Source organism: Hevea brasiliensis, chromosome 10, assembly GCF_030052815.1.
Source record: "Hevea brasiliensis isolate MT/VB/25A 57/8 chromosome 10, ASM3005281v1, whole genome shotgun sequence".
Classification (NCBI taxonomy): domain Eukaryota; kingdom Viridiplantae; phylum Streptophyta; class Magnoliopsida; order Malpighiales; family Euphorbiaceae; genus Hevea; species Hevea brasiliensis.
The window spans coordinates 18,702,960-18,775,048 of record NC_079502.1 but is presented as its reverse complement, the minus strand read 5'-3'; the positions used below and the strand labels follow the sequence as shown (position 1 = coordinate 18,775,048).

The window sequence follows — 72,089 nt, the reverse complement described above, 5'->3', positions numbered from 1 at the left end:
TAATCTATCTGATTGGTTAAGAAATTTGAAACTTGTCCTAAATCTTGAACATATAGGATATGTTCTAGATTCAAATTTTCCTGGTCCCTTACCTCCAGAGGCCACTCCAGAGGAACATGAAACTTTGGACAAGTGGAAGGAGCATGATATGAGAGCTAAGTGTTACATGCTTGCTTCTATGAGTAATGAGTTACAGAAGCAGCATGAAAACATGCAGAGTACAAGTGAGATCCTCCTTCACCTATAAAAGTTATATGGTGAGCACAGCAGGAATGCTAGGTATGAGATATCTAGACAGCGATTCCGCATGAGGATGTCTGAGGGGCAGAATGTTGGGGATCATGTCCACAAGATGATTCGGCTGATTGAGCATCTAGAACACCTTGACTTTAACATGGATTTCCAACTGCAAACGAATTTGATCCTTCAGTCCTTTCCTGAGTCTTTTGAGAATTTTGTGACAAATTTCCATATGACTAAACAGGAATGCACCTTGGCTGGTTTACTCAACATGTTTGTTATTGCCTAAAAGAATATGACAAGCAATAAAGGAAAAGAGGTAGCTTTGATTGCATCTTCTTCTGCTAGAAAGTCCAACAAAAAGAAAGGCAATAAGAAAAAGAAACCTCAGATTTCTGGTCCTTCTAAGAAAATAGCTAAACAGAAAGGGAAGACTAAAGCTGATGGAGGCAAAGGAAAGTGTTTCCACTGCCAGAAGGATAGGCACTAGAAAAGGAACTGTCCAGAGTATCTTGCTTCTCTGAAGGACAAGAAGGATAGACCTTCAGAAGGTATGTCTATATCTTGTTATTTAGAATCTGAAGATACTCATAGTTCATCTACAACTTGGGTTTTAGATATTGGTACCAGTTCTCACATTTCTCATAATTTGCAGGAACTAGCAAATAGTAGCAGCTTACGTTCTCAAGATGTTAGAGTTCGAATTGGCAATGGCCCAACTGTTGAAGCCTTAGCCATAGGATCTAAATCTTTTTACATGTTTGGACATGTTTTGTGTTTGGATAATATTTTATATGTACCTGATGCTTTTAAGAACATCATTTCTATATCTAGTTTGACTAGAAATGGCTATGAATTTCAATTCACAGATGATGTTTGCAATATTTATTTTAGAAATAAATATGTTGGTTTGGGTTATATGAATGATGGTCTTTATTATTTAAATAATAATGACAAATGCAAAATGAATGCAAGTGATCTAAATGAATACAATGCCATGGTGAAAACCAACTCAAGTTCAAAATATATTTGGCACTTAAGGTTATGTCATGTTGCAGAAGATAGGATTGCAAAATTGGAGAAAATGGGGATTCTATCCTCATTGGGCTCTCAGCCTACTCCAACTTGTGAATCTTGCCTTCAAGGTAAAATGACTAAATCACCCTTTGTTGGACAAAGGCTAAGGGCTGAAAATATTTTGGAGCTAATAAATAGTGATGTATGTGGTCCACTTAAGGAAATGGCTAGAGGCGGTTTTCATTAGTTTATTACCTTTACTAATGATAAATCAAGGTTTGGGTATTTGTATTTGATGAAATACAAATATGAATCCTTTGAAAATTTTAAAGAATTTAAATCTGAAATACAAACAAGACAGAGTATTAAAGCTCTTCGATTAGATCGTGGAGGTGAATATTTGAGTACTGAATTTGATGAAAACTTCAGAGAGCATGGCATTGTTTCCCAACTGACTCCTCCAGGAACACCATAGTTGAATGGTGTATCTAAAAGGAGAAATCGTACCCTATTGGATATGGTACGTAGTATGATGAGCTATACTGATATGCCAATCTCCTTTTGGGGATTTGCATTAGAATCAGCTTTGTATATTCTAAATAGGATTCCATCAAAATCAGTTTCTTCCACACCCTATGAGATATGGCATGGAAGAAAACCAAGTCTTAAGCATGTTAAGATTTGAGGTTGTCCAACTTATATCAAAAAGTTAAACACTGATAAATTGGAAACCATATCAAAAAAGAGTCGATTTGTTGGATATCCAAAAGATAGTTTTGGATATTATTTTTATTTGCCTACTTCACAAAAGGTTATGGTAAGTAGAGATGCCACATTTCTTAAACAACAGTTTGTTTAAGAAGGAGGCAAAGGAAGGCAAATAGAGTTAGAATTAGAGAATTCTGACAACCAACAAATCAAATGGATATAGATCCATCAAGTCAACCTACACCCGTTGGTGAAACATCTACAGCTGTTCCTCGTAGAACAACCAGGATATCTCACCCACCAGTGAGATATGGTTTCCTTCACGAAGAAGAACAAGAGTTGTCTACTCATGAAGAAGTAGATCATGGAGGTGATCCACTTACCTATGAAGAAGCTATATCAGATATAGACTCTTCAAAATGGATTGATGCTATGAAATCCATGATTGATTCCATGTATAAGAATCAAGTTTGGGATCTTGTTGACCCACCTGAAGGTATTGTACCTATAGGGAACAAATGGGTTTTTAAGAAGAAAATTGGTTCTGATGGAAAGGTAGAGACCTATAAGGCAAGGCTAGTAGTGAAAGGGTTTCGCCAAAGGCAAAGAATCGACTATAAGGAGACTTTCTCGCTTGTTGCCATGCTTAAATCAATTAGGATTCTATTAGTAATAGCTGCATACTATGATTATGAGATTTGGCAGATGGATGTCAAAACTGCTTTTTTCAATGGATATATTGAAGAAAACATTTTCATGGAACAACCTAGGGGTTTTGAATCCCAAGATGGTTCCAAGGTATGCAAGCTAAAGCGATCCATTTATGGGTTGAAGCAAGCTTCGAGGAGTTGGAACATCCATTTTGATGAAGCCATTAAATCATTTGGTTTTATCAAAAATGAGGATGAGCCATGTGTACATAAGAAGGTTAGTGACAGAGCTATCACTTTCCTTGTCTTATATGTGGATGACATACTGTTGATGGGCAATGACACAAGTATGTTGACAACTGTAAAGGTATAGTTCTCAAATACATTCTCCATGAAAGACTTAGGGGCGGTAACCTATATTCTTGGGATTCACATTTATAGAGATAAAGCGAAAAGAATAATTGGTTTATCCTAAAGTCTATACTTGGAAAAGGTGTTAAAGAGGTTTAACATGCTTGATTCCAAGAGAGGATTGTTACCAGTGAGACATGGTATCCATCTTTCTAAATAGATGTCTCCAAAGACACCTGAAGAAAGAGATAAAATGGCCAGGATTCCATATGCTTTGGCTATTGGAAGTTTAATGTATGCAATGCTGTGTACTAGACCGGATATCGCATATACTGTTAGTTTGACTAGCAGGTATCAATCCAATCCAAGTTTGGAACACTGGATAACTGTCAAAAATATCCTTAAGTACTTGAGAAGAACTAAGGATTTATTCTTCATCTATGGAGGTGGAGACTTGCAATTAGATGGTTATACTGATTCTGATTTCCAATTAGATATCAATGATGAAAAGTCTACCTCAGGATATGTATTCATTTGTAATGGAGGTGCAGTCATTTGGAAGAGTTTCAAACAAAGCACGACTGCAGATTCCACTACCGAGGTTGAGTATATTGCTGTATCAGATGCTGCAAAGGAAGCTATTTGGATAAAGAAGTTCGTGACAGAATTTACAGTAATTCCTTCCATTGAGTCAGTAGTTCCACTACACTGTGACAACAATGGAGCAGTCATACAAGCTGAGGAACCCCGGTCTCACCAAAAATCCAAACACATAGAAAGGCGTTGCCACATTATCAGAGAAATAGTTGGATGAGGCGATGTAGCCATACAGAAAATAGCATAAGCTGAAAATCCAGCTAATCCATTCACTAAGCCTATGTCACAGACTCAGCTAGACCGACGTCTTGAGAAGATGGGTCTAAGATATTGTAATGAATGGCTCTAGTGCTAGTGTGAGATTGTTAGTAGTATTTCCTAGAGCATATCATTTAGTATGTATCTTGTACATGTTTTTATTAATAAAAGACATTTCCACTTTTTCATTTACATAATATATTTATGTGTAATAGAAAAGGTCCATTGATATTTTGCTAGAAATTCTATTCTTAAGTTGTTAAGAATATGAGTGATAGTATCTCTAGTACAAAGTATCATAAATAGGTTCACAATTGAGGATACTTCACAATAAGGACATGACTTATCCAGAAAGATTATGTTCATGTTTGTTCCCAAGTTATTTATATGAGATATAAATAAGATGGAATGGTGAGTCTCATGCCATATGACAAACGTGATAGGCACTTATACATGATAAGTAGGTCGAACCAGTGACACTTATGACAAGCACATGGAGTTTACTCTTGTCAATGTATTGTCATAAATCATATTAGTGCATATAATCTTTAGACTTGAGATAGCACTGTTATCTTGCATATAGGTGGTTTGAGTTTGATACTATTTTCATACTTGTATTGTGTATGGGTATAGGGGCATGTGTTAGCTCCTACTAGTTATATATGGAGGTAGGTGTTGATCAAGATGGAATCTGTTCCTCTAAGTAAACAGAGATAAAATCCTATGTTCATTTAATTGTTCTTGATGTTTCAAGTTCCTGGCCAGGACAGATAGATTTAATCAGAAAAGAGTTTCTGATGAGAAAATCTTTTTAATCAAGAACTGGAATTAAAAGAGAACATAATATTCATAGTAAATGGAGTTTGACATAAACCATGAGTCCAGCTTGAGTTGGAATTTTGTAACAGAGAGATTCTAGTGCTTGGTAACATATGATTATAGGTTCATTTAAGGTAAACCTTATTACTGATTGGGTGGCCATGAAATGCTATGCTAGGTGTTAACCATGGTCTAGAGATGCATAAAATGGTTTAGAGAAATCATTTATGGTATGAAAGAGTTCTGATGATATTAAGAGTTGATATCATATCTTATTGCCAATTAGTGATGAACCTAGTAAGTCACACACATACACAAGTAATCACCAAATTAAATATGATTTAATTAATTAATTAATTAAAGAGTTTAATTGATTAATTAAATAGGTTTGGTTTGCAATTAGATTGCAAAGTCCCTAGCATGACTTGAAAGCAAATCTAGATTATTGAATGTATAGTATAAGTTAAATTTATATTTAAAGTATCTAAATATGAATTTAATTAATGAGAAATTAATTAATAAAGATTAATTAATTTATTTATATTTAATATAAATTGATTAGAAGAACAGAAATAATTATTTTGGGTTAAGAACTCAAAATTAAGACACAGGGGCATTTTGGTCATTTCACAGGGTGATATGTGGCACCATGAGATGGTGATACATAGCACTACACATAAACTTGCCAAATATCTTTTAATCATATAAGATGATTAAAATTAAGATTAAATATAGGTTTGACACTTGGCACAATGTGGTTGGGTCAATTAAACCTAGAGCCAATCAGAAGGTGACATGTGGCAAGGGTTTAAAGTGGTGACCTAGCTATATAAGTGTTGTTATGAATAGAAAAATAACACAAGCTACTGCCTCCTCTTTGTGCCGCCACCCTTGAAGCTCCCATTCTCTTTTCTTCTTTATCTCTCATTAATTCCAAGAGATTAGCAGACAATATCTTGAATTAAAAATACTAGAAATTATTTCTAGTGTCCTGTTTACATCTTTAATCTCTTAAAAGGCAATACTTGATTTTCTAATTAATAGAAAAAGCTTTAGAAGCTGTTCAAGGCTGCCATAGGTGAACTTGGTGTGGAAAAGCTGGAGGGACAACATCTGGTGTCCTGAAGATGCATCCTAAAGGCACAAATACACTGCATTGCATCAAGAGGTTAGTATATTTGTTCTTGATTTAATCTAAGGTTCTAAAATTAATCTGATTAATTCTAAAATCTTAAATGGCAAACACAGATCCAAAAACATATTAAAAGAGTTTTAATATGTTGTTTATCATTGAAATCAAATAGATAAAAATAAATCTTGCATGATGCATGTAATCCTAGGTGAAAATTTCTGAATTCAATGGTATAAACTTGTGTTTTTCATGCTTATGCTCCTGCAAAAATATGAATTTAAGTAATGAAAAATTAATTAATAGAGATTAATTAATTAATTTATATTTGATATAAATTAATTAAAAGAAGAGAAATAATTATTTTGGGTTGAGAACTCAAAATTAAGACACAGGGATATTTTGGTCATTTCATAGGGTGACATGTGGCACCATGAGATAGTGACATATGGCACTACACATAAGCTTTCCATATGTCTTTTAATCATGTAAGATTATCAAAGTAAAGATTAAATAAAGGTTTGACACTTGGCACGATGTGATTGGGTCAATTAAACCTAGAGCTAATCAAAAAGTGACATGTGGCAAGGGTTTTAAGTGGTGACCTAGCTATATAATGTGTTGTTATGGAAAAAAAAAAAAAAAAAAAAACAAGCTGCTCATTCTCTTGGTGCCGCCACCCTTGGCTGCCTCTCTCTTCTCTTTTTCTTCATCTCTCATCAATTCAAAGAGATTAGCAAACAATCTCTTGAATTAAAAATACTAGAAATCGTTTCTAGTGTCCCGTTTAGATCTGTAATCTCTCAAAAGGCAAAACTTGATTTTCTAATTCATAGAAAAAGCTTTAGAAGCTGTTCAAGGGCTGCCATAAGTGATCTTGGTGTAAACAAGCTAGATGGACAACATCTGGTGTCCTAGACGCATCCCAAAGGTGCCAAACGCACTGCAGTGCATCAAAAGGTTAGTGCACTTGTTCTTTATCTAATCTAGGGTTTTAGTGAATTAATCATTTAATTCTAAGAACTTAAATGGCAAATGTAGATCCAAAAATATATTAGAAGAGTTTTAATATGCTGTTTATCATTGAAATCAAATAGATAAAAATAAATCTTGCATGATGCATGTGACCTTAGATGAAAAATTTTGAATTTCAATGATCTAAACTTATTTTTTTCATGCTTCCGCTCCTTCAAACATAACATAAAACATTTATATATCATGTAACATACAAGGACTCAATCCTATTGGACTTATATTTCCATAACTGGCTGGTTAACATACTTCCTTCTACTTTTATTCTAACATTTTACTAGCATCTAGGTCTACTCATCTAGCCTAGAGCTCTAATACCAACTTTATAATGACCCCAAATGAGGGTTATTACAGATGCTAAAGATCAAGTAAGCTTAAGGTTGTCAAAACTTGTAGTAAGCCTAAAACTTGTTAAACATAAAACATTTTCATAATAACCATAATTTAAGCAATTCCATGCCATTCACACTTTGCACCTTTACATTAAAACATGTTACATAAATTGTGAAAAATGGTTCTGAATTTGAACCTTCCATAAAGATCAAAAAGTGTGACTTTTACATTCATGCTTTAGACATCAAGAATATACTTAAAGATGTGGTAATATACATATACATTTGACTTAAACATCATTTAAAACAAGACTTTTACAACCAAGCATAGTATCTATCCATTAATGTTTACATGTTTAGACTAATGTCACCAAATCACATAACAAAACTAAGACTCCTTCCTAAGCATCTCTCTATTCCTGCAACCCTACACCTAGGGGTTAGGGGAAAGGGGTAATTTTTGAAAGCTAAGTGAGTAAATTAATCAATGTACATTTATATTGTTCATCTCATACATGTGCAATGCATCAAACATATGAATTTTTACATCATAGACATTTCATATAAGATGGTATTATCACCAGTGGTCTTCCAGATCCAATGTGCCTGGCTCATATAGAGGCTTTTTAGAACTTCCAGTTAAATAATAACATATCCAATGTGCCTGATTTATACATAAGCTCTTTAGGACTTTCGCTTAAAAGTAATGTGCCAGGGGCTTATTAGGCTTTACCTCTTCTTACCACCACAGATCATGCATGATCACATCATAAACATAACATATACATAACATTGGGGAGGCTAGTGGGTCATCCAAGGTCCATCGAGCATCAATAACAAATATGCAAAAATGCAATATATTTGTGTTCTAGATACATTCACCCTCATAAACAAGGAGATGATGCATATGGATGATCGTGAGTTTAATTTAAATAAATTACATTTATCAATGTTAATGTTCACTATAAGAAAATTGGTATTTAACGAGAGAAAAAATCTTTGTTAAAAGTTAAAAAGTGATTAGTAATAATAATTAATGATTGCAAAAGTTGATCGTTAAGTCGTCATTATAGGCTCCATCATTAAAAAGTTTAATGAGAACTTTCCATAACTTATCGTTAATAATAATAATAATGAGAACATAATAATCAGGCATTAAAATTTTAGTATTAATGACTATTTTAGCCGTCGTTAATGTTATTAACGAAAGAGAAAATGGTCATTAAATTTGAATTAATAGTTACAATGTAATGACCCATGATGTTGTTATCAAAAATTATTAATGAAGAAAAATTAATCATTGAAAAATAGTAACAATGGTAAATAATAGTCTTCAAAAGTTATTAATTAAAAAAAAGATCGTTAAAAAGTTTTAACAAGAAAAAAAAATGATCGTTAAAAACTATTAACAACAAAAAAAGTAATTGTAGAAAACAATTAAGGAAGTAGAGAAATGGACATTAAAATTGATAACAACAATGAAAAATGGTCGTTAAAAATTATTAACGACCATAAATATGGTTGTAAAAAAATATTAACGACAACCAAAAAAAGTGATTAATAACAAATATGAATACAAAATTTGTCATGATGATAACTCAATTGCTTTCACTTTTAAAATACCTAAAATTTTAATATGTAATTAATAATAAAATAATAAATAATATGCACTCATAAGTAAAATAATGTCATAACAAACTATCTCAAAACGTTAGTTTAATATTTAATTATTCACATTTAATTTGTGCATGTCAATAAGGTAAGTACAAATATGTGAAGGTTGAAACAAAATTTAACAATATCTTCCTAATTACTTTTAAACATCTTCACCCAGAAAAAGTTATTCCAATGCCTTCACCATTTGTAAAATCACATATACACCAAAATATAAAAATATAATTAGATTACAAGAATTTTAAAATGCAATAATAACTTGAAATAAGCTTCACATTTAATTTAAAATTTGTTAATATTTTATTTCTAAATAATTTTACTATAAATGTCAAATAAAAAATTTGGCAGAGTTCCGTTTGCATTTTGGATATTTTCAAAATTTTAAACAAACAATTTAAACTCATAAACTGCATAAAACATAACTTCAAAAATATTCATAAACTTCCAATCCAATTCCCATACTCCTCAATTTAATTATATTCATTTATCTTCAATAAATTTATAATAGAGAAATACATTTCCAATTATTTATGTACAACTTAAAATATGACCTATATTAAATACAACATAAAGAATATAGTAGATAAAAAATAAGATAATTTACCTTCTCACAATCATATAGGTTGATCTATAGATGGAGAAGTTCCAAATGGAGCATTAGAATGTTGGCTCAATAGTAAGTCCTCAAGGTATTTCATCCTAGCTTCTACTTCAGACAAATGATTCTTAAGTTCTCCTTTTGAAGGCTAACACTTCTAGAATGAGATTTCTTTACTTCTTTTGCCTTCATTTGGCCCCCATAACCAATCACATGATTGTGATGTTGTGTTTCAAAACATTGCTCCACTACCTCTATATGAGACGATGAAGGGTTGGATTGGATGACATTGATGTGGCCCAATCGCAGGTGCATGGGTCATACAAGTAGTACAGAAAAAATATTGTTCCCTCGAAGAGTTGTGTTAATGATTAAATTTTTGATATAAAAATTGACTAATTTAAGCTAATTTTGTAAATCAAGTGAATGATTGATAGAATTAAGGGTGTAAAATCTATTTATGCATAATCAACAATCTAATTATCAATATAAATGATTCAACTCAAGCAGCAACAAATAAAATGAGCAAATTGAAATATGGCAAGCAATTAAATTAACAATTAATAATATTAAAAAGGGTAATACCGGAGTTTGGGAATTCATATTCAAGCTAATTTGGGATTTTTAAATTGGTTATCTAATCTTATGAAAATTATGGTCTTTAAGGAGATTAATTCTTAAATCCTTTGAATACCCTTTTGAGTGAGACAAAGAGTGACTTAATTAACTTAATCCTACTTTTATAGAGTTAAAATTAATCAAGACTCATTAAGTTCCTTAATTAATCTATAAATCCTCTTAATCCTTAGTCTATTTCTAGATCTAAGTTAATTAAGTCAAATTTCTTAATTATCTATCACAGGGTTTTCTCCTTTCGGTCTTAAACCATGGATTAAGAATAATACTTAATAGGATCCTATACTAAGCATGTAATTAGGCACACAATAAAAAGATAAAACCTCATAAAAACCACAAAATATGGATTACCCAATCAAAATCCATAAAACATCTTAAATATTATATTCCAACTCCATAATCTATAAAAAACTACTCACTATCCATAATTATTACAAGAGATTCTGAATAAATATAGAAATGGAACATGAAAATATACTAAGAACTAAGAAACCCAATACAAAAAAGTTAGAAAATTGTGAAGAAAAGAAGAAGAATCCAAATCTGATCCAAAAATGGGAAGTGATGCCCCCCTTGTTCTGTTTTCTGACGTTTTCTCTTACTCTCTCCACCTTTCTTCCTCTTTCTCGCCAAAATGAGATAAGGACACTATTTATACTTTTCTGAAAACTAACCCCAAAATGGTGTGTTTAGGGAAGGGAGTCACATGTAAAAATTCTTCTGCCAGCTCATTATGAAGAATTGCACAAGTTGTGCAAGCTTTCTATGCATATTCTAAGCAAATTTGGTGGTTCTAAGTGCTTCCCGTGATTCTGCACAAGTTATACAGGCTGGTTATGTAGATTTTTCGTGCTTTGGAGTCCTCTGTGAAAGTGCATAAGCAGACTGCATAAGCTATGCAGCTGGTTATGCAAGTTTTGATAGGTTTGGGTGCTCCTTCCGTGATGCTACATAAGTGACGCATGAGTTATGCAGTAAGTTATGCAGGTTTTAGCCACTTTGACTGCTACCATCCGTGAAGTTGCATAAGCAAGGCATGAGACTACATAAGTTATGCAGCAAGTTATGCAGGTCTCCATGAAGCCGCATAAGCGAGGAGTAAATCTGCACAAGTTTTGTAGCAAGTCATGCAGGTTTGGGTAGGTTTAAAAATTGCTTCTTCTTCCTATGCAGAAACAGCACAACTGTGCAGTAAGTTATGCAGACTTCAACAATTTTGCATTTGTCAACCTTCAAGGTTTATTTTGACATTTTTGGCTATGGAAATCACTCCTCACTGACACAATTACTTTTTAGTCCCTCAAAAACATCAATTTACCTACAAAACAAAGCAAATTACAAATTAATCCAAAAATTGATAATTATGAAAAATTATCTATATAATTAATAAAATTAGCTAAAAGTGACTAACAAATAAATGAAATGGCCCTGAAATCTAACCTAAATGACTATACAAAATGCATGTATCAAATACCCCCAAACTCAAATCTTTGCTTATCCTTAAGCAAACTTTAAAATATAATGCAATTTTAGGGGTGCCTTTGAAGGAACGAAGCATGAAAATTATCAGATTAGAACATTGAATTCAAAAATTTTCTTCTAGGGTCTCATGCATCATGCAAGATTCATTATGTAACTAATTGATTTCAATGTTCAATTGCATATTAAAACACTTTTAATATGTATTAGGATCTACATTTTCCATTTAAGATTTTAGAATTAACAAATTAATTTATGAGAACCCTAGATTAATATAAGAATATGTGTTCTAACCTTTTGATGCACTGTAGATGTGATTGGTACCTTTATGAAGCACCTAGGATCCCAAATGTTGTCCCTCTAGCTTGTCCACATCAAGATCACTAATGGCAGCTCCTTAAACAGCTTCTCAAGCCTTGCCAACCAATTAGAAATTAGGGATTTGCCTTTAGAGAGGTTGTAGATGTATATAGGACACTATAAACAATTTCTAGCAATTTTAATTCAAGAGAATATGGACCATTCTCTTTGAATTGATGAGAGAAGAAGAAAAAGAGAGGAGGATAGCTTCATGGGTGGCGGCACCTCTTTAGAAAAAACAAAATGTATTTTTATTCTTTCATTCTTTCCCTTTTATAATTAGGTTATTACTTAAAACCCTTGCCACATGTCATCTTCTGATTGCATCTTAATTTTAATTAACCTAATCACATTAAGCCAAGTGTCAAAACTAGGTTTAATCTTGACTTTGATCATCATGCATGATAAGAAAACAAATGACAAACCATGAAGCCATGTGTCACCATCTCATGGTGCCACATGTCACCCTGTGAAATGACCAAATTACGCTTGTGTTGTAATTTTGAGTTCTCAACCCAAAATAATTATTTCTCCTCTTCTAATCAATTTATATAAAATATAAATTAATTAATTAATCTCTATTAATTAATTTCTCATAATTAAATTCATATTTAAACACTTTAAATATAAATTTAATTTATACTATACATCTAATAACCTAGATTTGGTTTCAAGCCATGCTAGGGACTTTGCAATCTAATTGCAAACCAAACCTATTTAATTAATCAATTAAACTCTTTAACTAATTAATTAAATCACATTTAACTTGGTGATTACTTGTGTATGTGTGTGACTCACTAGGCTTATCACTAATTGGCAATGAGATATGATATTAACTCTTAATATCATCAGAACTTTTTCTTACCATAAATGATTTCTCTAAATCATTTTAGGCACCTCATAGACCATGGTTAACACCTAGCATAGCATGCCATGGCCACCCAATCAGTAATAAAGAATACCTTAAATGAACCTATAATTATATGTTACCATGCACTAGAACCTCTCTGTTATAAAATCCCAATTGGAGCTAGAGTCATGGTTTATGTCAAACCCTATTTGCTATGAATATTATATTCTCTTTTAATTCCAATTCTTGATTAAAAAGATTTTCTCATCAGAAACTCTTTTCTGATTAAATCTGTTTGTCCTAGCCAGGAACTTGAAACATCAAGAACAATTAAATGAACATAGGATTTTACCCCTATTTACTTAGGGTAACAGATTCCATTTTGATCAACACCTATCTCCATGTATAACTAGTAGGAGCCAATACATGCCCATATACCTATACACAGTACAAGTATGAAAGCAGTATCAAACTCAAACTACTTATATAAAATAACTGTGTTATCTCAGGTCTAAAGATTATATGCACTGATATGATTTATGGCAATGCATTGAGAAGATTAAACTCCATGTGCTTGTCATAAGTGTCACTGGTTCGGCCTACTTATCATCCATAAGTGCCTATCATGTTTGTTATATGGCATGAGACTCACCATTCCATCTTATTTACATCTTTTATAAATAACTTGGGAACAAACATGATTACAATCTTTATGGATAAGTCATGTCCTTATTGTGAAGTATCCTTGATTGTGAACCAATTTATGATACTTTGTGCTAGAAATACTGTCACTCATATTATTAACAACTTAAGAATAGAATTTCTAACAAAATATCAATGGACCTTTTCTATTACACATAAATATATTATGTAAATAGAAAAGTGAAAATGCCTTTTTATTAATAAACATGTACAAGATACATACTGAATCATATGCTCTAGGGCATACTACTAACAACCTTGTTCAAGGAGCTATGAAAATCACCTATTAAAGTAACTTAATATACCTTAAGCCATACCAACAATCCATATACCCATCCTTCAAGATGCAAAGAATCTCTTCTCTTCCTTTTCTTTTCTTTTCTTACTTCTTGCTTGTTCTCTTCCTTTTTTTTTTTTTTTTCTTACTTCTTACTTCTTACTTCTTGCTTCTTCTCTTCCTTTTCTTCCTTTTTTTTTTTTTTTTGAATCAAAGCAAAAAGGAGAAAGAAATGCACACTAAAATTGACTAGGTGCTAACATATTTCACAAAACATAAAAGATAAGGGACTACTTTGACATTTAAAATTTATATCTTCTTTTGATGGTCATTGTCCTTGAAAATATTTCAACTTGAGTGATAGTAATAAAAGGCACATGTATACTAGCACTTTTGCATATGATAGGCATCTCTTTCCCCCTCCCTGCCCCCCTCCCTTATTTTTTTTTTAATAATGTACCAAATGTTATGCACAATTATTCTCATGAAAAGGGTGGTAGTGTTTGGTTCATTGGCTAGGTAACATCAAGGGTTTTTAAGAAGATTTAGGAATATAGGCTCAAAGGGGTTTACAAGGGTTAGTTGTAATAAAGGGAAGGTTAAAAGTTTAAAATAAGAGGGTTGCAATCAAAGAATGCCTAATCATCTCCTTGTTCAAGTACAAGCTGGTATTTCATCTAGAAAGGTTTAGAAAATTTGTTCTAGAATTGGTGAGACATCTTTGACTACCTTGTATCATATAGCTCCCTTTAAACACTCTACTCTCAAAATGACTAGTTGGGTGGTTTTTTGGCTAAAAAGATATGAGCAAGGATAAACAATTCAAAACTTCACACCTCTTAGGAAACTTTTAATCCACAAACCCAACTAAAGGTAAGTCAAATCACTCTCATAAGCAGCTACTCATTAATCAAGGGATTTGGAAAAAATTTTATTGCAGAAATGCATGGTTCCTAAAAGTGAAAAATGCATTAACTAAGTGGAAGAAATCTATTTTCATTGTAACACCCTCATGTTAAATAGTCCGTACATTCTACTGTTTCGGTGACTAGTATCTGTCTCGATAGTTAGGATATTTAGAACCATGCCTGAGCCATCTACAAAAGCCATAAATAAAAATTAATAGAGATCACATGAGGATAAATGAAAATAAGAGAAATAAAGCCTGCATCAGTTAAATGAACCGAGGTCCCGGTGATGGGTGACCAACCCGAAAAACGACTGCGAGCTCAGTTACAACCCTAAATTCGTATAGGACCCCATGACACCATAGGCCAAGGGATAATTGCAAAACTATTGGAAACTAGAAAACCATAGAAAAGAAAAGAGAGCAAGTTCAAATAAGTGAATCCAAATTTAAAGACTCATCGGACATTATTAAAAAAATGGATTATAACCGATGAGGGGCATTTTAGTAAATTCACTCCTAGAGATGACTTTTGACCTAAATGTCCATTAAAATATGTGAAATTAACATATTGAAAAAGATATAAAAATATAAAGAGGTGTGGGAAAGAAAAGAAAAAGAAAAGCAAATTTTTAAATTTTAAGTGAATTATGACCTAAGCATGATGCTAGGATGATATAACTAAAAACTTCAATTTTTAAATTATAATTATGGGGATAATTATCAAAATAAAAGACCAAAAATTTAAGTTAAATAACTTTTCTTCTTCCCTAAATGCAACCGGCTCACCTATCCTCTTCCTCTCTCTCTTTTTTTTTTTTTTTTTTTTCTTTTATTTCCTCAATTAATGATCACCTTAAGCTCCTTAAACCCTAATCTTTCTTCATAAATTTCTTACTCACCAAAGTAAAGTCTTGCTATTTGGCCTTAGTAGAAAGATTGAAAGTGAAAGAAAGGGAAAAAAAATTGAAAAGCTTTTAAAGATTGAAAAAACTCTAATTGAGGTAAGTCACCCTCCCCACTTACATAGATATCTGCTCATAGAATCAAGGTTGAATAAAAAGAATAGATTTAAGAAATTACAAAAATTATGCATGAAATCTAAGAGTGATTTTTAGCCAGCCATGATGGGTTAGGGTTTTGGTATGTTTTGAATGAATTGAACATGAGTCCTAGCTTAGAAGATGATGTATGTTTGATTAGTGTATTGAAAATGTCATGAGATTGCATAAATTGGGAAATTGGATAAATAGGGTTTATGGAGAATTGGGGTTTTGTGATATATTGTTCAATTGATATTGGTAATGGTAAATTAAGGGAATATGAGATGCAAATGATGTGATTTGGTAGAGAGTTGAGGTTGAATTGTTGAAATGGAATTATGGGTGAATTATTGAATTCTGGGCAGTTTGAGTCTAGTCCACTTAGATGGTTATAAGTTGAGTTATATAGCTCTAATTGGTGTGAAACCAATTGGAGATGAAACTTAAGACCTAAAGGCACAAATTTCATGAAGAAACCTTTCCCAAAAAACTGACTACAAGTTGGTCTAAAATTGGCTAGAATCCGGAATTTGTGTTCTGGACCTGACCAGAATTGACCAAATGAACAGTAAATATTCAAATGCGCATACCTTTCTGTAGAAAGCTCCAAATGACCTGATTCTTGAACCTGTGAAAAGCTTAGACATAGTAAAACATTTTTTATAAAGATTGGGAACCCTAATTTTAACCCTAACCCAATCAAATTGCTAAGCAAAGTTAGTCCAATAAATATGCCAGAACCAAACCTAACCTAGAAATCCTGGACAAATGGCCATTCGACTAGTTTTGGCAAAAATGTCATAATTTGGGCTACAAAACTGCAAATGTAGTGATTTAAAAGCCAAAATCTTCGTAAGACTAGAACTACAACTTTGATGTTTTGGCCAGCACCTAGATCCTAAATGAACTTAGGGAAATTGTTAGGAAAATTCAGAACTTCCCAATCTGGAATTCCTGCATTGGAACCAATTTAGCCATTTGAACCCAGAATAGTAATTAGACCATAACTTTCACTAGAAAATTTCAAATGAGATGAGACAAAATGATATGGAAGCCTAAGACTTAAGGCTACAACTTTGGTTTAGAAACCTTACTTAAATTCTAAAATTAAGGACCTCAAATGTGAATTGCAATACTTGATCTGGAACCTAGAATTATGTAGTTGTAGGGTTATGAGTCTAAGTTGATTAAATTACCATAACTCATCCTTTACAACCTCAAATTTAGAAATTATTAAACTTGTATAACCGCGAGACATAGGGGAACAACTCATATGAAGAACACTAAGCCAAATTATGACCATAACTAGTTTAATTAGCTTGACAAAGTTGAGTTCTAGAATCTGCCCTGTTGTGGAACAATATTGGTTAATGGACCAGCACTTGGCAAATTGACCATAACTAGAGGTACTCAACTCTAAATTAAGTGATTCAAATTGGAAACAAAACTTAACACATAAAGGAATAACTTTCATTAAAATCACATCACCAAATTTGGACAGGAACTAGGTTGAATTCAGATTCAAACCTTAGAGTCTAGTATTGTCCAGAACCAAAATTTCTTAAAATTGCTTAAGTAACTTAGCCATTCATTAGGCATTTAATTAATTAGCTATTAGTGGTAGTTGAATTAAGTATTAAGACATTTCCATTGTATATTTTCAGTGGAAAAAGGAGCCTCCTAAGGAGAGGACAAGGTGAACTAGAAAAAAGGAGCATAAAGAGGTTTGTTCACAACTAAACCTTTGCTTGGTTTTCAAATTTGAAATTTGCTTGCATTGAACTATTGTGAATAAATTTTGAACTTTTCTTTGTATATTGACAACTTTAAATGTGTAAATGAAATTATGTGTTACCAACCCTATAAGGGAAGTTTCATAAATGATATGTGCTATTGTAAATTGTAATACAATTCTTGGAAAAGAAGTTCATGAACTTGTTTTAAAACCAAAATTAGCATGGCAATTATAATTGTCACACCCTACTCCTCGTAAGATGTAACATGTTTCTACAGTACACCTAATGAATTACCGTACTTCACCTACCGGTAACCCATTAAATATACTACAAGGGATTTTAAAACAATTTTTTTCATTTTGGAATTGTTGGGTAAAATTTTTTTCAAATTTTAAAAACCTTTATTTAAAGTCCAAACATAAATTAAATTCTCAGATATTTAAAATCTCCGCAATTTTTACAAAAATTGCGGTAGAGTGCCGTTTATATTTTGAGAAAACAGTTCTTCAAAACCTAAAAATAGAAACACTCCCAATATATTTCTCAATCACAACTCCATTTGCAACCACCAAATTTCAAATCAAGAATTAATATCTAAAAACATTTCATAACTCATGCACATTGCATTTTAAATCATAAATTTACAATCATAAGTTAATTTACTATTGCAAAATCTCAAAAATAATATTATTACAATTTTATCTGTACAACTGCTCAAATTACAGAGATACATATGCATACTATCATATATATATCAAACTAAACTACTAGGGTATAGATAAGTACCCATACAAAAATTCTTCAATTATTCTCCTCTCTAACTGTAGCAGCTCGCTCTGCTGCTATGTCCTTTTCTCTATCTGTGACAGCAAGTTACAGCTATTGCTGAGTATATAAATACTCAGTAGTGCACAATAAAGCATACAATGCATAACATAAAACATTTATGAACAAATCATCATTCAAAAATCTCATAATCGCGTTTCACAAAGTTTTTTTTTCAAATCACATTTATAACAAATCATAATTTTCAAAGCTTATTACAGCACAACTTGATCAAACAATTTAATAAACATAGTGTTTCCAAACAATAACACAACTTAGGCCATGATACAAAATTTCCAAACATGTCGTGTGTACATCACGACAAGGCATACTCACCCCACTAATCGAAATCAATGAGGGAGATGGCTAGCTAGCTAATGAGTACTCATCCAAACTCGCCCCTCAGACTGGAAAGCTAGAAAGGGAGGAAAGTGATCAAATATCATACTTACCCCACAAGTGGAGGAGGAACATATTAGTATTGCCATGCCAAGTGTGAATTAAAAACAATCTAAATCAAGTTATTCAAATATTTTATACAATTCACAAATCATATTTCACTCTAAACTTTTTATTCACAAAGTAGGCAACACACTATTTTTCAAATAAGATTTTCAAAGCCATAACTAAATTCAAAACCATATTGTTCAAATATTTCATACAAATCAATAATTAATTTTCTTTCCAAATTTCCATTGTAGAATAGGCGACACAACATTCTCGAAATTCATAATAAACAAACACATTCACAATGTATAAAAAATCAATTTCCATTATGAAAACTATAATTTAAAATTTTTGTGCACAAACCTGACGTGAGTCGCCTCTAGGCCTTGACTCAGTTCCTTATACCTTCCAGGTCTTTTTCAGCTGAAACACAACATTTATAGTGTTTCAGTATCTTATTTCACAGTAAATCTAATAATTAATTCATAAATACTTAATTCTAGCCCAAATATGCTTAAACTAACATTCTTGGAAATTTTCATTTTAGAGTTATTATTCATGGTACTATTCAAGTCAATTTGTTGATTTTCTAAGGCTTAATAGGTATGGGAACTTCAACTTCACCCACATATCACATTTTGGTCACTAAATTTGTTATTTTTTGTTGTTTATTCAAATTCTAAGTCTTTTAGGAAAATTTGATAATTTTCAATTTTGGTGTCTAAGGTTGCATTGTTCCATTGATCATTTTACTGTTAGAATTTGGCAAAACTTTCTTCATAGAAAATGTTCCCTATTGTCTTAAGTTTATTCTCCTTTTTGAATCACTCTAATTGGAGTTTTGTAGCTGAAGTTATAGCCATTTGAACCATGGCTGCCGGATTAGACTTAACCCAATTTTCTGGGCAAATTTTGGTTCTGGCAGTTTTAGGTCACCAACTTTGGGTGGCCAAATGACCTGGTTAATGGCATAATTTGGGTTTATGTTCTTCATGAAAGTTTTATTTCTATATCTAAACTATCCACTGATAAAATTTCAGGTCATTTAAACCTTCCTAGCTCAAGTTATGGCCAAATGAACAAACACTGTTCATTTGGTCAGTTTGTACAAGGCAGACTGAGATTTTCCAAGTTTGGTCACTTTGTTCACTAGGTTTTGGTCACTTTTTGGGCATGCTTACTAAATGAAAATTGTGTCATTTAGTGTCTATTTTTATTCCCAATTATACCAATTGGACTTGTAAATTTTCAGTTTTGGTCTCTCAAATGGACCTTGGTCATGCTGCCAGCAGCATGACCACACTGAATCTGAATTTGGTTTCAACTCCAACAATTTCAACACACTTCATTTGGTCACAATTGACCATTTCTTACTTCAAATTAGGTCAAAGACAACATTTACCAATTTTTCATATTTTTGTCTCTAAACCCTATGGGTCCAAAACCCTAATTCACAAATTCTTGCATTTAACCAATTCAATGCATATCAATCTCATTACCACATCCATACAAGCTTGCTTAACATATTAAATTCAATCAAACCATGCAAATACACCTCCACAACATGCTGGCTGAAATTTACTCATGGTCCCTCAACAATTTATTTCATTTCATTTTAAGTTTATTTCTAAGTTAATCAAGCTATAAACACAACTAATAAACTAATTTTACAACTTAAATCACTAACCTCAATCTTTGATGTCCAATTCTTCAATTCTCTTCCTTTTTCTTTGTTCTTCAATCTCCTCTTCTAGTTGCTAAAACAAGCTTTAACCATGGTAAAATAATTTTCTGTGGATTGATTTTTGGTTTTTCTGCTCAAAGATGAGCTTCCATGGGGGATGAAGTGAGGGAGAGGGTGAGGCAGCAAAAATGGGAAGAAGAAGAAGACTTTTGCTATTTTTTTTTTCTTTTCTTTTATGATTTTTATCCTTATGGAAGACCCAAAAATCAATTTAATTAAATTTATTAATTATAATCTTTATGGCATTATGCATGATGTCATGCATGATGTCATCTCCCTACACCTTTTTCATTTTCTTTCTTTTTTTTATTTATTTTTCTATTAGTTCTTTAATTTAATTCCCAACTCCAAAATTTTCTTTTCTCCGATTTTATTTGACAGTTAGGTCAGGAGTCAGCTCTCGGGGTCAATTGACCAAATTGCCCTTCTCCAGTTCAACCCGGTTTGTAAATAATTCAATATTTCTTTCGGATCCCTGACCTAATTATTTGACTGGCTTAACAATTCTTTTTCATGATTTTCTCTTATCCACTGTGTTCGTAATAGTCCTAAGGACTGCAGCGTCACATTTTATGGTTAGAAATTCGAGTTTAAATTGACTTTGCAATCCTTCCCGAGAAGGTCACCCATCATTGTGACTTTCAGCTCATTTAACTTCTTATGTTATGTTTTTCTTATTTATACTTAACTGATTGGCAATTACTAATTATTTGTGTTTATGGATTATCTAGTTGTCTTAGATGTGGTTCTAATCTCCTTAATTGTCTGGACCGACTCCGATCACCAGAACAGTGAAATATACCAGGCTATACAAATAGGGGTGTTACAATAATTGTGTCCCTCATTTATAATGATCAATAGGGTGAGATTGATTATGTTGTCCCCCATTTATAATAAGTGGGGCGAGATACATTATGTCCCTCTCTGGCTTGCCAGCTGAGGTGAGATTGGATGAGTACTCATATAGCTAGCTAGCCTTTGTGTCCCCCTTTAACCTTGGTTGTCGGGGTGAGATTGCTTTGTCGTGGTGTACAACATGACATTGATCAAAAATTTTGTGTCATGTCACTAATTGTGTGAATTATTGGCAACATCTCTAAGTTGTGAATATTTTGAATAAATGTGATTGAAATAAATCATTTGCAAATATTAAAGTTGTGACTTTTGGTTTCATGGGATTGTGGTGAATTTACAATGATATCAAATTTATTGTTATATGTTTTATTTGAATTTTCTTCTTATGGTATTTTAAAAATTTTAGTTGTGCACTACTGAGTTTAATACTCAGCGATGGCTTATTTATGCTGTCACAGATAAGGAGAAGGACAAAGTAGCAGAGTGAGCTGCTAGTAGATGAGATTAAAGCTTATTTCGGGATCTTTTTTGGTTATATTATTTATACCCTTGTAAATTCCTTTTTGGATGTAATTTAATTCATATGTATCTAATAGATAAATGAGCAGCTGTAAAAATGGATTTTTAATAATATTTGTCTATTTTAAGTTTGTAAATTTGTAATTAAGTTTTTATTTTGATTTATATATATGATAATAACCATTGCTTGGTATGGTTGAATGAAATGAGTTTGATTGAGTTGATTTGTGGATGAAAAATTTTATAAATTATTTTTAACAGGTTTTGAAGAACTATTCATTCCATTTTTAGTAGTCACTCTACCGAAATTTTGTGAAAATTTTAAAACTACTAAATAAATTCTAAATGAATTATATGGTATGTACCTAATCTAAAGGCATTTTAATAACTCTTTCACCCTTATTTTCACTTAAATAAAAAATAAATTTGTTTAAAATCCCTTATAGTATATTTAATAATTATATGGAGACATAGTTTGGTAATTTATTAGATATGCTACAGGATCATGCCATGCCTTACAGAAGGGTAAGGTGTGACATGTTTTAGTGGTATCAGAGCTAGTTTTCCAAGCATGTTTTGAACTGTGATTTTAAAATATTTTTAATTAGTACAACTTCTCAATTGTTATTGGTTAATACATATGGTGTAATTACATCATGAATATGAACTAATGGGGATAATTCTCCTTGAGTTGGTTGTCAGGGAGTATAATTCCTGTGAATTCAAATGGAAGAAGGGGATCGTTCAATAGAACAGTTAGTGGTAGTTGAGCCACAGGGTGAGGCCCCAACTCCCCAAAATGCTGGAGGGTCAGCTGCACCTAATCCACCAATGCAGCAGTTTCCTATGCAATTCACCCAACAAATGGCTACTCTATTCCAACAAATGGCTAGGAATATGCAAGCCCAAGACCTAATACAAACACTAGTAGGGCAACCACCACCCCCAGCTTAGCAGTATGATAAATTAATAAAATATGGGGCGATAGAATTTAAAGGAACACTGGATCCACTAGAAGCTGAGTAGTGGTTGGAATGAATGGAGAGAGTTTTCAAGAAACTGCATTGCACGAACGAATTAAAGTTTGAGTATTCAGTTTCTCTGCTACAAGGGGATGTGTATGATTGGTGGAAGACCATTCCCCACAGCCTAGTAGAACCCCCAGTTCTGACATGGGACAATTTTCTCATTGAATTCAGATAAAAATATGTTCCTGATACTTATGTAGATATTAAGTTGCAAGAATTCTTAAGTTTAAAGCAAGGAAATAGAACCATAGCAGAATATGAAAGGGAATTTGAGTCTAGTTTGAAGCCTAGTTTGAGGTTACAAGTAGTGAGTTTCCAGCATGAGAACTTCTCTAAATTAATATCCCAAGCCTTGGAGCTAGAGAGGATAGAATTAGAAGGGGCAACTGAGAAGGAGAAGATAGAAAAAGAGAAAAGTGGAAACACCACTGGTCAGAGTTCAAGTGGTAATTCTGGTAAAAGGAAGAACTTTGGGGGACAGAGTAGCAGAAAATCTAGTAGGGGAAGGTTCTCAGGAGAAAGGCCACCTCGATTTGGTCAGCAGATGGTTAGGGGAACTTCAGTTCACACTTGTGAGATTTGCGGTAAGACCCATGGAGGAGTATGTTACAAAGCTACCAGAGCCAACTTTAATTATGGTGGAATGGGGCATTATGTGAAGGATTGCACCAGTGCTCGCAGATCTGGGCCACCTACGACCAGTGAAGGTTCAGTGCAAGGTTCCACTACCGGAGGGTCACAATCAGTTAGTAGAGGAAAAGGTAGTACCTGGGCAGCTAGGGCACAGTAAATCAGCCAGAGCCGAGTGGTGCACTGGCTAGGGTGTACATTATGTGTTAGAGAGAAAAGGCCGAGACTTTCAATATTGTAGCTGGTACATTCTCCATCTTTGAACAAGATGTTTATGTGTTATTTGATCCTAGTTCTACACACTTTTATTTTAGTGCTAGCATTGCTTGTTTTATTATTGTTCCTTATATGAAAATGGATTTTGAAGTGCTAGTAACTAGTCCATTAGGCTAAGAGGTTAGGGTGAACCGAATGTATAAGGATTGTCCTTTAGTGATCCAAGGACATACTTTCCTATCCGATTTGATTGAAATGCCCATCTGAAATTATGATATCATCTCGGTCATGGATTGGCTAGCCAGGCATCATGCTATGATTGATTATACACTAAAGACAATCATTTTTGGTCTTCCTGAGTATGCTGATGTGGTAATACACGGGGAGAGGCAGTTACTGCCATCAAACCTTATTTTAGCTGCACTTGCTAGAAAAAATAATTAGAAAGGGGTGTGAAGCTTACTTATCTCATGTGAGAGACACCCAAGTAAGGAGCCCAGAATTGAAGAATATCCCTACAGTATGTGACTTTTTGGATATTTTTTCCTGAAGAATTGCTAGGATTACCTTCGAAAAAAGAGGTGCAGCTCAAAATAGAGGTTATGCCTAGTGTGGAACCAATCTCTATCACTCCATATAGAAAGGCACTAGCTGAGTTAAAGGAGTTGAAGGTAAAATTGTGAGAATTATTTGATAAGGGTTTCATCCGCCCCAATGTGTCACCACGGGGAGCACTAGTTTTATTTGTCAAGAAGAAGAATGGTACTCTCCGTCTATGCATCCACTACAGACAGTTGAATAAGGTGACTATAAAGAATAGATATCCTCTGCCACGAATAGATGATTTGTTTGATTAGCTGAAAGATGCAGTTGTGTTCTTCAAAATTAACTTGAGATTGGGTTATTATCAGTTGAGGGTGCAAGAGCAAAGCATTCCAAAAACTGCCTTCAGGACTTGGTATAGCTAATATGAGTTCTTCGTGATGCCATTCGGGTTAACTAATCCTCCAGCTGCCTTTATGGACCTGATGAACACTATCTTCAGGCCATATTTAAATTAGTTTGTTATGGTATTCATTGATGACATTTTGGTGTATTCAAAGAATGCAGAGAAGCATGATAAGCACCTGAGGATTGTATTGCAAACTTTAAGGGAGAAACAGTTGTACGCCAAATTGTCAAAATGTGAATTTTGTTTGAAAAAAATTGCTTTCTTGGGACACATAGTATCAGCTGAGGGTATTAAGGTTGATCCTAGCAAAGTAGAAGATATCTTGAATTGGAAGCTGCCTAGAAATCTCACAAAAGTTCAAAGTTTCCTTGGTTTGATCTGTTATTACCGTCGTTTTATAAAGGGATTCTCCATGCTAGCATTTCCACTGACCAAGTTGCTTTAAAAAGATGTGAAATTTCAGTAGACTGATAAATGTCAATAGAGTTTTGATGAGTTGAAAAGGTGTTTGACAGAAGCTTCAGTCCTGACTCTACCTGCTCCGAGTAAAGAGTATACTGTATACTGTAATGCTTCTCACAATGGGTTAAATTGTGTGTTGATGTAAGATAGAAATGTTATTGCATATGCTTCACGCCAACTAAAACCTCATGAGAGGAATTATCCTACACATGACTTAGAGCTAGTTGCCATTGTATTTTTTCTGAAGATCTGGAGACATTACTTATATAGGGAGAAGTGTTACATCTATACAGATCACAAGAGTTTGAAGTATTTGGGTACACAGAAAGACTTGAATTTGAGACAGAGGAGATGGCTGGAGTTAATAAAAGACTATGACTACTTAATAGACTACCAGCTTAGGAAAGCAAATGTTGTTGTTGATGCTTTAAGTCGCAAGACCATGGCTAGTTTGAAAGTATCACCCTTATCCATGGTGTATGAGTTGAGGGCATGGCATGATAATTTGGATATTGATGATGAGAGGCAAAAAATAGCTACTTGGCAAGTAAAGCTAATGCTAATTTATCAAATTAAAATAGATGCTCAGAATGATGAAAAGCATTTAAAATTAATGTAAGAGGCTCGAAATGGAAAGAAACCTGGATTTTCAGTAAATAATAATGGTTTACTACTACACCAGGGCAGAGTGTGCATTCCAAATGATGTGGAATTGAGGCAAATCATCTTAAAGGAAGCACATGACTCACCTTTTGTAATGCACCCTGGTGGGACCAAAATGTACAGAATTGTTAAAGAGCATTATTGGTGGATAGGTATGAAGAAAGATATTGTAGAGTATGTAGCCAAATGCTTAACTTATCAACAAGTGAAGGCAGAACACCAAGTGCCAGTTGGGTTGCTACAGCCATTACCAATTCCCGAGTGAAAATGGGAACGGATCATGATGGATTTTGTGATGGGACTTCCTAGAACACAGAAGAATCATGATGCAGTATGGGTTGTTGTGGATAGATTGACCAAGTCTGCACACTTTCTGCCAGTGAGAATGGACTACAACTTGGAAAAAGTGGCTAAATTGTATATCAATGAGATAGTGAGACTACATGGAGTGCTAGTATCTATAGTATCTGACAGAGATCCGAGGTTTACTTCTAGATTTTGGGGTAGTCTTTAAAAAGCCCTAGGAACTAGATTGAGCTTTAGCACTACATTCCATCCACAGATAGATGGCCAGTCTGAGAGAGTACTCTAGATCTTGGAGGATATGCTTCGGGCTTATGTAATTGAGTTTGAAGGAAGTTGGGACACACACTTGCCTTTGATTGAATTTGCCTATAACAATAGTTATCAGTCAAGCATTAGGATGCCTCCATATGAAGCTTTGTATGGCAGGAAGAGTAAAACTCCTTTGTGTTGGGATGAAGTGGGTGAAAGGAAATTGATTGGCCCAGAATTGTACAACAAACAAAGGAAAAGATTAAGCTTATCAGAAACAGACTCAAGGCTGCATCAGACCATCAGAAGTCCTACATTGATTTGAAGAGAAGGGATATTGAGTACTTTGTGGGTGATAAAGTATTCCTAAAGATTTCCCCTTAGAAGAAAATTATGAGGTTTAGCAGAAAGGGGAAGCTGAGTCCTCACTTTATCTAGCCATATAAGGTTCTGGAAAGAGTGAGTCCATTGGCCTATAGACTTGCATTGCCTCCAGAGTTGGAGAAGATTCACAATGTTTTCCATGCATCTATGTTGAGGAGGTATAGATCAGACCCCTCCCACATTTTGCAAGTAGAGGAGATTGAGGTGAATCTAGACCTTACTTATAATGAAGAGCCCGTAGAGATCTTGGCACATGAGGTGAAGTAGCTGAGGAAGAAGTAGATACCACTGGTCAAGGTGTTGCGGAACCATCATTCAGGCTAGGAGGCTACATGGGAACATGAGGAGGATATGAGGAGACAACACCCACAGCTATTCAGAGACTAATACTAGGTAAATTTCGAGGACGAAATTTTATTTTAAGGAAGGGAGTCCGTACATTCTACTGTTCCGGTAATTAGCATCTGTTCGGACAGTTAGGATGTTTAGAACCATGCCTGAGCCATCTAGAAAAGCCCATAAATAAAAATTAATAGAGATCACATGAGGATGAAAGAAAATAAGAAAAATAAAGCCTAAATTAGTTAAATGAGCCGAGGTCTCGACGATGGGTGACCGACCCGGGAAGCGACTGCGAGATCAGTTACAACCCTAAATTCGTGTGGGACCCCATGACATCCTAGGCCAAGTGATAATTGCAAAACTATTGGAAACTAGAAAACCATAGAAAAGAAAAGAGAGCAAGTTCAAATAAGTGAATCTGAATTTAAAGACTCATTGAAAATTATTAAAAATATGGATTATAACCGATGAGGGGCATTTTGGTCAATTCACTCCTAGAAGTGACTTTTGACCTAAATTTCTATTAAATTATGTGAAATTAAAATATTGAAAAAGATATAAAAAAATAAAGAGGTGTAGGGAAAGAAAAGAAAAAGAAAAGAAAATTTTTAAATTTTAAGTGAATTATGACCTAAGCATGATGCTAGTAATGATATAATTAAAAACTTTAATTTTTAAATTATAATTACCAAAATAAAAGACCAAAAATTTAAGTCAAATAACTTGTCTTCTTCCCTAACGGCAGCCGGCTCACCTATCCTCTTCATCTCTCTTTTTTTTTTTTTCATTTCCTCCATTAATGATCACCTTGAGGTCCTTAAACCCTAATCTTTCTTCATAAATTTAATACCCACCAAAGTAAATTTTTGCTATTTGGGCTTGGTAGAAAGATTGAAAGTGAAAGAAAGGGAAAAAAATTTGAAAAGCTTTGGAAGATTGAAAAAGCTCTAATTGAGGTAAGTCTCCCTCCCCACTTACATAGATATCTACTCATAGAATCAAGGTTGAATAAGAAGAATAGAGTTAAGAAATTAAAGAAATTATGCATGAAACCTAAGAGTGATTTTTGGCCAGCCATGATGGGTTAGGGTTTTCGTATGTTTTGAATGAATTGAACATGATTCCTAGCTTAGAAGATGGTGTATGTTTGATTAGTGTATTGAAAATGTCATGAGACTGCATAAATTGGGAAGTTAGATAATTAGAGTTTGTGGAGAATTGGGGTTCTGTGATATATTGTTCAATTGATATTGGTAATGGTAAATTAAGGGCATATGAGATGCAAATGATGTGATTTGGTAGGGAGTTGAGAATTGATGAAATGGAATTATGGGTGAATTATTGAATTCTAGATAGTTTGAGTTCAGTCCACTTAGATAGTTATAAGTTTGAGTTATATAGCTCTAATTGGTGTAACGCCAATTGGAGATGAAACTTGAGACCTAAAGCCACAGATTTCATGAAGAAACCTTGCCCAAAAACTGACCATAAGTTGGTCTAAAATTGGCTTGAATCTGAAATTGGTGTTCTGGACTGACCAGAATTGACCAAATGAACAGTAAATATTCAAATAGGCATAACTCTCTGTAGAAAGCTCCAAATGACCAGATTCTTAAACCTATGAAAAGCTTAGACATAGTAGAACATTTTTCATACAGATCAGGAACCCTAATTTTGACCCTAACCCAATCAAATTGCTTAGGAAATCTAGTCTAATAAATCTACAAGAACCAAACCTAACCTAGAAATCCTGGATAAATGGCCATCCGACCAATTTTGGTAAAAATGCCATAATTTGGGCTACAACACTACAAATGTAGTGATTCAAAAGCTTAAAAACTTCATAAGACCTAGAACTACAACTTTGATGTTTTGGCCAGCACCCAGATCCTAAAGGAACTTAGGGAAATTGTTAGGACAATTTAGGACTTCCCAATCTAGAATTCCTACATTGGAACCAATTTAGCCATTTGACTCCAGAATAGTGATTGGACCATAACTTTCACTAGAAATTTTCATATAAAATGAGCCAAAATGATCTAAGAACCTAAGACTTAGGGCTACAACCTTGCTTTAGAAACCTTACTCAAATTCTGAGAGTAATGCCAGAAAAATTACTTGTGTAAGAGTGCATAAGTTATGCACTTGGTTATGCAGATTTTGGTAGAAATGAGAAACTAAGGAAATTTAGTTGTGTAGGAGTGCATAAGTTATGCAAGCTCTTATGTAGATTTTAACAGAAATAAAAATTTAAGGCAAAGTGAGACCCGAAAACTACACAAGTTATGCAGTTACTTATGTATAATTCAACAAGATTCAAATTACAATAAAAGTGCATTGTAAATTTGAAAAATGCATGGGAATGAAGAAATTCAACCCTATGAAGCATAGATCATGAAAAATTGTCATAAAAAACACATCAACATATGCAAAATTCATCTTAATTGCACCATACAAGTTTGTGATAGCAAGTTCTACATGAGAGATATTTGTGAACAGTGCCATTTCAACTCAAACTATGCAAATTAACTTTTTAGCACATTAAAGCTCAACAAGAATCTACACAAAGTTACACTTATTCACAAAAGAAAATAGGCACTCCAAATTATGCCAATTAAATGCAGCATGTCCAAATTGAATCACACAATCTTAGAAGAGTTAATATATAAAATATCAGATTAAGAGTAACTCCCCAGCAGTGCAACATCCTTCATCCCTTTGAAATACATCTACAAAAGACAAAATTCAATAATGTCAAAAATTGAATTTGGGGAGATTTAAGACAAAAACAGAAGTAATGCAAATAAAAGTAAATCAACAAAAGCTAAATAAAGGAACTTGGGGTGCCTTCCAAGAGCGCTAATTTATAGTCCTTAGATGGACTCTTGATGCATTTCACTAAAAAGAAGGTGTGGGATTAGAGAGCTTGTAACAGCTTGCTCCCGCTATTGGTTCTCCAGTGATGTAATGCTTCAATCTTTGCCCATTGACCTTAAAATTCCCAGATTTTTCACTCCAAATTCCCAGATTTTTCACTCCAAGCTGTGTATATAGAAACTCTATATGGGCTAGTCCATCTTGATTTAAGTTTCGAGGGAAACAATTTCAACCTTGAGTTAAACAACAAAACTAAATCACCTTCTTTAAATTCCTTTTTCTTGAGATGCTTATCATGCAAAGCTTTGGTTCTTTCTTTATAAATGCAGGGATTTTCATAGGCATCCGTCCTTAATTCTTCAAGCTAGTTAAGTTGCAATAGCCTCTTCTCACCACCTTGTTTGAGATCAAAATTCAAGGTCTGAATGGCCCAATATGCTCTATGCTCTAGTTCCACAAGTAAATGACAAGACTTACCATACACCATCCTAAAAGGAGTAGTTCCTATAGGGTTTTTGTAAGCAGTCCTATATACCCATAAAGCATTATCTATTTTGATAGACTAATTTTTCCTAAAATTGTTCTCTATTTTCTCTAAGATATGTTTGAGTTCCCTATTAGAAATTTCAACTTGCCGAGAAGTTTAAAGGTGGTATGGGGTAGCTATCTTGTGTACTACACCATACTTCCTCATTAAGCTCTCAAATTGCTTATTACAAAAATGTGAACCCCCATCACGAATTACAGCCCTTGGAGCTCCAAATCTACTCAAGACAAAATTTTTCAAGAATTGCACTACCACTTTAGCATCATTAGTTGGAGTTGCAACAGCTTCTACCCACCTTGACACATAGTCAACTCCAACTAGAATGTATTTATTGCCATATGAGGGAGGAAATGGGCCCATAAAATCTATTTCCCATACATCAAATAATTCCACCTCAAGAATAGCATTTTGGGGCATTTCATCTCTTTTTGACAAATTTCCAGTCTTTTGACATTTATCACATCCTAACACAAATTTCCTCACATTCTTGAAAAGGTTTGGCCAAAAGAAACCAGCTTATAGAATTTTGCTAGCTGTTTTAGAGATTCCAAAGTGTCCTCCATTATCGGAAGCATGACAATGATGCATAACACTCTCAATCTCATCACCAGGAACACATTTTCTTATCAAACCATCATAATATCTCCTAAAGAGCAAAGGATCATCCTGTGTATAAAATCTTGCCTCATGCAAAAACTTTTTCTTTTGTTGCCATGTCATTCCTAGAGGTAAAACTCCACAAAATAGATAATTCACTAAGCTTGCATACTAAGGCAATTTTGCAACAAGAGAGAAAAGTTGTTCATCCAAGAAGAATTAATCAATAGAGACTGCAACCATTTCTTCATCATCCAATTTCAACCTACTAAGATTATCTGCAACTACATTTTTAACTCCCTTCTTATCTGTAACACCCCTATTTGTATAGCCTGGTATATTTCACTGTTTCGGTGACCGTTGTTGGTCCAGATAATTAAGGGGATTAGAACCACATCTAAGACACCTAGAGAAGCCCTGAACACAAATAATTAGTAATTGTCAATTAGTTAAGCATAAATAAGAAAAATAGAACACAAGAAGTTAAATGAGCTGAGAGTCACAGCGATGGGTGACCTTCTCGGGAAGGACTGCGAGGTCGATTTAAACTCAAATTTTGAACTATAAAACATGACGCTACGGTCCTTAGGACTATTGCGAACACAGTGGAAAAGAGAAAATCATAAAAAAGAATTGTTAAGCCGGTCAAATAATTAGTTCAGAGATCCGGAAGAAATAATGAATTATTTGCAAACCAGATCGAACCGATGAGGGGCAAATTGGTCAATTCACCTCTAAAGGTGACTCATGATCTAACTGTCCAATAAAATCTGAGAAATGAAAATTTTGAAATATATAATTGAATTGAAGAAATTATGGAAAAACAAAAGGAAAAGAAAACAAATTTAATTAAGGATTATGACATCATCATGGTGACATCATACATGAGGTCATAAATAATTTTCATTTATTTGATAATTTGACTAAGTCAATTAGAAGATAAATATACAAAATTAAAAAGACAAAATTCATTTTCTTCCTCTCTCATCAAGCCAGCCGAACCTCCCTTCTCTCTAAACTCCATGATTTTCCACCATTGATGAGTTATTCAAGCTTGAATAACTTAAATTTCTCCCATAATTTCTAACCTTGAACCCTAGAAAACTTCTAAATTACCCTAGAAAGGAAGAATTGAGGAAAGAAAACGTGAAGAATTGGAGGAAAAAGTGAGGATCAAGGACTTCACCTAAGGTTAGTGTTTTAACTTTCAAATTTCTATTTAAATGCATGCTTAGCTACTTAAATTAACTTAGAAATTAAAGAAAAGAAACAAAAACAAAATGGTATGTTAAAGAACTACATGAATTTCTGCCTAGAGGTAGTGAACTAGGGTTGAGTGATTTTTGATGCAAATAAAGTTTTAGTTAAGTGCAATGGAGTGTGTAGGTATTAATTATGCATTTAGATTGTACCAATTGAGCTAAGCATGAAAATTAGGGTTTTAGCACCTAGGGTTTTGGAAAAATGTAAGAATTAGCCAAATGATGTGTTTGACCTTGCTGGAGTTGAGAAATGGTCATGTATGGCCATTTGTGATGTGTAGGAAGTGTTGGAATTAAGTTTGAATTCGGATTGGTTATGGCCATTCTGTAGGCAGCATGACCAAGGTCCCTTTTAGGGACCAAAACTGAAAATTTACTAATCCAATTGGTGTGAGACCAATTGGGAATGAAACTAGACACAAAATGGCACATTTTTCATTCAGGAATCATGCCCAAAAAGTGACCATAGCATAGTGAACAAATTAGCCAAATCTGGATTAGGCAAACTAACCTGTACAAAAATGACCAAATGAATAGTATTTGTTTATTTAGCCATAACTTGGGCTAGGCAAGTCCAAATGACCTGAAATTTTACCAGTAGGAAGCTGAGACATAGCCCTACAACATTCATGAAGAATACAAACCCAAATTATGCCCTTAACCAAGTCATTTAGCCATCCAAAATTAGTGACCTAAAACTACCAGAACCAAATTAGTTGCCTAGAAAATCTGGGTTAGACCAATTCGGCTAGCCATGTTCAAATGGCTATAACTTGAGCTACAAAACCCCAAATTGAGTGATTCAAAAAGGGAAATAAATTTAAGACAATAAGGAACAACTTCTATGAAGAAAATTTAGCCAAATTCTAACAGTAACATGACCAATGGAACAGTATAAAACAAGACACCAAAACTGAAAATTTGAAATTTGTGCCTTTTTTACTTAAGATTTGAGAAAACAACCAAAACTAACAAATTAGATAACCAAAATGTGGTATGTGGGTGAAATTAGAATTCCCATACCTATTAAGCATTAGAAAGTCAACAAATTGACTTGAATAGTGTCGTGAATAGTAACCCCAAAATATAAATTTTAAAGAACGTCAAGTTTAGCATATTAAAACTAGGTGTAAGTAGATTTGAATTTATTTTTGGACTTATGATAAATTATGATACTGAAACACTGTGAAATTTGTGTTTCAGTTGAAAAGAATACTGAGAAAGAACCCGAGGCATCGAGTCAAGGCCAAGAGGCAACTCGCTTAAGGTTTGTGCACAACATAGAATTTTCTGTAAATTTTCTTCTGCAAATTGTTTTGAATGAATTGTGACATTAAATTGTCACTTAATTGTATTGAAATGTTTATTATGCTTTTTACTTAAATTGTTGAAAGTTTACTTGTATGTATTTGAAATAGGAATAAATGTTTGTTAAATTGTTAAGATAATTTTGAAACCACAGTGTCATGATCATATATTTGAATGCCTCACTAGCATGACTAGTGGGGAAAATCAGTTTCAAATTTTGATTCCTTCTTTGGCTGAAATATTGAGGTGTGTACCAGTAAAAGAAGAAATTGAATGGATATCTATATATTTGAGTTAGCTAGCCTTGTGATGTGACTTCCCATAAGCCTCTGGCTATTGAGATGATTATTGTTTCGAATGGCATGATATAACTGTGTGTTTTTATGAAATTTGTTTGAGACTTTCGAAATGAAATTGTTTGGATTAAAAGCTTATAAATCATATTTTGTATTTATTGCTCATATTCAGTTCAGTTTTTGAATAAATATGATTTAAATTTTGCATAAATGTTATTTTAGTATGTTGTGCACCATTGAGTCATAGTACTCAGCGATGGCTGTTATTGCTGTCGCAGATATTGAGACTAGAGGAGCAGCAGAGTGAGCTGCTAAGGATTGTGGAGCCACCTTCCCTGAAGTTCTATCGGGCATATTTTATACCCTGATTATAATAATTATTTTGATGTATGTAAATGTATGTACATGTAAAACTGGTCATGTGCAGTTGTATAAAGTTTGTAATAATATTAGTTTAGATTTTGCTAATGTAAATTCTAGATTGCTGAATGTAAATTGTTTTAACTTTAATGAAATTGGGAATGAAATTATTTTGTTTTAATTTGAATGAAATTACTTGGTATTATTTTGGATGCTATTGAATTGGAAATTATTGATTTGAATTTTGGAATTTGAGAAATGATATTGAAATTTGTTGTGGTGGATGTTGAAGTTGTTGAGTTGATGAGATAAATCATTGGAAGTTTTTTTTTTAGGTATTTGAAGAATTGTTTTATCAAAATACAGACAGCACTCTGCCGATAGTTTTCTAAAATTTGCGAAAAAATAAAAAGGGACAAAATTTTTTGACTTGTGTCAGAGAAAATTTTTAAAGTATGTTTTAAGTTGTGAATTTGTGTCTTTTCTTGGCTAAGTACAACTGCTCAATGTCCTTATTCGTTACATACGTTGTATTAATCATGAATATGAACTAACGGAGGGAATCTCCTTGTGTTAATTGTTCAGGAGATATCCTACTCCAGATTGATATGAAAGAAAGGGATCGCTCAGTTGAGCAATCTGTTGAAGTTGAGGCACAAGGGGAAGCCCAAGCACTACAAAATGTCAGTGGGTCAGTGGCACCAGCCCCACAAATACTGCAGTTTCCTGCACGGTTCGCATAGCAAATGGCAGCAATGTTTCAACAGATGGTTGGGGGTATGCCTGCTCAAGCTCCACCCCAAACTGCTGTGGTGCAACCTCAAGCTCCAGTCAGACAATATGATAAGTTATTGAAGTATGGGGCCATAGAATTTAAGGGTACAGTAGACCCACTAGAGGCATAGCAATGGCTGGAAAGAATGGACAGAGTATTCAAGAAATTGCACTTCCAAGATGAACTAAAATTTGAATATTCGGTATCTTTGCTATGAAGGGATGCTTATGATTGGTGGAAGACCATCCTCCACAGCTTGGCTGAATCACCAGTACTGACCTGGGATGACTTCATTAGAGAGTTCAAACAGAAATACGTCCCAGATGCATATTTGGATCAGAAACTACAAGAATTTCTGAGTTTAAAGCAAGGTAACAGAACAGTGGCAGAATATGAGAGGGAGTTCTCCCACTTAAGCCACTATGCTGTGAGTCTCCTTTCTTCCAGCAAGGAAAGGTGCAAGAGATTTGAGACTGGTTTGAATGCCAGTTTGAGGATGCAAGTAGTGGGATTCAGACACAGTAACTTTTCTGAGCTCATCTCTTAAGCACTTGAGCTAAAAAGGATTGAATTAGAAGCGGCACCAGTAAAAGAGAAATTAGAGAAGAATGAGAAAATAGAGAAAGATAAAGGTGAAAAATCAATTGAACAAAGTCCCAGTGGTACATCTAGAAAAAAGAAGAAATTTGGGAGACCTAGCAGAGGTCGAGGTGGAAGGTTTGGAAGGGGTAGATTCTTTGGACAGAGACCCCCTAGATCTGGTCAGCAGTTGACCAGGGGTTCATATCCTGCCCGCCCTTGTGAGACTTATGGCAAGGTTTATGGGGGAGAATGCTATTGGGCAACGGGAGCTTGCTTTAACTGTAGAGGCAAGGGCCATCTTACTAAGGACTGCACCAGTGCCCCTAGATTTGGTCCAGCTCCTACTGCTGCAGAAGGATCTATTCAGAGTCCTGTTACCAGAAGTTCACAATCAATTGGCAGAGGAAGAGGCAGAGGTATAGGAAATGCTTCGAGAAGTCAGGGTACTGTTAGTCAGTCAGCACAAGGAAGTGCTTCGACCAGAGTTTACACGATGAGACAGTGGGAAGAGGCTGAGACTTCCAATGTGGTAGCAGGTACATTCTCTATCTCTGATCAAGAAGTATTTGTGTTGTTTGATCTGGGTTCAACCCACTCGTATGTTAGTGCTAGCATAGTCAGTTCACTTGCTGTTCCGTGTGTCAAAATGGGTTTTGAAGTGCTAGTAACTAGTCCATTAGAATAAGAGGTTCGGGTCAACAGAATCTATAGAGACTATCCTTTGGTGATCCAAGGACATGTTTTTCTGTCAGATTTGATTGAAATGTCCTTCAGAGATTATGATATCATCTTGGACATGAATTGGTTAGCCAAGCATCACACTATGATTGACTGTAGACTGAAGGCAGTCACTTTTGGTCTCCCTCTGTACGGAGATGTGGTAATACATGGGGAGAGGCAGTTACTGCCATCAAATATCATTTCGGCTAAACTAACCAGAAGAATGATCAGAAAGGGGTGTGAAGCATACTTGGCACATGTGATAGACACCCAAGTGGGGATTCCAACACTAAGGGACATTCCTACGGTATGTGACTTTCCAGATGTGTTTCCTGATGAATTGCCAGGATTACGTCCAGAAAGAGAAGTGCAGTTTGAGATTGATGTCATGCCTGGTGTGGATCCAATTTCCATAACACCATATAGAATGGCACCAGCAGAATTGAAAGAGTTGAAAGTGCAGTTATAAGAGCTGCTTGACAAGGGCTTTATCTGCCCTATTATGTCACCTTGGGGAGTGCCAGTGTTGTTTGTTAAGAAGAAAGATGGCACTCTCCACTTATGTATCGACTATCGGCAGTTGAATAAGGTGATAATAAAGAACAAATGCCCATTGCCCCGCATTGATGACTTGTTTGATCAGCTGAGGGGTGCAGTTGTGTTTTCCAAGATTAACCTGAGATCGGGTTATTATCAGTTGAAAGTACAAGAGAAGAATATTCCTAAAACTGCCTTTAGAACCCGCTATGGCCATTATGAGTTCTTGGTCATGCCATTCAGGTTAACTAATGCTCCGGCTGTTTTTATGGATCTGATGAACACTATCTTCAGACCATACCTTGACTAGTTTGTTGTGGTATTTATAGATGATATATTGGTCTATTCGAGGAGTGCAGAAGAGCATGATAGACATCTACGGATTGTACTGTAGACTTTAAGGGAGAAACAGCTATACGCCAAATTATCAAAGTGTGAGTTTTGGCTAAAAGAAATATTCTTCTTAGGGCACATAGTATCAGTAGAGGGCATCAAGGTAAATCCAAGTAAGATAGAAGCTATCCTTAATTGGAGGCCACCCAGAAATATCACGTAGATTCACAGTTTTTTGGGTTTAGCTGGATATTACTGTCGATTTGTGAAGGGATTCACCATGTTGGCATCTCCATTGACCATATTACTTCGAAAAGATATGAAATTTCAGTGGACGGACAAATGCCAGCAGAGTTTTGATGAATTGAAGAGGTGTTTGACTGAGGCTCTAGTCCTGACTTTACCTACTCTGGGTAAAGAATACACAGTTTATAGTGATGCTTCTCATGATGGGTTAAGCTGTGTATTGATGCAAGATCGAAATGTCATTGCCTATGCATCATGCTACCTGAAACCGCATGAGAGGAATTATCCAACACATGATTTGGAGCTTACAGCTATAGTGTTTGCTCTTAAGATCTGAAGACACTATTTATATGGGGAGAAGTGCTACATATATATAGATCATAAGAGTTTGAAATATCTGGGTACTCAGAAGGAGTTGAATTTGAGACAGAGGAGATGGTTAGAGTTGATAAAAGACTATGATTGTTTGATAGACTGTAACACCCTCCCGGTAACTACTCCGTACATCCTACTGTTCCGGTGACCGGTGTCGGTCCGGATAGCTAGAATGTCCGGAAAAATATTTAAATTAAAGTCAGGAACCATAATTAACTCAAATATTAATAAGAAAAATTTAGTAAAAATTTTAGGAATAAAATACAATCGAGTTAAACGAGCCGGTGCCCAAGCGATGGGTAACCAGAGGAAAGTTGCGGTTCTCGCAACGAGGAGCCCTAGACCCGAGAGAAAAATTATAAAATAATTTTTGGGACTCCAGAGAAGGGTTATTGAGGTTCCCATGGCATTAGAATGCCAAGAAAATACCTAGAAAAATTTTTCAATCGGTACAGACAATTTTGACCCGTTAAGCCAAACGGAGGGCATTTTGGTCATTTCGCTTTCCGAGGTGATTTTTGGCCGACTTGTCCAGTTGCGTAAATAATTAATATGACATAAAATATGAAGAAACATTACTAAAAATTTAAATTGAAATTGAGTAGTGAAGGAAGAAAAAGAAAATGAGAAAAATGCTTATTAATGACATCATGAAGATGTCATTTAAAAACTATAACCAATCCTATTTAAACAACTAACAACTAATTAACCAACAAATAAAAAGGACTAAATAAAGACCAAATTAAAAAAATTGCAGCAGCCATCTCCCTTTCAAGAAAACCAGTCGAAACATACCTAGAACCACCTCCATTGATTTTCAATCCAAACCTTAAATTCCCTCTTCATTTCACCCTAAAACCCTAGAGATCTTTCACTAAAATTTTCCCTAGCACCTTGCTAAACCTTTTGGCAGCCAAGAAGGAGAAAGAAAGTGAAGTTTAGGGGCTTGGGAAATTCTGCCACTCAAGGTTAGTGCTACACTTTCATTTTCACTCTTTTAATCTTAGTTGGAACATCATTTTGAGCTAAGAGATTTTAAGAAATTGAAGTAAATTATATGTGTTAAGGGTACCTTCAATTTTCGGCAGCCCTATGGAAGGATGATTTTGATTGTTTAATAAACTTAGAGTGGCTAGAAATGATGGTTAAGGTATTAATATGCATGGATATTGAACTAAGTATGTTAATTAAAGTTTATGAGCAAATTGATTTGGACATTAGGGTTTGGAAAGGTGAAAATGTGACTTGGCTTAGGAAATTGTTAGAGAACTTTTTAATGGTCAATTAGTGACTATTTTAGGTAAGTTGACCATAGAATGGACTGAAAAATAGGATTGCAAAGTGAAGTTGCAGGCTGCCCTAGGACAGCAGCAGAGGGACTAAAAATTCAGTCCACTTGCACTGCCATAACTTGGGCTGTGTTGGTCCAATTGGTGTTTGGCCAATTGGACATGAAACTAGGTTTATAATGGCACATTTTTTCTGAAGAAACCATGCCCAAAAGACCAAGTCAAGAGGACCAAAACTTGGCCCCAATCCGGATACCCTGCAACTGATTCTGCAGAATGACCAAATGAACAGTAACTGTTCATTTGGCCATAACTCACTGTAGATATGGTCAATTGACCTGAAATTGTTACAGCAACAAGTTAAGACATAGACAAACAACTTTCATGAAGGAACCTACCCCAAATTATGGCCAGAACCCATCCAACCAAGTGACTCTAGTTACTGTTCCTGTTACTGTAGATATGGTCAATTCTGCAGATTGGCAATCCGGCCAGCTGTGGTTTTTGGACCATATCTGGAGCTACAAAACTCCAAATGGAGTGATTCAAAAAAGGAAATTCAACTAGACAAAATAAGGAACAACTTTCATGTTTTACATTTCTTCAAATTCCCATAGAAACAGTGTCCAATGGAACAGTGAAGTTGACTCACCAAAACTGAAAATTCTGCTTGTGTTGGTTTAAACTTGAAATGGTATTAACACTTAATGCCAACAAGTTTTAAACACAAAATGTGGTATGTTGGGAGTGCCAAAGTCAATGTACATATTTTCTATCCAAAAGTCAATATTTTTATTGACCAATGAGGTGAATAGTAACACCAAAACATAAAATTCACAAATTGAAGTATTTAAAAGTTTCAAATGCCCTAGTATACCTAACAAGATTGGTTTGGATAGTTTGGCATGCCAATAGGGTTCAGTTAGCAGTATTGCACATGGCAATATGCCATTCCGTGATTTCATGGCTTTTAGCCATTCTGACTTTGTATTGAGACTTGGCCTTGTGCCTGATATTATTTACAGCTTGTTAGCTGTTCTGTTGCACACCGGGAGACGCATATGTGACCGATGGTGTGACGGCCCGAGGTGCTAGGTACCCAGTGCCAGTTTACCCGTTATCCAGTCCACTCGTCTAGTGTAGGTTACTTGGGGCAACCAAATGAATAAAAGTGAACAACGTTAACGAAATAATGGATATACCAATGCCAAACAAAGAAAGCATACACATTCTATTCACATTCATTTTCTTGCTATTTTCTTCTATTATATTATTGCACCACTAAGCATTATTGCTTAGCGCGTTGCTTTTGCCATGCGTAGGTACTGGAGACCCCGATCGTGAGCCCAGTAAACAACAGACTGGGTGAGTCCATCCGGCAGTTCTGCTCAGTGTCCGTGTCACCTCAACTTCTGCTGTGCATTGGTAGGACACTAGGTGTAATTTTGACATTTTGTAACTTAATTTTGATTTTTCTTCATATGTAATTAAACTTGTGTAATGTATATTGATGTATATGTAAATTATGAAAATTGTATTTGTTAATGGAAAAGTAAATGTTTACTTGTGATTTATATTTGAACATCACATGTGAATGATGAATGAGAATAGAAATTGAAATGTTGAAATCTTGATATTGAGTTTTGTGTTGATATTGGAGTTGAGAATGAATGAATTTGTTTATTGGAAGTGTTTTTAACAGGTTCCGAAGAACTGTTTTCTCCATTTTTAGCCAGATTCACGGATTTTCTATAAAATTTTCGGAACCTCAAATAAATTATGAATTCAATAAATGACTTAAATGAGTTATATTTTACAAGTTATATTCAAAATTATGATGAAAATTAATTAAGGTATATTAGAGTGTGCCGGTACACCGTGTGGCATTACTTACTCGGGTATACATTACACGGGTAAGGGGTGTCACATTTAGTGGTATCAGAGCATGGTTTAGGCGTTTCTGGTCTTAGATTGAGTCCATACCATGCATTGCATTTGTAAGAGTCGAGGTGACACTAATGCAGATCTGTTTGTTTTTCTTATTTTGAATAGGATATGGACCCTTCATCTCAGAGGGCAGTTGAGGAGGAAGTGGAGAGTCATGCTCCACCGGTAGCAGCTGAGACTGGGGGTAGGGGAGAACCTACTCCGCCAGCTCAGGTAGAATCTGCTCAGCCCCCACAGGCCATGTTCCAACAAATGGCCGACTTCTTTAGACAAATGGCCGGAGTAATGCCAGCACCACCACCACCACCACCAGCTCCACAGCAGAAATCACACCTGGGAAGGCAAATGTAGTTGCTGATGCTTTGAGCAGAAAATCCATGACAGCCTTGAGATCATTGAATGCCCGTCTATCTTTGATTCGAGATGGAGCTATTTTGGCTGAGTTGCAAGTGAGGCACCACAACAACGAGGAGGCAACTTGGGAAAGTGAAGAGACGATGAGGCAACAGTTCCCTCAACTGTTTGCATCAGGTAAATTTCGAGGACGAAATTTAAATTAGAGGAGAAGAGTTGTAGCACCCTCCCGGTAACTATTCCGGATATTCTAGCTGTCCGGACCGGTTGTAACACCCTCCCGGTAACTACTCCGTACATCCTACTGTTTCGGTGACCGGTGTCGGTCCGGACAGCTAGAATGTCCGGAAAAATATTTAAATTAAAGTCAGGAACCATAATTAACTCAAATATTAATAAGAAAAATTTAGTAAAAATTTTAGGAATAAAATACAACCGAGTTAAACGAGCCGGTGCCCAAGCGATGGGTAACCAGAGGAAAGTTGCGGTTATCGCAACGAGGAGCCCTAGACCCGGGAGAAAAATTATAAAATAATTTTTGGGACTCCAGAGAAGGGTTATTGAGGTTCCCATGGCATTAGAATGCCAAGAAAATACCTAGAAAAATTTTTCAATCGGTACAAACAATTTTGACCCGTTAAGGCAAACGGAGGGCATTTTGGTCATTTCGCTTTCCGAGGTGATTTTTGGCCGACTTGTCCAGTTGCGTAAATAATTAATATGACATAAAATATGAAGAAACATTACTAAAAATTTAAATTGAAATTGAGTAGTGAAGGAAGAAAAAGAAAATGAGAAAAATGCTTATTAATGACATCATGAAGATGTCATTTAAAAACTATAACCAATCCTATTTAAACAACTAATTAACCAACAAATAAAAAGGACTAAATAAAGACCAAATTAACAAAAATGCAGCAGCCATCTCCCTTTCAAGAAAACCAGCCGAAACATACCTAGAACCACCTCCATTGATTTTCAATCCAAACCTTAAATTCCCTCTTCATTTCACCCTAAAACCCTAGAGATCTTTCACTAAAATTTGCCCTAGCACCTTGCTAAACCTTTTGGCAGCCAAGAAGGAGAAAGAAAGTGAAGTTTAGGGGCTTGGGAAATTCTGCCACTCAAGGTTAGTGCTACACTTTCATTTTCACTCTTTTAATCTTAGTTAGAACATCATTTTGAGCTAAGAGATTTTAAGAAATTGAAGTAAATTATATGTGTTAAGGGTACCTTCAATTTTTGGCAGCCCTATGGAAGGATGAGTTTGATTGTTTAATAAACTTAGAGTGGCTAGAAATGATGGTTAAGGTATTAATATGCATGGATATTGAACTAAGTATGTTAATTAAAGTTTATGAGCAAATTGATTTGGACATTAGGGTTTGGAAAGGTGAAAATGTGACTTGGCTTAGGAAATTGTTAGAGAACTTTTAATGGTCAATTAGTGAATATTTTAGGTAAGTTGACCATAGAATGGACTGAAAAATAGGATTGCAAAGTGAAGTTGCAGGCTGCCCTAGGACAACAGCAGAGGGACTGAAAATTCAGTCCACTTGCACTGCCATAACTTGGGCTGTGTTGGTCCAATTGGTATTTGGCCAATTGGACATGAAACTAGGCTTATAATGGCACATTTTTGCTGAAGAAACATGCCCAAAAGACCAAGTCAAGAGGACCAAATCTTGGCCCCAATCCGGATACCCTGCAACTGATTCTGCAGAATGACCAAATAACTCACTGTAGATATGGTCAATTGACCTGAAATTTTTACAGCAACAAGTTAAGACATAGACAAACAACTTTCATGAAGGAACCTACCCCAAATTATGGCCAGAACCCATCCAACCAAGTGACTCTAGTTACTGTTCCTGTTACTATAGATATGGTCAATTCTGCAGATTGGCAATCCGGCCAGCTGTGGTTTTTGGACCGTATCTGGAGCTACAAAACTCCAAATGGAGTGATTCAAAAAAGGAAATTCAACTAGACAAAATAAGGAACAACTTTCATGTTTTACATTTCTTCAAATTCCCACAACAACAGTGTCCAATGGAACAGTGAAGTTGACTCACCAAAACTGAAAATTCTGCTTGTGTTGGTTTAAACTTAAAATGGTATTAACACTTAATGCCAACAAGTTTTAAACACAAAATGTGGTATGTTGGGAGTGCCAAAGTCAATGTACATATTTTCTATCCAAAAGTCAACATTTTTGTTGACCAATGAGGTGAATAGTAACACCAAAACATGAAATTCACAAATTGAAGAATTTAAAAGTTTCAAATGCCCTAGTATACCTAACAAGATTGGTTTGGATAGTTTGGCATGCCAATAGGGTTCAGTTAGCAGTACTACACATGGCAATATGCCATTCCGTGATTTCATGGCTTTTAGCCATTCTGACTTTGTATTGAGACTTGGCCTTGTGCCTGATATTATTTACAGCTTGTTAGCTGTTCTGTTGCACACCGGGAGATGCATATGTGACCGATGGTGTGACGGCCCGAGGTGCTAGGTACCCAGTGCCAGTTTACCCGTTATCCAGTCCAGTCATCTAGTGTAGGTTACTTGAGGCAACCAAATGAATAAAAGTGAACAACGTTAATGAAATAATGGATATACCAATGCCAAACAAAGAAAGCATACACATTCTATACACATTCATTTTCTTGCTATTTTCTTCTATTATATTATTGCACCACTAAGCATTATTGCTTAGCGCGTTGCTTTTGCCACGCGTAGGTACTGGAGACCCCGATCGTGAGCCCAGTAGACCACAGACTGGGTGAGTCCATCCGGCAGTTCTGCTCAGTGTCCGTGTCACCTCAACTTCTGCTGTGCATTGGTAGGACACTAGGTGTCATTTTGACATTTTGTAACTTAATTTTGATTTTTCTTCATATGTAATTAAACTTGTGTAATGTATATTGATGTATATGTAAATTATGAAAATTGTATTTGTTAATGGAAAAGTAAATGTTTACTTGTGATTTATATGTGAACATCACATGTGAATGATGAATGAGAATAGAAATTGAAATGTTGAAATCTTGATATTGAGTTTTGTGTTGATATTGGAGTTGAGAATGAATGAATTTGTTTATTGGAAGTGTTTTTAACAGGTTCCGAAGAACTGTTTTCTCCATTTTTAGCCGGTATTCTGCCGGATTTTCTATAAAATTTTCGGAACCTCAAATAAATTATGAATTCAATAAATGACTTAAATGAGTTATATTTTACAAGTTATATTCAAAATTATGATGAAAATTAATTAAGGTATATTAGAGTGTGCCGGTACACCGTGTGGCATTACTTACTCGGGTATACAGTACACGGGTAAGGGGTGTCAGATAGACTATCAGCCAGGGAAAGCTAATGTTGTGGCTGACGCCCTAAGTCGCAAGAATATGGCAAGTCTACGGGTTACTCCTTTGTCTATGGTATATGAGTTGAGATCATTACATGCCATCTTAGAGATTAATGATGAGGGGCAGACAGCAGCTGCATGGCATGTATAGCCAGTGTTGATTGATCATATTAGAATGGCTGCTCAAAATGATCAGAAGTATTAGAAGTTGTTAGAAGAAGTCTGGTAGGGCAAGAAACCAGAATTTTCCATTAGAGATGATGGTCTACTACTACACCAAGGCAAAATGATTGTTCCTAATGATGTTGATTTGAGGCAGATCATTTTGAAGGAAGCACATGAGTCTCCTTTTGCTATGCACCCTTGTGGCACAAAAATGTATAAAGGGCTAAACGAGCATTACTGGTGGATGGGTATGAAAAGAGATGTGGTAGAATTTGTTTCCAAATGCCTAACTTGTCAGCAAGTGAAGGCAGAGCATCAAGTACCAGCTAGTTTGTTACATCCACTACCAGTACCAGAATGGAAATGGGAGAGAATAATAATGGATTTTGTGATAGAACTTCCGAGGACACAAAAGAGTCATGATGCAGTATGGGTCATTGTTGACAGAATAACCAAGTCTACTCATTTTCTACCTGTCCGGATGGACTATAGTTTAGAAAGATTGGCCAAGTTATACATTGAAGAGACAGTAAGACTGCATGGAGTGCCAGTATCCATCGTATCTGACAGAGATCCTATGTTCACTTCTAGATTCTGGGGTAGTCTTCAGAGAGCCCTAGGAACTATATTGAACTTTAGTATGGCATTCCACCCACAAATAGATGGCCAGTCTGAGAGAGTAAGTCAGATCTTGGAGGACATGCTACGGTCTTGTGTGATTGAATTTGAGGGCAGTTGGGACATACACTTGCCTTTGATTAAGTTTGCTTACAACAACAGCTACCAATCAAGCATTGGAATGCCTCCATATGAAGCTTTGTATGGCAGAAAATGCAGAACTCCCCTGTGTTGGGATGAAGTAGATGAAAGGAAGATGATTGGGCCCTAAATTGTTCAGCAGACCGAGGAGAAGATCAGGGTAATCAGAGATCGACTTAATACTATATCAGACTGTCAAAAGTCCTATATTGATTTAAAGAGAAGGGATATTGAGTATGCCATAGTTGAGAAAGTATTCCTCAAGGTTTCCCCTTAGAAGAGAATTATGAGATTCAGCAGAAAGGGGAAACTGAGTCCTCATTTCATTAGGCCATATGACATTCTGGAAAGAGTGGGTCATTTGGCATATCGTTTGGCACTACCTCCAGAGTTGGAAAAGATACAAAATGTTTTCCATGTGTCAATGTTGAGGAAGTATAGATCAGACCCATCTCATGTAATACCAGTGGAAGAAATTGAAGTGAATCTAGACCTCACGTATGAGGAAGAACCCATAGAGATTCTGGCTTATGAGGTGAAGTAGCTACGGAACAAGCAGATACCGTTAGTGAAAGTGCTGTGGAGCCATCATTCAGGCCAAGAAGCTACTTAGGAACGAGAGGAGGATATGAGGAGACAGCACCCATAGCTGTTCAGAAATTGATACTAGGTAAAATTTCGAGAAAAAATTTATTTTAAGGGGGGGGGGGGATTGTAACACCCCTATTTGTATAGCCTAGTATATTTCACTGTTTCAGTGACCGATGTTAGTCCAGATAATTAAGGGGATTAGAACCACATCTAAGACACCTAGAAAAGCCCTAAACACAAATAATTAGTAATTATCAATTAGTTAAGTAAATAAGAAAAACAGAACACAAGAAGTTAAATGAGCCGAGAGTCACAGCGATGGGTGACCCTCTCGGAAAGGAATGCGAGGTCGATTTAAACTCGAATTTCGAATCATAAAATGTGACGTCGCGGTCCTTAGGACTATTGCAAACACAGTGGAAAAGAGAAAATCACAAAAAAGAATTGTTAAGCCGATCAAATAATTAGGTCAGGGATCCGGAAGAAATATTGAATTATTTATAAACTGGATCAAACCGGCGAGGGGCAAATTGGTCAATTCACTCCCCGAGGTGACTCATGATCTAACTGTCCAATAAAATTTGAGAAATGAAAATTTTGAAATATATAATTAAATTGAAGAAGTTATGGAAAAATAAAAGGAAAAGAAAACAAATTTAATTAAGGATTATGACATCATCATGGTGACATCATAAATGAGGTCATAAATAATTTTCATTTATTTGATAATTTGACTAAGTCAATTAGAAGATAAATATACAAAATTAAAGAGACAAAATTCATTTCCTTCCATTCTCCTCAAGCCGGCTGAACCTCCCTTCTCTCTAAACTCCATGATTTTCCACCATTGATGAGTTATTCAAGCTTGAATAACTTGAATTTCTCCCACAATTTCTGACCTTGAACCCTAGAAAACTTCTACATTACCCTAGAAAGGAAGAACTGAGGAAAGAAAAAGTGAAGAATTGGAGGAAAAAGTGAGGATCAAGGACTTCACCTAAGGTTAGTGTTTTAACTTTCAATTTTCAATTTAAATACATGCTTAGCTACTTAAATTAACTTTAGAAATTAAAGAAAAGAAACAAAACCAAAATGATATGTTAAAGAACTACATGAATTTCAGCCTAGAGATAGTGAACTAGGGTTGAGTGATTTTTTATGCAAATAGAGTTGTAGTTAAGTGCAATGGAGTGTGTAGGTATTAATTATGCATTTAGATTGTACTAATTGAGATAAGCATGAAAATTAGGATTTTAGAACCTAGGGTTTTAGGAGGAAAAATGTAAGAATTAGCCAAATGATGTGTTTGACCTTGCTGGAGTTGAGAAATGGTCATGTATGACCAATTGTGATGTGTAGGAAGTGTTGGAATTAAGTTTGAATTCGGATTGGTTATGGCCATTCTGCAGGCAGCATGACCAAGGTACTTTTCAATGACCAAAACTAAAAATTTACCATCCCAATTGGTGTGATGCCAAGTGGGAATGAAACTAGGCACAAAATGGCACCTTTTTCATTCAGGAATCATGCCCAAAAAGTGACCATAGCATAGTGGAAAATTGGCCAAATCCGGATTAGGCAAACTGACCTGTACAAAAATAACCAGATGAACAGTATTTTTTCATTTGGCCATAACTTGGGCTAGGCAAGTCCAAATGACCTAAAATTTTACCAGTAGGAAGATGAAACATAGCCCTACAACTTGTATGAAGGACAAAAGCCCAAATTATGCCCTTAACCAAGTCATTTAGCCACCCAAAATTAGTGACCTAAAACTGCCAGAACCAAATTAGTTGCCCAGAAAATCTGGGTTAGACCAATTTGGCCAGCCATGTTCAAATGGCTATAACTTGAGCTACAAAACTCCAAATGGAGTGATTCAAAAAGGAAAATAAAGTTAAGACAATAAAGAACAACTTCTATGAAGAAAACTTAGCCAAATTCTAACAACAACATGACCAATGGAACAGTACAATACAGGACACCAAAACTGAAAATTTGAAATTTGTGCCTTTTTTACTTAAGATTTGAGAAAACAACCAAAACTAACAAATTAGGTAACCAAAATGTGGTATGTGAGTGGAATTAGAATTCTCATACCTATTAAGCATTAGAAAGTCAACAAATTGACTTGAATAGTATCATGAATAGTAATCCTAAAATACAAATTTTAAAGAACGTCAAGTTTAGCATATTAAAAGTAGGTGTAAGTAGATTTGAATTTATTTTTGGACTTATGATAAATTATGATACTCAAACACTGTGAAATTTTGTGTTTCAATTGAAAAGAATACCGGGAAAGAACCCGAGGCATTGAGTAAAGCTAAGAGGAAACTCACTTAAGGTTTGTGCACAACATAGAATTTTCTATAAATTTTCTTCTGCAAATTGTTTTGAATGAATTGTGACATTAAATTGTGACTTAATTGTATTGAAATGTTTATTATGCGTTTGACTTAAATTGTTGAAAGTTTACTTGTATGTATTTGAAATAGGAATAAATGTTTGATAAATTGTTAAGACAGTTTTGAAACCATAGTGTCATGACCATATATTTGAATGCCTCACTAGCATGACTGGTGGGGAAAATCAGTTTCTAATTTTGATTCCTTCTCTGGCTGAAGTGTTGAGGTGTGTGCTAGTAGAAGAAGAAATTGAATGGATATCCATATATTTGAGCTAGCTAGCCTTGTGATGTGACTTCTCATAAGCCTCTGGCTATTGAGATGATTATTGTTTCGAATGGCATGATATAACTATGTGCTTTTATGAAATTTGTTTGAGACTTTCGAAATGAAATTGTTTGGATTAAAAGCTTATAAATCATGTTTTGTATTTATTACTCATATTCAGTTCAGTTTTTGAATAAATATGATTTAAATTTTGTATAAATGTCATTTTGGTATGTTGTGCACCATTGAGTCATAGTACTCAGCGATGGCTGTTATTGCTGTCACAGATATAGAGACTAGAGGAGCAACAGAGTGAGCTGCTAAGGATTGTGAAGCCACCTTCCCTGAAGTTCTATCGGGGTATATTTTATACCTTGATTGTTATAATTATTTTGATGTATGTAAATGTATGTATATGTAGAACTGGTCATGAGCAATTGTATAAAGTTTGTAATAATATTAGTTTGGATTTTGCTAATGTAAATTCTAGATTACTGAATGTAAATTGTTTTAACTTTAATGAAATTAGGAATGAAATTATTTTTTTTTTAATTTGAATGAAATTACTTGGTATTATTTTGGATGATATTGAATTGGAAATTATTGATTTGAATTTTGGAATTTGAGAAATGATGTTGAAATTTGTTGTGGTGGATGTTGAAGTTGTTGAGTTGATGTGATAAATCATTGAAAGTGTTTTTTTCAGATATTTGAAGAACTATTTTATCAAAATACATATGACACTCTGCTAAAATTTTTGAAAAATTTGTGAAAAAATAAAAAGGGACAAAAATTTTAACTAGTTTTCAAACTCTAATAAAATGTTTTAATACCTATTAATAAATGCTCACCACTTCTAAAAAGTAAGAAAATGATTTTAAAATCCCTTGTAGGGTACTTAATGAGTTATGGGTAGGTGAAGTTCAATAGTTTATTAGGTATTCTACGGGATCATGTTATGCCTTACAGAGGAGTAAGGTGTGACATTATCTCTAATTTTCAAATCAAACTCTTATAGGATCAAAATCCACCTAATAAGCCTAGGTTTAGCCTCCTTTTTATGGAGCAAATACCTAATGGCGGCATGATCTGAAAATACAACCACCTTTGAATCAATAATGTAAGGTCTGAGCTTTTTCAATGCAAAGACAATTACTAAGAATTCCTTTTCAATTGTTGCATAATTGATCTGAGCCTCATCTAGTGTTATACTAGCATAGTAAATAGCATAAGCCCTCATATCTTTCCTTTGACCAAGAACTGCTCCAATTGCATAGTTGCTAGCATCACACATAATTTCAAAAGGGAGACTCCAATGAGGCAGTTGCATGATTGGTACAGTAATAAGAGCTTGCTTTAACCTGCAAAAGGCATCCAAACACTCTTGGTCAAATATAAATGGAATGTCATGACTTAATAAATTAGACAAAAGTTTAGCTATTTTAGAAAAATCCTTAATAAAGCATCTGTAAAACCCAACATGCCCTAAAAAACTTCAAATTCCTTTGACATTGGTGGGAGGGGGCATCTTTTCTATCACTTCAACCTTGGCTTTATCAACCTCTATTCCCCTGTTAGACACCAAATGTCCAAGCACTATCCCTTCTTGAACCATGGAATGATACTTTTATCAGTTCAAAACTAGGTCAATGTCTATACAACGCTGCAAAACTTTCAAAAGATTAGCCAAGCAATTGTCAAATGAAGATCCATAAACAGAAAAACCATCCATAAAAGCCTCCATTATATCTTCAATGAAATATGAGAATATTGTCATCATGCACCTTTGAAAGGTGGCTGGTGCATTACATAGCCCAAATGGCATTCTTCTATAGGCGAAGGTTCCATATGGATAAGTGAAAATAGTTTTCTCTTGATCATTTGGATGGATAGGGATTTGGAAAAATCTCGAATACCCATATAAATAGCAAAAATAAGAATGCCTAGCAAGTCTTTCTAATATTTGATCAATCAAGGGAAGTGAAAAGTGATCTTTTCTAGTGGCATTATTCAATTTTCTATAATCTATGCACATTCGCTAACTAATCACTGTTTCGGTGGAAATTAATTCATTATTTTCATTTTCAACCACCGCCATTCCACCTTTTTTAGGGACAACATGCACTGGACTCTCCCATGTACTGTCTGAGATAGGATATATTATTCCTATATCAAGCAACTTTAAAATTTCCTTTTTGACCACTTCTTTCATATCTAGGTTCAACCTCCTCTGATGTTCAATAGATGTTTGCAATTTTCTTCCAAAATAATTCTATACATACAAAAATTTGGACTTATTCCCTTAATGTCATTTATTATGTATCCTAAAACCTTCCTATATTACCTCAACACTCTTAACAACTTATCAACCTCTAAAATGCTCAAACTTGTATTTACAATTACTGGATAAGTGTTATTGGGGCCAAGAAATTCATAACTGAGCTGAGAAGGAAGTTGCTTAAGTTCTACTAAGGTGCATTTTCTTCCTTGAATGATGGTTGCTTAGATTAAACTTTTCCCTCCTGTGTGAGTTGAAAAACTGATGCAGAAGTAAATAGTGGACTACCTTTCAAATGTTGGGCAAATGCAGCCACACTAGGATTATCATGATCTATGCTTCCTCCATGAACCAAGCAATTTTGAAGTGGATCTTTCGGATATCTCTTTCTGAAATATTCTTCAACAAGCTCATTAATGATATCAATTCTCAAACAAGTATCAGCTTTAGAATGATGCTTCTTCATGGTGTTGTTAATATTGAAAACCAATTGATCTTCACCAACTCTAAGGGTCAATTTTTCTCCCTTAACATCAATAAATGCTCTTGCTATAGCTAGAAAAAAGCTTTCCTAAAATAATTGGGATATTAGAATCCTCTTCCATGTCCAAAATGACAAAGTCAACAGGTATATAGAACTTTCTAACCTTTAAAGGCATATTCTCTAAAATCCCTATAGGATACTTAATTGATCTGTTAGCTAGCTGAAGAGAAATGTGGGTTGGTTTAAGATCTCCCATATTGAGCTTTTCATAGATGGAAAAGGGCATAAGGCTAACACTAGCCCCTAAATCACATAAAGCTTTTATAAAATATGATTCTCTAATATGGCATGGAATTGAAAAACTTTCGAGGTCTATGAGCTTGGGAGGAAGTTTCCTTTAGAGTATGGCACTACACTCTTCTGTCAAAGCTACAGTTTCATGGTTTTCAAGGCTCCTCTTATTTGAAAGTATTTCTTTCAAGAATTTTGCATAAGAGGGCATTTGGGAAAGAGCATCAATAAAAGGCACATTTATATATAGCTTCTTCAAAACCTCTAAGAACTTCCCAAGTTGCTTATCAAGCTTGGCTTTTTAAAATCTTTGTGGAAAGGGAAGTTGTGGCTTATAGGGCTCTGGAGATATATACTTCTCTTCTTTCTCTTCAACTTTCTCTTTACCTTTTTTTGCACTTTCTTTCTCACTTTCTTGTTTTTCACTCTCATCAATTTCTTTCTAATTTTCTCTCTTCTCACTTTTTTCACTCTTATCATTGTTTACAATGTTCCCACTCCTTAATGTGATAGCTTGACTCTGCTCTCTTAGGTTTTTAGGTTGACTTGGAAGTTTTCCAAAAGACTTGATACCTGAGGAAGATGCTTATTGTGAAATCTAGTTTTCCAGCATTCTGTTATGTGTTTGCATCTGTTCTAGCCTTGCTTTCATTTTTTTCATCTCTTCATCATGCTTATTTTAGTTGGCGAGAATCTATTATAACAAAGCTTCTATGGTAGAACCTTGCTCTTACTGTTTTAGTAGAGGATTCATGTTTCTCTGCTGCAAATTAGGCAATGGATGCTTATTTTGCAGATATGGAATTCCTTGTTGCTATTGTGGTTGAAAATTATGATTTGGGACTTGGTTTTATTGATTTCCCCATGAAAAGTTGGGATGATTCCCCCAAGCTGGATTATGTGTTTGAGAGTAAGGATTCCCCATCTATTTGTTTCCATAATTACCAACATATGTAGCCTGCTCTCCATATTATGCTCCATAGCTCATTGTTCCTTCTGCATAGGCAATCTGTTGTGAACTTCCAGATGATGATGATGAACTGACCAACATACTTAAATTTTCCATCTTCTTTGCTAAAACATTTGTAAGTGCATCAAACTTTGCATTAATCATGTTGAATGGATCAAGGTCATACATTCCAGTAGCTTGCCTCTTTTGGGTTGGAGCTAGTTCTCTTGGACTACTCCAAAGATAAGTATTCTTTGTAATTTTGTCTAATAGCTCATAAACTTCATCTTCTTGCTTCATAATATATTCTCCTTCTATTTGAGCATCAATAATCCCTCTAATTGCAGGAGTAACATTGGTGTAAAAATTATAGTTTATCATCAATTTTGGAATGGCATGATGTGGGCATTGTCTCTCTAACTCCCTCCATCTCATCTATGATTCATAGAGAATTTCATCTTCTCTTGGTCTGAAAGCTGTCATTTGATTCCTCAATTCTTGAGTTTTTTCAGGTGGAAAATATTGTGCAAGAAATGCATCAGTGAGTTGCTCCCAATTTGTAATAGAATTGTGGGGTAGATAATCAAGCCAATCTAATTCTCTATCCTTCAAAGAGAATGGAAATCGCTTCAATCTTGCTGCATCATCAAATACTCCAAGTTATTTTTGTATATCACAAATCATAGCAAACTTCTTAAGATGTGTGTGTGGATTTTCTAAAGGATGTCTCCAAAATTGAGAATTTTAAATCATTTGAAGTACCCCAAAATCCATCTTATAACTATTTACATCAATTCTTAGTCTTGCTATACTCTCTCTCAAATCATCAAAATGAGTTAATGCATGATCCATCATACTTCCCCTAGGCACATTAGCATTTATAACTTCTTCACCATGAGCTTCATTTTCATTATTTTGATTGTTTCCACCATTGCCACTAGTAATTCTAACTCTCTCATTAGCCATTTTTGCTTCAATTTCAGCTGCTCTCAAGGCTTCTTTCCTTTTTTTGGTTTTTTTCTTATTAGCTCTACAAAACTTCTCAATTTCAGGATTAAACAATAAGAATGTATCACTAGTGCTTCTAGCTCTTCTCATAAAAGATTAAGAGTATTTAAAAAAAACAAACAAACTTAAAATGAAAAATAACTAAAATGATCAAGAATTCAATCTTAAACAAACAACTCCCCGACAACGGTGCCAAAAACTTGATGTGGCCCAACCGCAAGTGCATAGGTCGTATAAATAGTATAGCAAAGATATTGTTCTCTTGAAGAGTTGTGTTAATGATTGAATTTTTTTTATAAAAATTGACTAATTTAGGCTAATTTTGTAAATCAAGTGAATGATCGATAGAATTAAGGGTGTAAAATATATTTATTCAAAATCAAAAATCTAATTATCAATATAAATGATTCAACTAAAGCAGCAGTAAATAAAATGAGCAAATAGAAATATGGCAAGCAATTAAATTCAATTAACAATTAACAATACTAAAAAGGCCGATTATGGAGTTTGAGGATTCATATTCAAGCTATTTTGAGATTTTTAAATTAGTTATCCAATCTTATGGAAATTATGGGTTTTAAGGAGATTAATTCTTAAATCCTTTGAATACCCTTTCGAGTGAGACAAAGAGTGCCTTAATTAACTTAATCTTTCTTTCGTGGAGTTAAAATTAATCAAGACCTATTGGGTTCCTTAATTAATCTGTAAATCCTTTTAATCCTTAGTCTATTTCTAGATCTAAGTTAATTAAGTCTAATTTCTTGATTATCTATCACAAGGTTTTCTCCTTTTGGTGCTTCAACCATGGATTAAGAATAATACTTAATGGGATCCTACACTAAGCATGTAATTAGGCACACAAGAAATGGATAAAACCTCATAAAAATCACAAAATATGGATTACCCTATCAAAATCCACAAAATATCTTAAATATTGCATCCCAACTCCAGAATCTATTAAAAACTACTCACTGCCCATAATTATTACAAGAGATTCTAAGTAACTATGGAAATATAACTTGAAAATATACTAAGAACTAAGAAATCCAATACAAGAAAGGTAGAAAATGGTGAAAAAAAGAAGAAGAATCCAAATCTAATCCAAAAATGGGGAGTGACCACCCCCCCCCCCCCTTACTCTATTTTCTGACGTTTTCTCTGCCTCTCTCCACTTTTCTTCCTCTTTCTCGCCAAAATGAGATAAGGACACTATTTATATTTTTCTGATAAATAACCCTAAAATGGTGTGTTTGAGGAAGGGTTTCACGTGTAAAAATTCTTCTGCCAGCTCATTATGAATAATTGCACAAGTTGTGCAAGCTTCCTATGCAGATTCTGAGCAAATTTGGTGGTTCCAGGTGCTTCCCATGATTCTGCACAAGTTATGCGCACTGGTTGTACAGATTTTTCATGCTTTGGAGTCCTCCATGAAAGTGCGTAAGCTATGCAGCTGGTTGTGCAAGTTTCGGCAGGTTTGGGTGCTCCTTCCGTGATGCTACATAAGTGAAGCGTGAGACTACATAAATTATACAGTAAGTTATATAGTTTTCAGCCACTTTGATTACTGCTTTTTGTGCAGTTGCACAAGCAAGGCATGAGACTATATAAGTTATGCAGCAAGTCATGCAGGTCTCCGTGAAGCTGCATAAGCGAGAAGTGAATCTGCATAAGTATGCAGCAAATCATGCAGCTTTCAGCAGGTTTAAAAATTGCTTCTTCTTTCTGTGCAGAAACTGCACAACTTGTGTAGCAAGTTATACAGACTCTGGCAATTTTGCATTCTTCAACCTTCAAGCTTTATTTTGACATTTTTTGCTGTGAGAATCACTATTCACTAGCACAATTACTTTTTAGTCCCTTAAAAATACCATTTTACCTACAAAACAAAGCAAATTACAAATTAATCCAAAAATTGATAATTATGAAAAAAATTTTAAATAACTAACAAAATTAGATAAAAGTGACTAACAAATAAATGAAATGGCCATGAAATCTAACGTAAATGACTATGCAAAATACATGTATCAGACATCACGAATTTGATCCTATAATAATTATGATCAATTAATGACATATATATAACAATTTATGAAAAAAAAAAAACATATTTGCAATAGAACTAATATAACATATATATTTCTATTGAATGTTAGAGTCAACCAAATCTGCACCCTTCTTATGAGTTTCAAAGAATATAGTTCCCAGATCTAGTGGATTGCCATCCTTGCCTCCCTTTTTAAAATACAATATTGTTACACAATAGCATAATATATTTAATTTCTAAGATATCAAAGCATGAAAATTTTCACTAATATTATCAAGTCATAGATAATTTGTCTGTAGGGTTTGCTACCAGTACGATGAAGCATATTTAAATTTTTCCTATTCCCAAAATTTCGAACGCTTGTTTCCTTCATTAACAAGGCATTTCAAAACATTATATCAACCTATTTTAAAGAATAATAAAACTGAAGATAAGTATACTTATATTTAATTTATATAATTTCTAATATTAGTGAAATAAAATGTCATACCTTAATTTTTGTAGTGCAAAAATGGTTTTTAACTAACCAGTCCCAATCTTCTTGTGCAAAAATGGTTTTTAACTAACCAGTCCCAATCTTCTTGATGCATCCCTTGAGGAACATTTTTGCAACATCTCTAGAAAAGAACCATAAGGCTTTATATTGTGGTGTTTCAAATCTTCTCTTCAATTATTCCACAAATAATTCATATGTTTTAAAGTCTTTTCCTGATATAGCTTAATATCAACATTCTTAAATTTCTCCTACAAAATGAATTAAAATAAATGAATAAATACAAATTAAATTAATCAAAATTTTTATTGAAAGTAACGGTATTTTGACTAAATCCCACATATGATTCTTTGTATCTTCTCCAATTTGCTTCCATAAGCACACTCTTATTAGAAAAATGTTCAGGTCATGCACTATTTTGCCCAAGTGTCTTGACCATTCTGCATGATTTTCTCTAACAACTCAATTATTATAAAAAACCACATCTAGTTTTGTTAGTAGTATGCCCTAGAGCATATCATTTAGTATGTATCTTGTACATATTTTTAATAATAAAAGGCATTTCCACTTTTCCGTTTACATAATATATTTATGTGTAATAGAAAAGGTCCATTGATATTTTGTTAGAAATATTATTCTTAAGTTGTTAAGAATATGAGTGACAATATTTCTAGCACAAAGTATCATAAATAGGTTCACAATCGAGGATACTTCATAATAAGGACATGACTTATCCAGAAAGATTGTATTCATGTTTGTTCCCAAGTTATTTATATGAGATATAAATAAGATGGAATGGTGAGTCTCATGCCATATAACAAACATGATAGGCACTTATAAATGATAAGTAGGCCGAACCAGTGACACTTATGACAAGCACATGGAGTTTACTCTTGTCAATGTTTTGTCATAAATCATATCAGTGCATATAATCTTTAGACCTGAGATAGCACAGATTATCTTGTATATAGGTAGTTTGAGTTTGATCTGCTTTCATACTTGTACTATGTATGGGTATATGGGCATGTGTTGGCTCTGCTAGTTATATATGGAGGTAGGTGTTGATCAAGATGGAATCTGCCTCTAAGTAAATAGAGTTAAAATCCTATGTTCATTTAATTGTTCTTGATGTTTCAAGTTCTGGCCAGACAGATAGATTTATTCGTAAAAGAGTTTCGATTATAAAAATCTTTTAATCAAGAACTGGAATTAAAAGAGAACATAATATTCATAGCAAATGGAGTTTGACATAAACCATGACTCCAGATTGAGTTGGGATTTTGTAACAGAGAGATTCTAGTGCATGGTAACATATGATTATAGGTTCATTTAAGGTAAATCTTATTACTAATTGGGTGGCCATGGCATGCTATGCTAGGTGTTAACCATGGTCTATGAGGTTCATAAAATGATTTAGAGAAATCATTTATGGTAAGAAAGAGTTCTGATGATATTAAGAGTTGATATCATGTCTCATTGCCAATTAGTGATGAGCCTAGTAAGTCACACACATACACAAGTTATCACCTATTTAAATATGATTTAATTAATTAATTAAAGAGTTTAATTGATTAATTAAATAGATTTGGTTTACAATTAAATTGCAAAGTCCCTAGCATGACTTGAAACCAAATCTAGATTATTGGATGTGTAGTATAAATTAAATTTATATTTAAAGTGTTTAAATATGAATTTAATTGATGAGAAATTAATTAATAGAGATTAATTAATTAATTTATATTTGATATAAATTAATTAGAAGAAGAAAATAATTATTTTGGGTTAAGAACTCAAAATTAAGACATAGGGGCATTTTGGTCATTTCATTACAGGACACGTGGCACCATGAGATGGTGACACATGGCATAACACATAAGCTTACAAATATTTTTAATCATGTAAGATGATTAAAATCAAGATTAAATATAGGTTTGACACTTGGCACAATGTAATTGGGTCACTTAAACCTAGAGCTAATCAAAAGGTGACATGTGGCTAGGGTTTAATGTGTTAACGTAGCTATTTAAGTGGGGTTATGAAAAGAAAACATAACCAGCAGCCTCTCCTCTCAATTGTCACGCCACTTTGAGCCTCTCCAGCTATTTCTCTTCATCTCTCATCAATTCAAAGAGATTAGCCACCAATCTCTTGAATTAAGAACACTAGAAATTGTTTCTAGTGTCCTGTTTACATCTCTAATCTCTTAAAAGGCAGAACTTGAATTTCTAATTAATAGAAAAGGCTTTTCAACCTGTTCTAGGGCTGCCATAGGTGTTCTTGGTGTGGACAAGCTAGAGGGACAACATCCGGTGTCCTCAAGACGATCTCAAAGGCGCAGACACTGCAGACATCAAGAGGTTAGTGTAATCGTTCTTGATTTAATCTAGGGTTCTAAAATTAATCTGATTAATTTTAAAATCTTAAATGGCAAATACAGATCCAAAAAACATATTAAAAGAGTTTTAATATGTTGTTTATCATTGAAATCAAATAGATAAAAATAAATCTTGCATGGTGCTTGTGACCCTAGGTGAAAATTTTTGAATTCAATGGTATAATATTGTGTTTTTCACGCTTCCGTTCCTTCAAGTTTCTCTCTATCCTTCAATGCTACTGTAACATCCTCACTTTATCTAATCCGTACATTCTACTATTTCGGTGACCAATGTCGGTTCGAGCAGCTAGAATATTCGAAATCACAATTAGACTAGAATGAGGAGTTATAAATGAACCAAATAATGATAAGAGAAATTAAGGAAAATATTTAGAAACGAAATGCACTAAGGTTAAATGAGCCGTAGTCCCAGTGATGAGTGACCCTAACGGGAAGTGCCGGTGAAGGCCATTAGCAACCCCAGACCCGGGAAAAATACCATGAAATAATTTTTGGGATTTTAGGGAAGGATTATTGGCGTTTCAATGATAATAAAATGCTAAGAAAACTCAAAGAAATTTTATCAATCGGTACACACAATTTTAGCTCGTTAAGCCAAATGAAGGGCATTTTGCTCATTTCGTCTTCAGAGGTGATTTTTGACCAACTTGTCCAATTAAGTAAATAAATTATATGACATAAAATATAAATTAATGTTGATGAAAATTTAATTTGAAGTGAGTAGAAATGAAAGAAAAAAGAAAAATGAATAAAATGCCTAATTATGACATCATAATGATGTCATTTCAAACCCTCCCACCAATCACCATTTAGCAAGTCTTCTTAAAACAAATAAAAGAGATAAGAATTAAGAAAAAAAAATCAGAATTGTCTTTCTTCTTCAGCTGGCTGAACCAGCTCCATGGTGTTCCACCATTGCCATCTCAACAAAGCTTCAAATCCCACCTCAAATCACCATAAAATCCTACCTTGTCTTCACTAAATTTGATCATTATACCTTTTGTAAACTTGAGACAGCAAAAGGGAAAGGAAACAAAGAGGTTTTATAAGTGTGAGAAACTCTTCAACTAAGGTTAGTGCCCAATTTATTCTCTCTCTCACTCAACTCATGTTTAAGGACATGATATAAGTTAAAATTATAATTTTAATGCATGAATTGAACTTTGAGAATTTGTGGACTTGAGAAAAATTAGGGTTCTGCTCATGTGTTGGTGAATGGAAGTTCTAATGTCAATTAGTGACCATTTCACTATGTTTGATGAGGAACTGAAGTGAATTGTGGCTTTGGATTTGAGGTTGGGTATGTTACCTCATAGGACCTGTAGGGTTGGATGTGAGTCCAGTAGGTTTGGGTAGATCTAAATGGAGTTGTGTAGGTTCAATTGGTACAAGGCCAATTGGGCATGAAACTAGACACATAATGCCACAACTTTGATGAAGAAAACCTTGCCTAGAAAACCAACTCAAGTAGACCTAAAAACTACCCCAATCCGAGTGACCAACATGTTGTCCCTGGAAAATGACCAGATGCACAGTGTTTGTTCAAATGGTCATAACTCAGTGCAAAAAAGTCCAATTGACCTGAAATTTATATCAATGAAAAGCTTAGATAATTTAGAACAACTTTCATGAAGAACACCAAACCAAATTCTGACCATAACCCATCTGAATTGCTAACCAAAGTCAGGGTATCAAAATATAAAGGAACAACTTTGACTAAGAACATTTAGCAAAAATTCTCATTGTAGAATTGCCTAAAGGAACAGTGAACTCTAGCACCCAAAACTGAAATTTTTGATTTATTTCCTATTTGTTTTAAGTATTGATTGACAACCAATGCTAACACTTTTGTGAACTAAAATGTGGTAATTTCATGTGGTTAGAACTCAAGTAACTATTATGTATAAGAAATTCAATATTTTTACTCGAATAGTAAAATAAATAGTAACTTTACATGTTAAACATAAATATTCAATTAAGAGCTTTGTAATATACCCTAGTAGACCTAGTAAGATTGGTTTGGATAGGTTGGCATGCCAATAGGGTTTTGATAGTAGTACTACATATGGCATCATGTCATTCAGTGATTTATGGCTTATGTGGCCATTTCATGATTTTATGGATTTTAGCCATTGTGACACTATTGTGATACTTGGCCTCGTGCCTAATATTTATTACAGCTTATTAGTTGTTTTGTTGCACACCGGGAGACACAATGTGACCAATGGTGTGATGGCCTGAGGTACTTGGTACCCAGTGCCAGTTTACCCGTTTATCCAGTCCAGCTGACTAATATAGGTTACTTGGGCAATCAAAATAAATCTTATCAAAATTTAATTAAATAATTAACATAAAAAGTATCAAATTACTGTAAATAATTGCCAGAAACTCGTTCTGCATAAAATGTCATTATACACATTGCATGTTTACCTCTTTTTAGTTATTTTTGTTTTATTATTGGCACTACTAAGCAATATTGCTTAGCCCGTTGCTTTTGCTACGTGTAGGTACAGGAGATACGGAGCGTGAACCCAGTAAACCCCAGACTGGGTGAGAGTCAGATCTGCCAGTGTACTGTGTCACCTCTCATCTGCAGTGTATTTTGGTAGGGCACTAGGATTCTCTTTTGTATTTTTGTAAATTGTATTTTGTATTTAGATCTTCATGTCATCATGTAAATTATAAACACTTGTATTATTTTGTACTATAAATTAATGAAATTAAGTATTATCTTCATAAATTTTGAGTTCGAATTGAATTATATATGATATGAATTGAATGAATGAAAATTATTAAGAAATTGTTGAGAAATGTTGAGATCATATTGATTATTTGGAGTTGAGAATGATTAGAAAAATATTTGGAAGTATTTTCCACAGGTTACGAAGAACTGTTTTCTCCATATGAAAAATCGCTTGGTTCAGAAAATCTTAAGCAAAGATTTCTCCATATTTATTTGAGTTACATCATTTATTGAAATCTTAAATTTATTTGAGTGCACTCTGCCGGATTTTCTGAAAAATCTTTGGAACCTCAAATAAATTTAAGATTTCAATAAATGATGTAACTGATATCAATTTCATAAGTTTCATTTAGTGTCCCATAAATAAATAAGTTTTGAAATAATAAATATCAATGAGTTAAGATCTAGTGTTCTGGCATACTGCGTGGCATATCTTGCTCAGCTACACTGCAGACGAGTAAGGGGTGTCACATTTAGTGGTATCAGAGCATCAGTTTAGGCACTTCTGGGTCTAGATCGAGTGCATACCATTGCATTGTATTTATAAATGTTAAGGTGACACTGATGCAGATCTATTGTTTTTGGTTCTTTTGATTAGGATATGGATCCTGCTTCTCAAAAAGTAGTTGATGAAGAGGTGGAGAGTCATGCTCCTCCTAGGGCTAAATCAGGAGGCAAGGGAGAACCTGCTCCACTAGCAGCTGAGGCACCTGCCTAGTTTGCGTTATTCTAGCAAATGACTGAATTTTACTAACAAATGATGGGGGCAATTCCACCACCACAACCACAGCCATAACCTCCGCCACCACTATAAAAGTCCTATATGGAAAAGCTACAAAAACATGTGGCTGTAGATTTCTTTGGGAAGAAGTAGGATGACCCCATGACAGCTGAAAATTGGCTTGATAGAACTGGAAGAGTGCTGAAACAGCTTCACTGTACCCCAGAGCAGAACCTGGAGGGTGTTGTGTCCCTGCTTCAAGATGATGCATATTAGTGGTGGGACACAGTATCCAGTGAGGTGCAGCCAGATCAAATCACCTGGGATTTCTTCCTCATAGAGTTCAGGAAGAAGTATGTCAGTAAGGTGTACCTGGAAGAGAGAAGAAGAGAATTTATCAGTCTAAGGCAGAGGCAGCTATCAATGGCAGAATATGAGCGTGAATTTGTTAGACTAAGCCGGTATGGGAGGAAGATAGTCCCTACAGAGGCTGAGAGGTGCAGAAGGTTTGAAGAAGGGCTAAATGACAATATTAAGGTCATGATAACAGCATTGGAGAAAGAGTCAGAATAAATGAGCATAATAGAAGGGAAAGACAGTAGAAGAGGGGTCCAAGTCAGTCCAGTTCATCCTTTGCTCCCAACAAGAAGTTTAAGGGTTTTCCTGCTCAAAGTTAGAGTCAGCCTTAAGGTCAGGGTCAGTCCCAAGGGCCCAGACCATAGTTCACACCTAGGAGAGGCCAGTCCACACCATCAGTGGGCAGCTCTCTAAGGACGGTGTTCAGGGGACCAGCCCTAGCATCTTCTGCCTGTTCATACTACCAGAAGTGGCATAAGGGGGAGTGTTGGAGAGTGACTGGTGCTTGCTTACGGTGTGGGTCTACAAAACATCAGATCAAAAATTGTCCGAAGAGGACTGCTACAGCTGCCCCAGCACAAGCAGATAGGCTTGCCCCTACACCTCAAAGGGGTAGAAGGCTCGGTAAATCTGAGGTAGCTGGTCCATCACAAAGGCCTGCATCTGAGTTAAACGAGAAGCCAGAGGCCAGAGTACCTACCAGAGCTTATGCCATGAGAGCCCAGGAGGAGCAAGATGCCCCAGATGTCATCAGGGGTACGTTCTTCCTCTACACTTTGCCTGTGCATGCATTGGTGGATCCAGGATCTACCCATTCATATATCTACATTAAGCTACCCGTAGAGAGGGGAGTCCCAGTAGAGGAGAGTGACTAAGATATTCTGGTCACTAATCCACTAGGCCACAGTGTGGTAGTGAATAAGGTGTATAAAGGTTGCCCGTTGAGAATTCAGGGGTATGAATTCGCAGCAGACCTAATTAAATTGCCCTTCCACGAGTTTGACGTGATTTTAGGAATGGACTGGTTGTCACGTCTTCAGGCAATAGTTGATTATAAACTGAAGAGGATTTCCTTGAAAACTCCTGAGGGTAATGAGATTTTAGTTGTGGGAGAATGGACAGATTTCTTGTCCAATGTCATCTCAGCCACAGTTGCAAGAAGATTAATGAGAAAAGGTTGAGAAGCCTACCTAGCACACATGGTTGATACTAGGCAAGCGAAGCTTGACCTGCGTGATGTACCTACAGTAAGAGACTTTCTAGATGTGTTTCCTAAAGAATTGCCTGGGTTACCACCAGAAAGAGAAGTTGAATTTGCTATTGAAGTAATGCCGGGTACAGCACCAATTTCTATTGCGCCTTATAGGATGGCACCCACTAAATTGAAGGAGCTGAAAATCCAGTTATAGGAGTTACTGGACAAGGGATTCATACCCCCCAGTGTGTCACCATGGGGAGCTCCGGTGGTGTTTGTGAAGAAGAAGGATGGGACCTTAAGATTGTGCATTGATTATCGGCAGTTGAATAAAGTAATTGTGAAGAATAAATATCCGTTGCCCAGAATTGATGATCTGTTTAATCAGTTGAAGGGAGCCGGTGTATTTTCAAAAATTGATCTCAGATCAGGGTATCATCAACTAAGGGCAAAGGATGCAGATGTGTCTCAAATTGCATTCAGAACCTGATATGGGCATTATGAGTTTCTGCTGATGCTGTTTGGATTAACAAATGCACCAGCAGCATTCATGGGCCTTATGAACCGTATCTTTCATCCATATCTAGATCAGTTCATAGTGGTCTTCATTGATGACATTCTGGTGTATTCCAAGACCAGGGAAGAACACGATGAACATTTGAGGATTGATCTGCAAACCCTGTGAGAAAAGAAGCTGTATGCTAAGCTGTCCAAGTGTGACTTCTGGATGAGTGAGATCTCCGTCCTTGGCTGAGGGGATTAGAGTGGATCCTAAGAAGATCGAAGCAGTGATGGAATGGAAGCCTCCCAGAAACATAACTGAGTTCAGAAGTTTCTTGGGGCTAGTTGGGTATTATAGAAGATTTGTGAAGGGGTTCTCTCTGATAGCTACTCCAATGACCAAGTTATTACACAAGAATGTGAAATTTGACTGGAACGATAAGTGTCAAGCCAGTTTTAAGAGGCTGAAGGCTACATTGATAGAGGCTGTAACACCCCTCACCCTTCTATGGTGTAGTCGAGCGAGGCGTGCTAAACGGCATGCCGGAGCACCTCGTCTATGATTATTTCATTTTCTGAACTCAATTTGATTTAAGAAGTCTTTTATGTAAAGTTCATATCATATTGGTTCTATTTTCATACTTTACTAAAATCAGTATTTCAAAAATGGTAATAAAAATCTGGCAAGGTGTTGTCTGTATTTCAGACAAACTGTCCTTCTAAACCTATTAAAAACAGTTCAATATGATAATCTCAATCTTCCAACTAATTTTTCAACCTCAAAATTTCTTAGTTTCAAAATACAATCCATCATAATTTACATTCATCCAAACACTCTCCATAGGAGTTTAATAAGTACAAATTATTACAAACCTTAAAGTTTTATAATATACAAATAACATAACAAAGTGTCAAAATACAATTGATAGTCATTGCATAAGATCCTAAGTCCTACCATGTATGCAGTGTAGTGTAGATGACTCTCGACTCCTGTGCAGATTTGATGTCTCACCCGGTCATAGGTCTACTGGGCTCCCCAGCTGTGTTTCCAATACCTACGCGTAGCAAAAGCAACGCACTAAGCAATTCTGCTTAGTGGTGCCAAATATAAAGAAATATACACTAAAATAAAATAAATGAATTGTTTATGAATTTATGACATCGATATTCTTTGCAGTTACTATTTATATTTTTATTTGCTAATATTTCAATTTTTGCTAATTTTGGTGGTGTTATATGTCAGTAGACTGGATTTAGCTATTTGAATTTAATAGTGCTTAAATTAACTGCCCGTGTAGCCTATACACTGACTAGACTAGATAAATGGATATACTAGCACTGGGCACCTAGTACCTCGGGCCGTCACACCATCGGTCACAAAGTGTCTCCTGGTGTGCAAACAGTGTGGCTAAAAAGCCATATAGTCAATCCGGCGATAAGCCAAGTATAATAACACAATCCGTATAGCTGTAGGCTATTAAAGTCACAGTGCGGCATAATATGCCGTAAAAACACAGTATGGCATAAAGCCATTTACGAAATAGCTGTTAGAATCCTATTGGCATGCCAACCTATCCAAACTAGCCAACTAGGCAAACTAGGGCACATTACAAATTAATTGTTTAATTCTTTATTTTTATTTTTTTTTTAGTTTACTAGTTATCATGTAATTCACAAGTTAATGTAAAGGTTGACCATTTTAGGTAATATGGATAAGTTGATTCTAGCATCAACATGTCACAAATTATAATTCAATATGCTGCCAATATAGTGCAATTTACCCTTTTCACAAGTTGGCATTCATTGCCAAATTACTTCAAGCATCATTGTATGTAAATGTCAAATTTTCAGTTTTAGTGTGCTAGATTGGTCTAGCTTAATATCCTATTTCTCTTAGTTTTAGCTTCTGGTCAAAGAAGCAAAATTGTAGCTCTATGTCTTATTGAAATTTTGGCATAAATTTCAGGTCATTCTGAGTTGTATAGACCAAGATATGGTCAATTTACTAAAGCTAGACAGATTGCATCTTTAGTGCAAAATTTGGTCAATTTTAGGTCACATTCAGTTCTGGCAGTTTTGGTACCTGAACTTGGGTAAGCAATTTGACTTCGTTCTAGCCATTTCTGGGCTTTGGTGTCTTCATAAGAATTGTATCTCTATGTCTAAGCTCTCCATGATAAAAATTTCAAGTCATTTGGACCTGTTTTGAGTGAGTTATGGTCATCTTAGTGACTACTATTCATATGGCCAAAAATTTGGGCCTGCACTTACCAATTCTAGATTAGGTCATTTTTAAGGTCAGTTTCTAGGCAGAATTTTGGCAACATTTCTACATGAAAATTGGCCTATTTTGTGTCTAGTTTCACCTCCCGTTGGCCTCATACCAATTGGGATCACCAATTGTCACTTATGGTTCAATTTACCTACTGCCTTCACAACACAAAATCTACACACAAAGAACACTTCCAAATGACACTTCTTCTGCTCCCAAAACTACAAATATGCATTCATAATACTTCTATACCATTCATCATATCTCAATCATGTCATTTGGGCAGAATATACAAGTGTTTCATGTATATTATACAACCCTAATTTGCAAAGTTAAATTCAACATAATATATCATGAAAACACTTGATTATAAAATATACCTCCCAACCATTACTTCACATACACTGTCCTCAATTTATCTTCACCATAATTCATCAAGAAAATTCATGAAACCAAACACTAATTCATGAATTTAAAGGCTGCTAAAAGTGGCAGTTTGCTAAGATATACAAATTACTTTCCAAACCCTCAAATTCAAGTGCTCGATGTACATATACATGAAAACTAAATTACTACAACATTAAAATGACTAAATCAACATTTTTTTCCATCCATTAGAGGTAAGAAAAACTCAAGCAACATAGGTTCTCATGGCTGCCAAAATTGAACAACACCATAACTCAATAAATTCTACCATTCTCTTTACCATTCAACTCACCTCAACCTAAACATGAAGTTTACTAAAGCAAGGGAGGGGATTTGGACACTTACCTCAACTTAACCTTGATAAAACCTTGGAATTTACTCTACTTTTTGCTGCCTAAAGGTTTCCCAAGATGTGTAGATCAACTTTAATGAATAACAATTACAGAAATTATGGCTTGATGATGGAGAGAGAAAGCTTCAATGTGTGCATCCATGGAGGTTTTGGTTTGGGAGCTCCATTTCGGCAAGAAGAAGAATGAAGAAGAAGAAGACCAAGTTAGTGGGATCTGTTGTCCCAAAGCCCTATATAGGTGTCCCAAATTAGGAGTTAGTGGAGCACTTAGGTTAGTTTTATTGTTTATTTATTCAAAGTTTCATAATTTGGATTTTAAGCCCCATTTCTTTCACCATTCATATAATGTACCTCATTTTAATTTTTCATGACATTTCCAAAGTGCAATATCATTTATTTTTAATGGACATTGAGGTCAAAAGGGAACTCTAGGTGTCAAATGACCAAAATGCCCTTCTTCGGGTTGTATTCTCGATTTTTCGGTAACATCGATTTTTGTCTGTTTCTCAATTTTTCATTTTTCTTTGTACTAATTTATTCATTTTTCTTTGATATTTATAGTATCAATTACATTTCAATAGACCTTTAATTATGTTCCAAAATATAATTTCGAGGGTTCCCTGCAGTCCTGGGGTCAGTAATTGCCTTCGCCGTAACATCCCGGTGCGGTCACCCATCGCTACAGTGCCGACTCGTTTAACTTAGTTTCATTTTCTCTCTTTTATTTTTCTTTAATTTTTCTTGTATTTTTTTATTTATTTCATCAATATATGTCTGTTCACTATTACTGAAGTGTAGTTCCAGACATCCTTACTTGCCTGGACTGATATTAGGTCACTGGAGCAATAGAATATACAGAATTGGTACAGGGAAGATGTTACAGAGGCACCAGTGTTAACACAGCCAGTGTCGGGAAAGGACTTCGTGGTCTATAGTGATGCCTCACATAATGGGTTAGGATGTGTTCTCATGCAAGAGGGGAAAATGGTCGCCTATGCTTCCAGACAGTTAAGGCCACATGAACAGAACTACCCTACTCATGATCTAGAGCTAACAGCAATTATCTTCGCACTAAATATATGGAGGCATTATTTGTATGGTGAAAAGTGCTACATCTATACAGACCACAAAAGTTTAAAATACTTGCCAACCCGGAAGGAGTTCAATCTTAGACAGCGGCGATGGATTGAGTTCCTAAAGGACTATGATTGTGTGATAGACTACCATCCTAGGAAGGCAAATATAGTTGCTAATGCCTTGAGCAAAAAGTCTATCACAGCTTTAAGATCACTAAATGCTCGTCTATCTTTAGCTCAAGATGGAGCTATTTTAGCTGAGTTACATGTGAGGCCAAACCTGCTATAGCAGATACAAGATGGGCACAAGGCAGATGAAAAATTAATGGCTATTATGGGTAAAATCTCAAAGGGGAAGGAAACTGATTTTGAGGTGAAAGCAGATGGATTTCTATACTACAAAGAAAGAGTGTGTGTACCAGATAGGATTTGAAGACTAGTATTATGAAAGAAACACACACCAGTGTTTATGCTATGTACCCGGGAAGCACAAAAATGTATAATAATCTGAAGCCTCATTTTTGGTGGCCTGGTATGAAGAAGGATATAGCTGACTATGTTACTAGGTGCTTGACATGTTAGCAAGTTAAAGAAGAATATCAAGTTCCATCAGGATTGCTACAGCCTATAAGCATACTTAAATGGAAATGGGACTCGGTCACTATGGATTTTGTCAGTGGTCTACCTTTCACCCAAAAAAAGCATGATGCAATGTGGGTGATAGTAGATAGATTGATGAAGTTAGCATATTTTCTGCTAGTTAGGACTGACTACTCACTGGAGAAGTTAGCAGAGTTGTATATCAGTGAGATAGTTAGACTGCATTGAATCCCACTTTCCATCATATCTGATCGAGACCCAAAGTTTACATCGAGATTTTGGAAGAAGTTACAAAAAGCCTTGGGCACACAACTCCACTTTAGCACGGCTTTTCATTCTCAGATGGATGGACAGTCGGAATGAGTAATTCAGGTAAACCTAAAAACTAATTGAACTCTTACCAATAATAAATTGAAATGATGGTAATAACATGAATTATGTTATAGGTCCTTGAGGATATGCTGAGGAGTTGTGTCATTGAGTTTTAGGGGAGTTGGGATAGATACCTCCCACTGGCAGAATTTGCATATAACAATAGCTATCAAGCTAGCATTCAAATGGCTCCATATGAAGCACTGCATGGGAGGAAGTGTAGAACCCTAGTGTGTTGGACTGAATTGGGCAAAGATAAGATGGTAGGACCAGACCTGGTGAAACAGACTAAGGAGAAAGTAAAGTTAGTCAAAGCTAACTTGAAGGTTGCCTCAGATAGATAAAAATCTTATGCCGACTTGAAGAGAAAAGAGAAAAAGTATGCAGTTGGCGATAAAGTGTTTCTTAAAGTCTCATATTTGAAGAAGGTACTGAGGTTTGGAAGAACGGGTAAGTTAAGTCCTAGGTTCATTGGCCCATATGAAGTCATTGAACGTGTGGGACCAGTGGCCTATCAGCTAGCTTTACCGCCAAAGCTGGATAAGATTCATAATGTGTTTCATGTGTCTATGCTAAGAAGATACCACTCAGACCCTTCACATGTCATTTCCATGGAAGAGATTGAAATTCAACCAGACTTGACACATGCAGAAGAACCCATACAGATCCTGGCTCGAGAAGTGAAGGAACTGAGAAATAAACAAATTTCACAAGTAAAAGTGCTTTAGAGGCACTATAATACCGAGGAGGCAACTTGGGAAAGTGAAGAGACGATGAGGCAGTAATTCCCACAACTGTTTGCATCAGGTAAATTTCGAGGTCGAAATTTTTATTTGAGGAGAAGAGCTGTAACATCCTCACTTTAGCTAATCCATACGTTCTACTATTCCGGTGACCAATGTCGATCTGGGCAGCTAGAATATTTAGAATCATAATTAAACTAGAGTGAGGATTTATAAATAAACCAAATAATAATAAGAAAAATTAAGGAAAATTTTTAGAAATGAAATGCACTAAGGTTAAATGAGCCATAGTCCCAGCGATGAGTGACCTTAACGGGAAGTGATGGTGAAGGCTGTTAGCAACCCTAGACCCAGGGAAAACTCCATGAAATAATTTTTGGGATTTTAGGGAAGGATTATTGGGGTTTCAATGATAATAAAATGCTAAGAAAACACAAAGAAAATTTAAGCAATCAGTACACACAATTTTAGCTCGTTAAGCCAAATAGAGGGCATTTTGGTCATTTCGTCTTCAAAGATGATTTTTGACCAATTAGTCCAATTAAGTATATAAATTATATGACATAAAATATGAATTAATGTTAATGAAAATTTAATTTGAAGTAAGTAGAAATGAAAGAAAAAAAGAAAAATGAATAAAATGCCTAATTATGACATCATAATGACGTCATTTAAAACCCTCTCACCAATCACCATTTAGCAAGTCTTATTAAAACAAATAAAAGAGATAAGAATTAAGAAAAAAAAATCAGAATTGTCTTTCTTCTTCAGCTGGCCGAACCAGCTCCATGGTGTTCCACCATTGCCATCTCAACAAAGCTTCAAATCCCACCTTAAATCACCATAAAACCCTATCTTGTCTTCACTAAATTTGATCTTTATACCTTTTGTAAACTTGAGGCAGCAAAGAGGAAAGGAAACAAAGAGGTTTTGCAAGTGTGAGAAATTCTTCAACTAAGATTAGTGCCCAATTTATTCTCTCTCTCACTCAATTCATGTTTAAGGACATGATATAAGTTGAAATTATAAGTTTAATGCATGAATTGAACTTTGAGAATTTGGGGACTTGAGAAAAATTAGGGTTTTGCTCATGTGTTGGTGAATGAAAGTCCTAATGGTCAATTAGTGACTATTTGGCTATGTTTGATGAGGAATTGAAGTGAATTGTGGCTTTGGATTTGAGGTTGGATATGCTGCCTCATAGGATCTGCAGGGCTGGATGTGAGTCTAGGAGGTTTGGGCAGATATAATTGGAGTTGTGCAGGTTCAATTGGTGGAAGGCCATGGGCATGAAACTAGACACATAATTCCATAACTTTGATGAAGAAACCTTGCCCAAAAAATCAACTTAAGTTGACCTAAAAACTACCCTAATCCGGGTGACCAACATGCTGTCCCTGGAAAATGACCAAATGAACAATGTTTGTTAAAATAGTCATAACTTAGTGTAGAAAAATCTAATTGACCTGAAATTTATATCAATGAAAAGCTTAGACAATTTAGAACAACTTTCATGAAGAACACCAAACCAAATTCTGAACATAACCCATCTGAATTGCTAACCAAAGTCAGGGTATCAAAACTGCCAAAACCATTTCTGCCCAGAAATTCTAGGGAGAAACCAATCCGGCCAGCCTTAAAGAAATTAACATAACTTGAGCTAGAAAACTCCAAATAGAGTGATTCAAAAACAGAATTAAAGAAGACATATAAAGGAACAACTTTGACTGAGAACATTTGGCAAAATTCTCATTGTAGAATTGCCTAAAGGAACACTCTAGCACCCAAAACTAAAATTTTTGATTTATTT

The 72,089-nt window shown here is 34.9% G+C and overlaps 1 non-coding gene across 1 annotated transcript; it reads left to right on the top strand.

The window, feature by feature from the left end:
* The first annotated feature begins 53,372 nt into the window (after positions 1–53,372).
* On the top strand, positions 53,373–53,479 carry LOC131170032 (small nucleolar RNA R71). Its single transcript, XR_009140975.1, has one exon. It is a non-coding gene; the product is annotated as a small nucleolar RNA R71 (small nucleolar RNA).
* The last annotated feature ends 18,610 nt before the right edge of the window (positions 53,480–72,089 follow it).